The 71510-nt window shown below is 46.6% G+C and overlaps 2 protein-coding genes across 17 annotated transcripts in view; one reads left to right on the plus strand and one right to left on the minus strand.

The window, feature by feature from the left end:
* GASK1A (golgi associated kinase 1A) overlaps positions 1–731 on the plus strand; it is a 7241-nt gene extending 6510 nt beyond the window's left edge. Inside the window, exon 4 of the mRNA XM_068405155.1 lies at positions 503–731. Coding sequence (XP_068261256.1) covers positions 503–713 — 211 coding nt within the window. The 3' untranslated portion in view covers positions 714–731. The remainder of the gene's footprint in view (positions 1–502) is intronic.
* A 25366-nt stretch (positions 732–26097) lies between these two features.
* Positions 26098–59147, minus strand: POMGNT2 (protein O-linked mannose N-acetylglucosaminyltransferase 2 (beta 1,4-)). Of its 16 annotated transcripts, none has more exons than XM_068404838.1 (7): positions 59006–59147; positions 56544–56674; positions 35706–35746; positions 34298–34467; positions 34012–34199; positions 33333–33455; positions 26098–28400 (listed from the first exon to the last, which is right to left on the minus strand). In XM_068404838.1, exon 7 carries the CDS (start codon positions 28306–28308, stop codon positions 26572–26574), a length of 1737 nt encoding a protein of 578 aa, XP_068260939.1. In that variant the 5' UTR covers positions 28309–28400; positions 33333–33455; positions 34012–34199; positions 34298–34467; positions 35706–35746; positions 56544–56674; positions 59006–59147; the 3' UTR covers positions 26098–26571. The 16 variants fall into 16 exon arrangements, with proteins under 16 accessions (XP_068260939.1, XP_068260936.1, XP_068260926.1 ...); XM_068404835.1 differs by lacking the exons at positions 33333–33455; positions 34298–34467; positions 35706–35746 and adding exons at positions 49398–49483; positions 49651–49767; positions 50136–50173 and having other exon boundaries at positions 56540–56674; XM_068404825.1 differs by lacking the exon at positions 33333–33455 and adding an exon at positions 58697–58767.
* Between the last annotated feature and the right edge of the window lie 12363 nt (positions 59148–71510).

Genomic DNA, 71510 nt, shown 5'->3' on the forward strand with positions numbered 1-71510 from the left:
TTCCTCCAGTCCTCAGGCACCTCTCCCGTTGCCCACGACTTAGCAAAGATGATGGAGAGTGGCCTAGCAATGACTTCCGCCAGCTCCCTCAGCACCCGCAGGTGCATCCCATGTGCCCCTGCCCTGGAACTGGCTCTTCATCCTGCGCTGGATGGCTGAGGGCAGTCTCCAAAGCCTATTTCTTCCCTCTCTAATTGGCAGCTGCACAAAAATAACGAATAATCAGGTATTTCAGCATTTCTTGCATTGTTGCCCGTCAGGCACTTGGCACACGGCACACTATCGGCCCCTTGATTTGGAGCTCATTTGGATCAGTTTCTGATGGAGCTGTCCTGCACGCTCGCCATGGGCAGAGTTTTAAGCAGAACTCATCCCATGTTCCTCTGCGTGGATGTGCATTTCATTGTGAAGCACCAGGGTGGCCTTTGCTTGGGTGCCCTGCTTGGCCTTCCCTGGGTAACCCCTTCCCTCCCTCCCTCTCTCTTCTGCTCCTTGGCTGAAGCTTCCCGGGGGCAGCAGTGGCCACGCTGCAGTCAGGCAGGTTGCAGAGCCTACTGCTGGAGTCGCTGCGCATGGACCGGGATCTCTGGGAGAGCCAGGGCGGTGCTGAGGGCTGGAGACCCCTCCTTCAGACCATTGACAGGCGGGCACGCATCCTGCTGCGATACATCCAGGAGCGCAACCTGACAGTGTTCAGGGACTCTCCATGCTGAACCGACCTCCGGCCGGCACGGCGTGCTTGCCTTGCACATCCCAGCAGCGCCAGATGTACCTCACACCCTCGGCGTGGGCAATGTGAGACTGCGTGCAGGTGCTTACCTCTCCAAAAGGAGTGTGTCCCCCCCCAGCCTTGTAGGATGCCCTGGCAAAGGAGATGGGATTGCAGGGGGTAGGAAAGAGGAGGAGGAGATGTCTCCTGGAACAACCCAGAACTGCTTGAGAAAGGCGTTAAGCAATGGGTTAAGCGTGGATTTATCAAGCAACGGTCTCAGCGTGGATTTTCAAAGGGTGTGCATCCATGAGGATTTTTGGGTGTCTTCACCCCCCTACACCCCCAGCAACTTTGGAAACTGGAGGCTTAGACTATTGAACAGCTTATGGGGACCCTGGGAAGGGTTAAAGAAGTGGTGAGAGGCACTGCTCAAGGCTGGGGGAAGTCACTGGCCGCCTTTTCATGGCTTGTGCTGGGCTTTTTGACGATGCCTTCACTGTTTCCAAAACATTACAGACAGAGAGGCAGGAGCAGCGCGGGGGAAGGCAGAGGGCAGGTTTCTGAGTGTATCAAGCAGGGACAAATCACCTGAGCTCTGTCTTACACCCACGGAGGAGGTGATGTGTACCTGGGAGCGGGCGTAAGCCACTGCCCAAGCTGGGGCCAGGCAGGACGCCGGACCCGCAGGCAGCGCCTGGCAGTGTCTGCCATTACATGGTGCCGTCCCCGTGTGCTGTGTGCCATGCCTTGGCAGGGCTGGGCTGCTGCCAAGGTGTGTTTTCAGTGTGGGATTTGAAGGTTTCAGTCTCGCTCGCTCTTCCCCTTCACTATCAGGGGATCAAAAGGCAAACCTACCCCAAGCTCTGCTGCTTGTGAGAAGTGCTTCTGCCTGCTCTCTTAGGCACAGCTGCGCGAAACTCTTTCCAAGGCTTGCAGAAAAATCTTTTAACAAAAATGCCAGGCTATTTCAGCAGAAGGCAATCGAGTGCAAAATGCTTTCTGAGCATGCTGGCACCTCCAGCAGAGCCCATCCAACTCCTGTCACCTCCTTAGGCTCTTGCCCAGCAGCCCACTGTGATGGGGCACAGCAACATCCCAGACAGGCAAGTCCTCAAGCGTCAGGGCTGAGAGAAAATTCAAAAGCAAAATGAACAGGAGGAAAAAAGATACAGGGATGGGCTCTATCAGAGCCTCTTGCTCTCCACGGCGTGTCTCCCAGCTGAGCCATGCAGTCAGTGCGTGCTTACCAGGAGCAGCTGACTCCCAGCCTCCAGGCTGATGGTTTGCCACCAGAAGAAGGCTTTCTAAAGGAGCCTCAGGGAGCAGCCCTCCATTTCTCCAGCATTACAGTGGAACCTCCATGCTTGAGGCACTCCAAGTCACTTGTGCCTTTGAAAAGTCTCGGTGAGACTGATGCAGACACCCGCGCTGGGCTGCTGTCCTGTTGCCCTAGCTTTGGAGAACACGACCACCCATGCAGTGGGAGAGGCAGAAATGTGGGCATTCACACCTTCCCTGCTCCAGCCATCTCAGCACCACGTCAGTTATAGAGCCTGAAAAGGGATACGTTAACACTCATGCTAATAAGCACAAGTAATTACCTTTTTTTCCTTTTTCCTCTTGCTTAAGAGAAGATGAAGTGAGGCGTGGGTGACATGAATCAACAAGTGCGAGTGCTCTCAGAAAGTGTCGGCACTCAACATCACGGGCACATCAGCATCTAGAGTGCCAGCAGCATCTTCCTGGAGTCTTGCCCTCCATTTAGCCAGTCAAAGCCTTTCCCCCATCACCTTCTCCACCCCATGAGGTGGATGACTATTGGGGAAGACCCGCGAAAGCCCAAATCACGGGGATTCATTATTGGGAGGTGAGCTTAGCCTGCAAGCATGGAGGAGAACAAAATAACTCATCCTGGGTCCTGTGAAAAGCCATGCCCAAGCACAGCCTTATATGAATAAAGGAGACTAAATGTAACCTAATTAAATCTGGAAAATGTGCTGTGAAAAGCTACGTGGTAACAAGAGTTAGTTAGGAAGTGTGGCACCAGTCATAGTCTTGCTTTTCTCATTAAAATGAGAAATTTCATTAAAAGAGAGATTTTCATCCCATGTAAACCAAGTTCTCAGCGAGAAGCGAGAGGAAGCTGGGGCATTGCGTGGTGGCCAAAGCTGTTCACTTGGCTGTGCTGGAACAGCAGCTTTTGCCTTGCCTCTGATTGCTTCTGCTTGACCTTAACATTGCACAAGGTAGTGGGGATTTTTCTACGGTTTTTTGCATTTCCTTAGTTGTAACATGTGAGTTTGCTGGCTAAACACGTGTGGGAACATCTGTAAACACTTACGCATGTGAATAAAAATTGCTGTTGAATTAACAAGGAGTCTTGTATGGATAAATGAGAGAAGCAAAAGCCATGATCTTGCTGAGACTGATCATTAATCTCCTCTAATTAGTCATTTTTTCCATGGGTTTGTCTGTGTAGCCAGCAAAGCGCATAGGCTCTGAACTGTGGTCACAGCCGTTTGGAGAAATCCTGTGGACTGCTCTGGCTGTATCAGCCTTTGCCACGTAGTGTCAGGTTCGGTTTGCTCCAGCTGTGAATGTGTCATATTTCCTATGATAAACTTATTTTTATGGGTTTATAACGTAGTTATAAAAATTGACTCAGGGCTGTGCTTGACAAAGAAGATCTCATGTCAGGAGTGATCCTGTTTTAACCAAATTTCATCTGGCATCATCCCGGATCCAGTTGGGGTGGAGTAACAAAAAAAGGACACGGTACAAGCTGGCTGAGGAACTGGGGCAGGACTTCTTTGGCTTTAAGAAGGCAGCAGCAGCTAAGCAAGGGCAAAAACAATGGAGAAACAAGTTAAGGCACCTTCCCAGGGCTTGAGAGAGCTGAAATGCAGGTGGCTCCCAGTGGGGGCAATTAAACGCAACCCTCATCCTGCCAAGGATGCTCTTGCTAACGTCACTGGTGACAGGATGGAGGAGAGCAGCAGCCAGGAGTCAAGACCACTGGGAAAGTAAAGCCATCTGCGTGCGAGTGCCCCTGAGGGCCCAGCAGCATGGGCATGAGGTGCCGCTTGCTCCACAGGTCTGCTCCACAGCTCACCTGAAAAGACCCAGCGTGAAAGCCCAGTGCAGCCATCCTCCTCCTTGTTCTTCCCTTTGTCACTTCAAGAGCTGCTGGGAAAGCCCATAAGGCTTTCCCTGAGGCACCAGGCAGCCTTCCTCTGGGGCTCCTTGCAGGAGGCCATCCGTGCAGCACCCTTGTGCCCACCCTTGGCACCACGGCAATGTGCTGCCAGCACTCAGGGAATAGGTTGAGAGCGTGGGCATGCCCTCAAGGGGCTTTACGAGAAGGAAACAGTTTCCTTTCACAGTGACCAAAGTGGCATGATCTGTGTTTAAAACAGACCTGTGGCTCCACACTGCCCTTCAGCTGGAAGAAAACAGGGCTGAGGGAAGGAAGGCAGGGGCCAAATCAGCTCCAACCAACTGAACGTGTGCACACACGTGCATGCATGCAAACAAACACGTCACCCTACCCATGTGCATGCATGCACCCACATTTGCACCCACCCCGTGCATGCATGGACCTGCACATGCACAGACATGCACACGTGTGCGCACACACATAGAATCACAGAATCGTTTTGGTTGGAAAGGACCTTTAAGATCATCAAGTCCAACCATTAACCTAACACTACCAAGTCCACCACTAAACCCTAAGCACCACATCTACTCGTCTTCTAAATACCTCCAGGGATGGTGACTCCACCACTTCCCTGGGCAGCCTGTTCCAGTGCCCAGCAACCCTTGTGGTGAAGACATTTTTCCTGATATCCAATCCAAACCTCCCCTGACACAACTTGAGGCTGTTTCCTCATGGCGAATGAGGAAATGAGGATGCATGCACACAACCCATGCACACACGCACACAGACACCCACCCAGACCCCCCACAGTCACACTACTCCTGTTCAGCCTGTTCTTAACCCCCCCAAAGCTGGTGACCCCCAAACGCCCCCCAGCAACTTGCTCCAGTGCTTTGCTGGCCTCACCCTCCATAAACTAAATGCCTTTTTGCTGCATTTAAGGGCCATTTCTTGAGCTGCCCGTTGTGGCCACAGCACACCAAATAGCCTTTGCAACAGCCCTGTACAGATCTCGCAGAGCAGCCCAAGCATCCACTGAAGACATCCACTGGCTGGGGACAACACCAGTGGGGTGGCCCTCGGAGACCCCACAAGATGCTCAGCAAAAGCTGCCCAAGCAGCTCCATACCCATGCGGGTGAAGCACGGGCTGGCTGCTGCCTGAAAGGCAAGAGCTAGCAAGTAAATCCAAATTTATTGTTAAATCACTGGATATAAAAATAATCTGCCTTTTAGAAAGCAATTTATTTATGCTTTCAGTACTTGCTTAAATATTTATGCGGAAAAGGTTTTTTTCCACTCAGACACAGGGCCATCATTGTAGAGACGGCCTTTAAGATTAATGGAAGTAAATTAGCCTGACGTTTTATTTACATGCAGCAAAGCAACAGATAAACTCTCCTCGTGATGGATTTTCTTCATTAGCTCAGCGAACGCCTCAGGTACAGCTTTTGACGTTGTTTCTTCCAAGCGGTTAGACAAACAGTTCATCAAAAGAGAATAAAATTGTCAGGAAACGAAGCAGATTAATGACCAGTAAAGGGAAGATCATTGAATTTATGATATAAGTAGCGGTATCACTGGAGCTTAAGAAATGGCTTATTAGATAACCGACATGTACACGCATGCAGAAGCACTGAGCCCCCCCAGATCAGCGGCCCCGGCAGCGGCTTCTCCCCGAATCATCCCTTCAATGAGGGGGTCTCTGCACTGAAGTTTCACCTCCCTCCTCCTTCCCTCCCCTTAGGTCTGGGTTTATTCTGTAACTCTCTCATTAGAGCTTGTGAACATATTATTTCCTCCTAATTAAAAACCTCTTAGACTTGTAACGGCTTCAGGGACGATAACCTTCTCTTCATGTCTGTGCAGCAATGATGGTTTCCGCAACCTAATCTGGCGATTTTGGCTGCAATTACAGCAGTGATCATCATACCAATAACAACAACAATAATATATTGGACTTCTCTGGTCTTTTGATTCTTTGGAAAAAAAAGTCCCCCAGCATTAGCTGTTTATGGATCCCATATGGCTCCTCCAGCAATTACCTCTGGAATGATAATTAGCTGTCAGAAAAGGCAGACGGGGGAAAGGAGAGCCGGAACCTGGGGGAAAGGAAACTTTCCCCGTGATGGCAGAGGGGCTGCACCTATGGATGTCTGAGGTCTCTGCCCCTCTAGGCATGAGCTCAGGTTTTCAACCTTCAGAAGGGCTTTGGGCCCAAGGACAACTAAGGAACATTGGTTTAAACAGTGTCATGAATCTCAGTCCCCAAGTGCTGTCTCCAGCAGGTGGCATGGGCTCGACAGGCTGTCTTTTCCCCACGCTTGCCAAGAGCATCTTAGCAATTTCATCTCTGCCCTGGCAAATTTCAAGCTGCTAGAGCATCAGTAACTCCCTAACTCCCTTGCAGCCTAATCCACCCAGCTGCACTTTATATCCCACCACCACCACCTTTTTTCCCTCTGTTACCGTCTCTTTCCAGTTAAAATACAGATTTGCGGGAGTCGCTGCAGCACGCTGCTCCAGGCCGGGAGCATCGGGAAGCAGGACGGCTGCTTTGGAGGACAAGAGAGACGCCTGTGCATGGCCAGGCAGAAGAGGGGCTTGTGGCATCCCTGGCGTCCCTGCCATGAGCACACAGCAGGAGAGGCGAGGAGGAGGAAGGGCAGAGATGTCAGGTCTTTTCTTTAAATCCTGGAGTTTTCTTGACCGATACCAGAAACTGATATTTCAGTCTGCAGGGGTGTTAACTCAGCAGATGGGCTGCCTGACCTTTCCCCGCTGTCTGGAGGTGGTGACGCTTTCAGAAAGTGCCCAAAAGCAGTGAAGATTTTTCCCACTAGATAGTCAGTCCCGGGAAAGTGGAGAGAAACTCCCCAGGAATGGTTCAGTCCCATCCCCCCAAGTCCAGCCAGATGAATATGAGCGGTTTTGAGCCAGGTTATAGGTAAAAAAACAAGGAAAATGCAGGTCCTGGTTCTGCGTGGAAACGGGATGGGATGTTCCCACGCAGGCGGTATTTCCCCGGGGTGCTGCTGGCCAAACTCTCCACTCAAGCAGGCATGACAACACCTCTTCCAGTCCTGCTTTTTGTATGAGTTTTGCTCCACTGGATTTTTTTTTTTTTTTTGGCCACATCCGAGCAGGAATAGAGTTTTTATCGCAGGGTGAGGCTAGCGGATACAGTGGCACAGGCTTCGCTGCAAGTGTTGCCATGTTTTTGCAGGTGTTTGATTTTAATTGCCTGTTCTGACTGCATCAGAAAAGACTTGAAATAAGAAAAGTGTGTTACGTCCCAGGGCTGTTTATGTACATAAACAATCTGGGGTTTATTGCCTTGACCTTTCCTGAAACAAGTTCTTGGCTCCTCTGAGTTAAATCTTGAAAAAAGGGGATCTATTAAGCTGAGCAGCAGGTTTGGGCTTCTAGGAAACACATGTAGGTGCCAACAGGATACCAGGAGGCTGAGATTTGCCACTACTGGGACAAATCTTCTTTAATGGTTTTTGTTCAGTTCACCAGGGTCTACCTGTTCTGCTCCTTGCTCGCAGTACATAGTCTGGGAGCAGGTAATTTTATTGAATTTAAGGCAATTCAGCCTAGTTTTCCTTGATTTGGGGTTAGGGGGAGAGATGGCACAAAATGTGTGGACAGAGTGATCAGGTTAGGTCAGACAGTCCTCACTTTATCTTTTGACCATGAAACCTGGCACTGCATGCAAAGACACCTAGTAATGCATCCAGAAAGGGTTCATCCTGGCCATTCGAGGTGAAGGTGAAAGCTAAGGGTGCAGATATCAGAGGTCTCTCTTCCCTCTTCTCTTCCACTGAAGACCAGAGCAATTTGCTGAGGAGCTGCTCAGAAGCTGGTTGTCACACCTGGGTGGTGACCTCTGCCTGCTGCTGCCAGGTCCCTACCCCACTCATGATGGGTTTGCACACCCCGAGTGCTCTTTCTTTCTCCATCCCTTCCCCCAGCTTTGCCCCCATCCCTGCATCCTTGCCTTCCTCAGCTGTAGGGTGAGGGAGGCAAGAGGTTGGCATTGGGCTCACCAAATGGATGGGGTCCAGCTCGGGGGTTAAGATGTAGTAGCTTGCACTGCTTCTTCCTTACCTCTAATAAGACATGAAGGTCTCCAGGAAAGTCAGGACCTTTAGCAACCCTCACTGGTCTCAAAGAAGTTAAGCGTGTAGACATGTGCCCATAGCACATGGGGAGAGGAGCCACAGAAGCCTGCTCTGCGCTACTGGCAAAGCTGCCTGTGTTGGCCCAGGTGAGCTATTCACTGCCACGGACAGCTGGGAGGCTTTGCAGGGTGCTGCAGCTCGCTGCAAAGTGCAAGCAGCCCTCTCCACCCCACCCCACCGCGGGGGCCTGAGAAAGGACCTTCCCTGCAGACATAAGTTTGCAAATTCATTTTTTCCCCCTACATGGAGGAACTATCTGAAGGGTCACTCCATGCCAGGGACTCCTGGTGTGCCTTTGGCCCCTCCTAGCTAGCCCCAGCATTAAGAAAAGCAGTTTCTGTGGTGGGGCTGAGAAAAATCACACCCACCAAATGATATCCTTTGTTCTTTATTTGTAGTTCTTTATTTATAGAGCAAACAGCGGAAGAGAAGCCAGCACTTGCTGTCTCCGTCCAGCTGCTGGGCTCTGCAAGCCCTGGGCTGGAGAGCGTTCAGGACTGATTTCAGCGCCAGCCTCCTGCCACTGAACATCTGGTTTCAGAACAGAGCTGGTGGCTGAAGCGAGGATGAAGTGGAAGGGCTGATGCCGGTCAACTAGGGAGGCTTCACCTATAGAAAACTGCTGGCAAGTGGTCTCAGTGCTCCTGGCTCGGGGATGAGGCTGGGGGAGCCGGCCAGGCGTAAGGCACCTCGCCTCTCCCATGCCAGAAACAGCCAGAAAACCATTGCTCGTAGAGCATAACCAAGCTCCAGCGCTGAGCTCAGAGGGGACTGTGGGGCAGGTTGGGGTGGGATGCCTTGGTGGCACAAGACCAGCTTACCTGCCCAACCACTTTGCTGCACTCTTGAGGCTTAGGAGACGGCTCCAGGAAACCCTTTGGCTGCCATGCCACAGCTCTGTTGTTATCCGTGGCCAAATATAATCGAACACAGATGTTCCTGAGAAAACAGTGTTTAAGACTTCAGAGACTGGGGCTCAGGGTGGCTGAGAGCCACCTCTCTTGTGAGCCTCGACTCAGCCAGGAATTTAGGCTGGGGCAGGCAACAACTGTGGAGGGATGAAATCAGCCGGCGTGATTTTGCTTGGGTTTTACAGGGAGAGGAGGCAACTCATGGGGGAGATGAGGTCCACCTTACCCATTGAGCTACCTGCCCCGGGCAATGCTGGGGCCAGCCCTGTTTCACAGGGGCGGTTTGGGGCATGTGGTGCCACCAGCCCCCGTGTCACCAAAGTCCCCTGTAAGCTCTGTGGAGATGCAGGCACCACCTGGGAGCCATGTACTTTGTGCTCAAATAAGCCTTTTGATAGCAGCGATGAGGCAATATTTGTCCTGCTTTCTGCCTCCACAAAGGCGGGATTAGGACATCAGAAAGTCCTGCTGCTTAATCTTCCTTTGAAGAGCCTTGGAGAAAGAAAGGAAAGAAAGAAAGAAAGGGGAAGAACAGAGCACTGAAAGCAGGCAGCCTGTGTGAACAGATGCATAGAAGAAAGTATTAGGGTAACATGTCTGAGCTTATCATTTGTGATCTTGAGGTGTCCTTGGAGACTCAGCCTTCCCTGTTGAAATCTGCTATTTTTAGCACAAGACGGGAAACCTGAGTCTAAGGCCTCTGCTGTGGTCCCTGCAGCGATGAGACCCCCCCCCCTCCATCGCCAGGCAAACCCCAGGCTCTCTCCCCATCCTTGCACAAGGCCCTTTCCTACACTGCAGCACGCAGCAGGTGTTTTGCATGTGCCGGGGTTGTTGGGAGGCAGCTGGGAAGAGCTGGCTGATATTTGGGGAGTGTTGTGCTGGTGGAAGGGGCCAGCCCCATGTAGGGGCATCGTATCCACTGCAGTCTCTTCCCTGCCTTTATTTCTCCTCCTCTTCTAGAAATGGGAAACAAGCAACACATAGGGGAGCTGTCTCTGCTTCAACTGGGCAGAAGAACATGTGCAAAGCCCCCAAAACACGCGTGCTTCTGTGCTGGACGCTTGGCTTTGCTCTCCGGGGCTGTGCTCCAGCCTGGCCCCGGGCTGTACTGAGGGAGAGGCTGCTTGGTCCTTCCCTGCCTCTCCCACCCCGTGATACTTTTGCACATGCCCTTTGAAAAAAAAATAAAATCTCATCTTCTTGAGGTGGTTTGATTGCTCTCGGTAGATACTGCCTTTTTTATGCCTGCAGCATTATCACTTCCCTGCCCCTGCGTGCCAGAACTGCCTCTCACGTGCTCTGCAAAGCAGCCCGGCACCGTCTGTTTCAGTTGCTTTCTCCCACCCTGTTGCCAGTCCTCGGAGCACAGTGGCACATTGGCAAGGGGATGTGGGGCAGATGGGAAATAGGGAACATTTGGGTGCTGAGAGGCAGAGGAAGGAGGGGAAAGCAGGTACCTGCTGGGCTGGTGGATTCGAGCCCTGGCATGGTGGGAGTGGAGATGTCAATGCAGGCACCTGCAGGGACATGGGCAATAAATTAATTTCTCTCTGTCTTTGCAGAGCTACAGCCTTGAAACTCACCTCTTTTGTTCCATAGGGACCACTAACTGCAAAAACCAGATGCCATCTGTCCACCGTGCCTTGTAAATCAGATTTTAATCATCTCAGGGAGAGGGCTGTCTCCTGCCGTGCGCTGCAAACCAGGTCTGCAGGAGTTAGTTACTCTGCAAAATTTACATTTCTGAAGTGGGTTAGTTATTAGGGCTCCAGCTTCCTACTTGAAGAGCCTGAAATTCAGTATCTCCCCCTCTCATAGAGTTCCTAGCTGTTGGTGGAAAGTGGCTTAGGCCATGCCTATGTTAATCAGGTAAGTGCAGATCTGGTTTTCACCTCCTGGCTGACCTCGCTCCCTGCAGCACTCAAACGTGTGCATCCAGCACAGGCAGGAGGGCTCCAGTGACGAAGGACACCTTCGAGTGGGGACAAGGAAAGGCACCTCTCAGATTTGGTTTCACTCCATGAAAACCAAAGCAACGGATTGCAGAGATGCTGGTGCCAGTGTTTGCTGTCTCTCCCAGCGCTGTCAGCGGGCTGATTCACACCAGCTACGGGCTCGCTCGGCGAATAACGCATTTGTTTCAAGGGCTGCTGGGTGCTGCAGTAGGTTACAGTGGATGGTGGAGGAGAAAGCCAGGGAGAGAAATGGCACAAGGTCAGACTTTGGTCTTGTACAGCCCTTATACAATTCTATGAGGCAAATGGTGTATTCCTATAATAATAAAATGGGCTGCCGAGGATGCTCAAAAGTACGGTGGACTGGCCTTATCCCTTTTTTTAATCATCATATATTGAAAAATCATTGACGGTATTACAGGGAGTCTGCAAACTACCTCTTTGTGAGTAAAGAATCAATAATTTTTCTCCTTCCCTGTATGAAAACAATACCATTAAATCATACTGGTTTATTAAAAAAGCAGTACCCCCTGAGCACAAATGACAAGGCTGATCACAGCCTGCCCGGGGGGAGATACAGCACTCTTATCCACAGCCTCTATGGACTTATTTTTCAAAAAAGAGCTTAGTGAAGCCTCTAAAAATGTGGTTATTTATTAGTCAGCATGGCCAAGTTTTGAACAACACAGAGGTACCCACAGGGGCAGAGCAGATACAGCCCAGCGTTATGTGCTGGAAGCTTTGAGACAAACCTCTGCTCCTTCTCCTCCGTCCTGGCCACGGGGATTTGTCAGGCAGGATGGCTCCCGCAGCCGGCCCACAGCTCACGGCCTCTGCCATCTTACGCAAAAGAAATGCACCCTTCTGGACCATGTATCGTGAAATCATAAGAGGGTGGACAACTCGGTCTTATCCTGGGATGAGTCAAGTCCTGTCAGCTCATCGAAACGCAAAACTCCAGCAAGGAAGAAAACGATGCATGAGACAGGAAGAAAAAAGGCTGAGGAAGATCTAATGGTTACAATGATCCCATCCATTAATTTTTTCAATCTGGTGACATGAAAGCTTAAGCTTTTGAAAGGACACAGGAGAAGAGAGGTGCATCGCGTTAGCATCTTCTGACACACTGCAGAAGCAAACCTGCACACTTGGTTCACATGAGCTGGGGCAGCCATCATTCATTTTGCATGACACCTTTTTTCCCCACCTCTGCAGCGCAGCAGGGGTTGCAGCTGGGCCAGACGTTGGGTAACGAAATGGGGTGGTGGGCGCAAGGCAGTGTGGCTTGTATGGAAACCATTTAATGGGGAATCACTTAAAGAAATGCCCCCCCCCCTGCCCCACACACCCACCAGCGAGTTGTTCTGCAGGACATCTCCGTGGAGATGCTAGTGATGGAGCTCTCTGAAGGTTTGGGCAGGGCTCATGAAGCTGGTACAAGGTGTCTGATGAGCAACTTCTAGAACTAAGGGCATCAGAGCAAGTTTGTAAAGATGTGCTAACGAGGGGCAGCGTGGTACACAGCTAACGGGGAGAGCCCAGCCTCTGCTGGCTCAGGGACTGCCCTGGCTGTGCGAGCCCTCCGCAGCGCTGGGGTGCGTTTTAATCAGCACTCAGGTATCAGACAGGAAAATAAAGTATTCCCCTTCATTTCCCACAAATATTCAATCATTTATTCCACCGACACTCTGGCGAGGCACCTTTACCAACAGATGTGTCATGAATAAATATTTTCAAAATCATTAACTTAGCCTAAATGTTAAAAAAAACCCCCACCCCAGCTCTGTTATACAGCTAGTGGTTGTGGAGCTGATATAAGGGGAAAAACCCTTCAACTCAGCCCAGGACACGCTCTGCGATAGCTGTCAAAAATGATTACTCTTAGCTCACGGCAGTTTTGCACCAGGTTCACCCTAAAAAAAAAAAACCAACTCAAAAAAGCCTTAGCTAGAGCCAGCGATGTGGCTGACAGCTGCATGGGGACGGACCCCAGCTGTTTGCAAGCCTGGAGTTCAGACCCCGTTTCTAATCCCATTTGGAGGACGTGGCTCAGGCCTCTTTCCATAAGGGGGTTTGGTGCCCCCGGTTTGGGTAAAGGGGGGAGCAGGAGGTGCAGCACCCATAGTGAGGAGGGAGGGAGGAAGCAGGACTGGGTTGGGGGGGAGAAGGCAGGACACCCCCTTTTCGGAGGACCGAAGGAGACCACAGATTAAACTGATTATCGAGCTGGTTTCTAATGAGCCTGCCACAGCTTTGCCAGGCAGATCAAATAAATTAAAATCCTAGGGCAAAATAAACATTTCTGTTCAAGCTCTATCAGTCTTCCTTAGCCTCACTCTCCCCCCAAAATCCTTATCCCCATCCCAGATGCTCAGTCCAGCCTCAATTACAAGGATGCCGGGACTGAGGTGTCACACCTCTTTCCAGGTGAGACTATGTGGTGTCTGGAGGACGGTGGGGCCATCAGGGAGCTGGAGGGGCCATCAGAGAGCCGGCTCTGCAATGGGTGTTGCTGCGAGGTACCATGCGGTGTGAGGTCCTGGAGCTCAGCCTCCCGTCGGAGGTGCAGGGGTCCCACCACCACACCGTGGGTTATCTAGCAGGGCAGCCTCACGCTTCTCTGGGCGTGGGGACAGCAGTCCCTGCCTGGCCTCGTGGCTGTCACTGAGCTCTCCTGGTCCCCAGGATCCGACCAGAGTCTCCACAGGCTAGCAGAAGACCCCGGAGCTGGAGACAATGTGTTGGAGGGAGACAACCAGCACCAACCAGCCTCTGCTCGGCCTTTCCTTCTCAGCTAGCATGGGCCAAGGGGCTGCTGGGTCCTGAGCAGAGGAGAGGGCAAAGCTGGTGGCCTGGGGTCTGAAGCCAGAAGGGCTTCACAGGGTTTGCTGAGGAGTCGAACAGAGGGAGGTTTTGTTTCCGAGCTCTGATCTCCAGCTGTAGCTGAAAGCACAGAGCAATACCACAGCAAAGGAGACAGCCAGGGCAGCCCCAGCACAACCTTACTGGAGCCTAGGAAGCCATCACCGAGGCTGGCTTTGTCAACACCCCTCCATGAGATCCTTCACTCATGGCCCTTCTTACAGGCACCGTTATTCTCCTGTCTTTCTCCCTCTGCAATGAAAGGGAATTTAAACACTAAACGCTGCTGAGAAATAAAAAAATCATAGGTCCCTTGAGACACAAAGTGCAGCTACAACCAACCGCATGAGTAGGGGAACAGCTTTTCTACATGTTGGGGGAGGTTTGGCAGGTAGGAAAATATTCCTCAGCTGAACACTCTCCCTCTGGTTTGGATTAACAGCTTGGCTCCAGCTTCACCCCTCTCATAACAAATAAATTTAAAAACATAACTAGCCTGAGAGAAGAAGTATCTGCTGGATGTCTTTTTTCCCCCTGTAAAGCATTCCTCTTTTAAAAGCACTCCAGCTCTTCATAGCTCATTTTCCTTGGATTTTATAGAGACGCCTGTACTGGGCACGTACAGACAACTAAGTTTTCATGTTGCTTTTAATGTGGCGACATACACAAGATACATGTGATAAAGAGGACAAGGCGGGCTGTTCCCCGCAAACAATTTATTTCTGCTTGAGAATTATCCATGAGGAGACCTAGACATGGCTTTTTACACAGTTAGCTATTAGTCAACATTATTTGACACTCCACGTGACTCTGTTTTGCCCTGCTGCGGGTCACCCTGCAAGGCAACCCCTCTCCACCTGCATCTGCAGCCCCCTCTGCCACTGCCCCTGCCACGGGTTTCTTCTGCCCATTGCCTTTGCCCCAGGAGACAGAGGTTTGCACAGGTTTTGTCTGAACACATTCCCATGGTTTTGGGATCCTCTCCCACTCCGGAGAAGAGCCTGCACTGGGATTAAGCTACTGCTGCGTTGGAGCACTGGGGGAAGTTATTAAAGAAGAACTCAGTATATCCTTTGTACTTCTCTTAAACTAATAAACAATAGATGTTCTCTTCAAAGGTAAAGCAACAGCTAATAAAACACTCACAAGCTCTGCCTTTCAACCCCAATATAATCTCAGCAGGACGATGCCAAAGTGATCCTTAACTCGAAACGTTGAACTCGATGTCGAAATGCCAGCCCCCAAACGTGAGAAGAACGCGGCTCTTTTCCCAATTTGTGTGGGAAGAGACAGGGTTTGGAGGGCTTCCTCCTTCCCTTTTGCCATCGAGCGGATCAAAATGTTTCACCTAAAACCTGGTAGTTAAAAATCAGGACTTTGATCTCCTGCAGAGAAGTCATCAAGCAGTTCTCAGCTCCAGGTGCAGCATGGGTTTGGACAACCTTTGTCTACATTTTAGCAATATAGGGCCAGAACACAGTGTCTGCTCCACAGTTTTTTTTACAGTCCCCGCGAATGAAACCCTTTGGCGGGTGCCCTTTGCTATTCATTGTGTGGTATCTCAAGACGGGAGGAAAGAAAGTAAAGATGGAGAATAGAGGGGGACATGTGGCTCCTCTGAGATAAACTTGTCGTGTGGCAGATGTCCCCTCTCTGGATGAAGAGTCTGAAACTCACACCTTGAGAAGGAAAGGACTCTGATAAATGGTGGGGAGTGAGGCCAGCACTCCCACGGGACGTGCTGCTTATGGCTCACGCTGCTCCACAGCACTTCGACTTGACCAGCAACGAGTGAGAGAGGACAGGGAAGCTGCCACCAAATGCAGAGAGGCTTCTGGTACTAAGAGCAAGCTTTAATCCCACTTTCGAGGTGGGAGGTGATGCACCAGTCCCAGTGTGACCTGGCGAAACCTGGCCTTGCACCTTCGTGGGCTCCCAAGGCACAGCTGGGGCTGCACAAAGGGGTCAGCCCAGGACTCACAGTCCCAGGTGGGCTCAAAGTGGGTTCAGAGGGGCGGTGGAAGGAGGGTACGTGCTGTGCTCGGCCGGGGTGCACATGCCATTTTGCACAGCAGAAAGGAGAGTGTGCATGTCACCTGACCATGCATCACTGCGAATTCGTGGTTACTTGATTCTCCTTTGGCTCAGGCTGACGGCCAGCTTGCTCTGCTTGGTACAGAGGAAGAGGAAGCAGAAGAGCAGACCATGGAGAGGCCACTTGGCAGGAGCTGAGTCCCAAAGCACCATAGTTCCCAGCACCGAGGTGGTACGTGCTGCTCTCCCTGGCTGCTCGGGCATCTGAAACATGAAGCCTGGGGACCAGCCTACTGGACACCTCCAAGGGGACCTCTCCTGGAGCTTCTTCCCCACGGTGACTGTCCTTCTGGCCTCTATCTCCTGGCAGCTCCCCTGGTCCTTCCCCCTCCTTGCTGCTGTGCTGCTGGCCTGCCAGCACAGGGAGGGTGGCTGATGAGAGCTGGCAGGAGCCTGGGCACGAGTCTGAAACCCAGAGAGAAACTGCAAAGACGTGGCGTTAATTACGATGGCTTGGGACCAGCTGGAACCGTCGCGCTGAGTTAACCGAGGAGAAACAGCTCATGGCTCAGGGATGAGGCGGCCTGGGGAGCTTGATGGGGGACGCCAGAAGAAAACCACCACCACGTGCTGACCATGGCCCTGGAGCATCACCCTGGCATCACCATGGAGGCAGCTCAGATAACGGGAAAACAGAGCGAGCCCACCGGCAGCAGCGTTTTCCTTTGAAGCCCTGTCATTACACGTGGCCTCCCAGACTGGCAGGGTTTAAGCTGCCTTCTTAGCTAAATTGGGTAATTAATTACCCTGAGCCGCATCTCCAAGAACGATGGGCAGCTCGCTCTTGGCAATGCCTGGTCTCGAGTGGCTAAATCAAGCTCAGCAAAGCAGCCCGGAGCCTCGTCGCTTGGCGTGCTGCAAGACTGTGGCTTTCAGTAGGCAGGACGTTAAGGGAAATGCCACACATCGAGGTCCAAAATACCTGGAGCTCTTGGTAGCTGGACAGCTGGGCTGGGGTAGCTGCAGATGCACACCAGGTGGGTGCTTCCACTAGAGGTACCGGTGTGGTTATTTAAACTCTTTAAATGGAAATGAATAAAACCTATTAAAATAAACGGCACTGCTTTTATGCTTCTTGCTGCCTCTCCTTCAAGCTGTCAATTTGCAGTTGGTTTGCATTTGTAGGTAGTTTGCATTTTCTGAGTGTTTCCTTGCGAAATCATAAAAGGTCAGGCTAAAAAAAAAAAATGCATTTTGAGTCTGTTTTGACTGTGTACCAAGGGACGGGCTCGCCCCTGACTCAGGGATCTTCAGAGTTAAGCAATAAATGGGTCCCTTTTATAGCCAGTTTCAGATTTCCCCCGCTGCTGTACATCTGTGTAAAGATAAGTATGCTCCCAGGGCACCCTGGGTGGCAGCAGCCCCCCCTGTTTCGCAGCCCCAGCAAACCTGGCTGTCCCTGCAACACCGTACACGTATTTCATGGCTCTCCTCTTTGGTCTTTTTCCCGGTAAGTGATTGCATTCAAGGGCCTGATTTTTGTTTATTCCTCTGCAACCTGCATGGTTGTTTACATGAAGGCAAAGGGCATGAAAAAAGCTCTCAAAGCAGAAGAGGAAAAAAAAGGGGAAAGCTCCCTGGAGCTGCAGTTGGATGCACTGACTGCACCTGCTTGGGTTTAGGCATGTTTGCTTGCTCCTGAAACTGTTGATCACCTGATGGTGGTAATATTTTCCTAAAGATTATATGGGATTGGCTTTAAGGGGTTCTTTTTATTTCCATCAAGCAGAGTTTCCAGGTAAATGGCTTATCTGGCCTGGAGCAGCAGAATCCAAGGGGCACTACTGCTCTGCGTGGGTAATTTGGGGTTTTTTTCCCCTGAAATATTACTGCTTTGAAAGAGAGCTAAGAAAGCAGAGCCAAAATCCTTGCCTGAATTCGGTGGCTTGTTTGTGTGCCGCGCTTACCTAGGCAGCCCTCATCTGAGCTACCGTTGAGGATGCATCAAACTGCTCACTGATAAGCTCTGCTCTTGCTTTTTGTGAGATAGATAAGGATAAGCTCAGGAGGAACAAGGTAAGACCAGTGGTGCTCGCCTTGCAAAAAACCACACAGGCAGCTGTGTCCATCAATAGCCTGGTATTCTATATCTGCCACCCACGCCTACGCCACTGCTATAGTAACTGTAATCTGCTGGCTAGAGATCTCCCTAGCCTGGGCCATAAGGAACAGTGTCTTTTTGGATGGCAACATGCCTAAATTAGGTCCTTGCTCTGAAAGCTGATGGCATCTAGAAGGGGAACACACAGAGAATGAAGCCAAGGGCTCTTGTGTACAGGGGTGCACCCAATCTTTGCAGCACACTTCTGGGGGGAAAAGGCTGCCCTGAGATTTCCACCAAAAATACTGCAATGCAGGCAGGGACTCTCAGGTCAGCCCCACCGGTTTCTCAGCCCTTCCTCTAGCCTGGGAAAAAGAAAATGGTGTACATAAAGACTATTTAGTCAGAAACCACCCTCTAACCCCTAAAGGAGTTGTTGAAAATTTTTTCAAAACTAGTTTTGAATGGGAACCTAACACTGGAATTTAGATTTTTCAATCAAAAAGTGATTGTCTCCCTAATAGAGCTTTTTTGCAGTGGGAGGGACGAAAAATTGTCAAAGAAACAACGTGTTCCTCACAGAAGCACCTGGGATGTGTGACTGCAGTGTTTGGTCCCTTGGAGCTGCAGCAGCGATGTCTCCTTATCCCCCTTCTCCAAGGAGACAGCATCTTCCAGGCAGCACCATAAACCAGAGGTGTCCTGCAAAGTCACCTCCTGGCCAAAATTTAGCAACCAGGAGGTGGGAAAAGAACGAGAACCCAAAGCACCTGCAAAACCTCACTCCCAAACAATGTTCCCAAACTGAATCCCATTCTTCTCCTCAAGTAAAATAAATTTCAAATTGCTCCTCTGAAGCACCATCATAATCCTGAGGGAGAAAGAAGGAGGAAGGAAAGAGATTTTTCATGACTGTCTGGCTGTGAAACAGAAAGGTATTCATGCGTGGAGGAAAGCACCTTTCTCTGTCAGAAGAAAATAGATGGGAAAAAAAAAGATGTTTATGAAATATGGAGGGCTGCACTCATCTTCCATCGGGCTGCACAAGCGATTCCATCAAGGGCTCCCTGGCCACAGTTGGAGACATGCCAGTGTTTTCCCATGGAGCTCTTGCCCTTGCTCCCCCCTGCCCAAAGTCCAGCTCAAATTTTCTGTCTTCCAATGGCAAAATAAAAGATGGAGTCTAGATAAGAGAGAGTAAAAAGAACAAAGTAATGGAGAAGGTGATATAAATCCTTGAAACAGAGGAGCACTACTGGGAAGAGGGCTTGCACAAACAGCAAATCTTGGGATCCCCAGCTAAAACCACTGGCTTGGACTCACAGTCCTCCATTGGCCTCTCACGCAAAAAATAGGAGACTCTCTAGTAAGTCTCCTCAGACAGCAGTGCCCCATGTGCCACCTCCCTCTCCTCCATGCTTCTTGCAGTGAGAATCACATAAAAAAACAGGCACATTTCATCAAAGCATTGGCCAGATGGCCACCAGTCCCCCTGCCCTGCTAGTCAGCTTGAACAGCAGCCTGAGCCTCTGCTTCCTAACCCTGGATATGTAGCTGGGTAAATAAACCAAGTACTAAAGCTTTCTCGAATGAGGAGAAATGGGCATCACCCACCAAAAGGTGGGGGTGAAGGAGGTGAAGAGGCTGCCCGAGCCAACCTGCACAGCTCCACGCCATGTCCGTATGGCAGTAGCTGTGTCAGGAAAAGCAAAACAGAGGGAGAGATGCGTCCAGCCAGCCCAGACCCAGTTGCACCTGGGTGGGATGGAGATGCAGGGTGCTGCGAGCTGGGCAGCCACCGGTCCCCGCTCCTGTTTGCCTCTCGGCAGGTCCTCTGTGGTGGGACCAGGGGAGCCACCGGGCAGTGGGCACAGCTTTGCATGTGCCCAAGCCTGCGACTTGTACCTGCTGGGAAGGCACTGCCAGACTCCAAGGAGTCCATGGGGACACTCCTGGGCATAAACGGTCCCTGAACACAAGCAGACCTGGCCCCCTGGGTCTAAAAGGTCGGGAAAACCCAGTATTCAGCTCTGGTTTTTTTTCAATATTGGTGAAATCACCTCAAAACAAGAGATCTATCAGGGTCTGTGCAGCAGCTGCTGTCTCAGTACCTGTTCGTGGATGGAGCCAGCAGGTTTTTGCCAGGCGGATTGAGGAAGCAGGAGGAACTGACTCATCACAGAAATGTCACACTGATAGAACTGTCCACAGGAAAACACCATGGGAAATCCACACACAGTGGGAAAACGACATTGCTGCCGGCAACGGTACGTCTACAGGCTGTCCCACCTCTGTCCACCTTACCCCGATGCTGGCCGAGCTGGAGGGCGCGACTGCTATAACCAGAATAACCACAAAGTAAGGAAGAACAAAGGAACAGGGAGTCTCTAGGACAGAGAAGAGAGATGCTAAGCTGGGTAGGTACGTCTGTGGATGCTACATTATGCATACAGGGACACGGCTGAACCAGAAGGTAAATCAGGCAATTCGAGTGAGCCGTTTGAAATAACACCAAACAAAGGGAAACTCAATCAAATTTTCAAGGCAACACATTTTCAAATGGTGGGACTAAGCAGCATTTAAAGGTGCCAAGTTATTTCGAGCAAACAGGAGGCTACTTGGTTTATTTGTTTGAACGTACCAACAATTAATTTAGCAATCGGCACGTTCCGCAGGGACGATTTGAGAGGGTGACAAGGAGGGCCAGGCCCTCAGCCAGTGTAAATTCACACCAGCTTGCTGCATCGCAGCCAGCCCCATGCTAGCGGAGGGTTTGGCTCAGGCCCCCCTGGGGGGACATGCTGGGGGAGGTGACTTCTCTTACATAAGGATAGTGATGTGCCTCACACACGTGCAGATGGTGATGCTTCTCATATCACCCACAGCACAGATGGACTGTCAGTCATCACATTGAAAGTCATTCCAAGAGTGCGCCTACCCCAAGTCCAGCAGGCAAAAATTAAGTGCTCTTTCATCCACTAAACCTACCCTGCCTTACATCGTACAGACACCAGAAGCAAAAATATTGTAGAAATAAGTCTGCTATTTGTATAGCTCAGCAGATGACATACAGCAATAAAGATGCTGAAGTCACTCTTTTGTTTAATATAAATTAAATGATGTTGTGCTTATAGAGTCCCTTTCACCCAGGGATCCTGGAGAGCAACAACCTCCTTGCTGTGCAGATGGACCAACTTCGACCTTAAAGAGGTTAAAGCCTCAGGTCAGAGCCCTTGCCACCCCACCTGCAGTGAATGCGGCTCTGCCTCTGAGCCATCTACACCAACTGCCTGCAGGGTCTTAAAATAAATCATTTCCTAAGTGTCTTAATTTAATTTGGGTGCTGTAAGGCGCTGGTGTCTTGGGACAAGCCATCCACACATCCTGGAGTAGTTGGTGTGCAGAGCCTTAGAGATGGGGGAAAAAGGTGGCCTGAAATGGAAGAAAAAAAAAATCGGTAGACAGCTTTGAAAAATATCCATCTTATACGTTTACTTTGACTAACATATTTAGTTGTCAGAGACTGAGGTCATGAAGCCAAAAAAGGCACTTTGTGTTATTTCTCACCAAAATCTTCTAAGAAATGGTCTGGTTTCTCCTGCAAACATATTTCCTAAGCTGTGTTTTAAAGGGTTCATTTTCCCTTTTTATTTTCCTTTCCTCCACAGTAGCTCTTAAAAGTCCCAAATTAATGCCCTTAAAAAATATTATTTCCTCAAGAACAGGATCCGTCCAAAAGAATCAGGGGAGGGTAGAGGAAGGAGACAGAAAAATCTCAATTTGAACTCTGCAAAACCAAGTATTTTGATTAAATATCTCCAGTCACTTTCTGGAGGTGTAAAACCCTCACCGGGTGACCAGTGTGGATTGCAGCTAGCACGTCACTGCCTGCCCCTACCACCCACATACAGCCTGTGAGAAGAAAGAAGCCAAAAGCTGGAGAAATCCATAGGGCCAGTAAAAAAATCTGCAATAATTTTGCTAACCAAAAGCTAGCCAGTAATAATTTATGGCAGGCATTGGTTTTTCTGGATGAGGTTTAGGATTCTGCATGCTTGTCGAGGGCTCAGAGCACTGTGTAAGTGCTGGAGCATCTCTGGTTGGTGAAAGGAGGATCAGCTGGTGGCCACCACCTCCCACCCCTGCCCCAGTGTCCCACCAAGGCGTCCCACTGGCTGCGCAGAGGGAGATCCGGAGGAGCCAGGTTGCACCCATACTAGAACATCACTCCTCGGGGACCAGCATCCTCATTGCTTCTCGCTTGGCCAATAGCTCAGTGGTGTCTTCATGCTGCACCCAGCTAAGGGAGCAAGCTCTGGAAACCTACCTCTAAGCCATTCTCTGTCATGTAGAGGACAATTCCTGCCTGGAACAAGGGTTTAAAAGCCATGCAGAGGATGCTGATGTCTCTTGGCAGGACACAGGCTACCTCAAAAGGACTATTAAAAGATACATATAAAACAAAAGAAAAAATAGGATTGCATTATTATTTCGTAGTGTGTTATGGTCCTGAGAAGCTGCCAAACAAGTGCTCTAGAAATGTTCTGATGTGAGCTCCCACAGGTGATCATGCCAAATGCCACCTGTCAGGCTGCTTGGAACAAGTCCCTCCACCACAGTCCTGGTTTCTCTAGAAATAGTCTGGCTTAGTAATTTTTCAGCCCTCAATCGGTGCTACTCTAACCCATGCCCTGCTCTTCCAGGCTACACCTCCAGTGCAACTGGTCTTCCACCATGTTGAGCAAGGGGTGGTCTATTTAAGACAAGTGCCATCCGTAAGTCTCAACTCTCCACAGCCCCGGTGGCAGCATGTCCTTCTTGAGAAACACACCCAAGCCATATTGGAGTGGAGCCTCTTCAGGAACGTTTCTATTCTTGGATGTGGTTTTTGAGGATGAGTTAGGGCTATAAGCAACAGAAGATAACAGTAGTGTGAATTGCGCTGGCTCTATTAAAGTCACTATCACACTTGAGAAGTCTCGTCCCATAGGTAACCATATTACCATACAACCTGCTGCTCCTGCTCCAACACCCCATGTGTGCAAGCTGGTAAATGCTCCATTCGGTCTTTCTTCATCCTCGTACATGTCGGTAAGGAGCCCTCCCACAGCAGCTGGCTGCTCCTTGTGCTTCGCTAATTAAAATGAGAGACGAAACTGCAGCCAGAGGAAATCCTCCTAGGTGATCCATCTCTGTAAGCACAGCCAAGCTCAGCAGCAGCGAGTTCGAGACCAGCGTGCTATTAGCATCCTGCACTGCCCCCAGAGGGTTTTGGATTTAATCCCAGCTATTTCTCTTCTTCCAGGACAGCGGGGCCAGACAGCAGCCACAGAGCTTAACGTATTTGCCCTGGGAGCAAAACCAGATGATGCAACGGTGGAAGGTGCAAGTCTCTTGCGCAACACAACTTGCCAAAAGGAGCCCCCTAAGCTTGCCTGAGGAACAAGCTGTTTTGGAAATACAGTAACCCAGCTCCAGCCCCGCCTTCCTGCGCGTGCGAGAGATGCAGCCCCAGCCCCTGTGCAGGAAAGGCCTGCATTTGTTATGGGATTAAACTCTCAGCAATGCCAGGCAAGCATTCCTTCTGATCAATAGAGAAGTGGCATTGACAGAGAAAAGTCCCACCAGGTTTTCTTGAAACGTGAAGGCTGGAAGCTGTGTGAGAGGATATTTGTGTGAAGCAAAGGAAACAAACAGTTTGTGGGACAGGGGAGGATCAGGGGCGAAAATATAACGGGCCTGCATAGCTCTGATGGCAAAGTTATTAGAAAGAAAACTCACTACAGGAAGATGCTAGCACTCCAGTGCAGTTCTTGAGGCTGTATAAATCAGCATAACATCGCTGTGCCCCACTTAGGACAGCCCCAGCTGCACCACATACTCTCAGTGCTGCCTGCCCTGGCAGAGAAGGAATTCGGATATAGCAGCGAGGCTCTGGTATAGACATTCTTATACTGGGCAGGTGTGGGGAGGCAAACAGCCACATCACCATCACAGCCTCAGTGTTCAGCTATGTCAGTATTTGAAAAGGAAAAATCCTTTAATTTTGTTTCCACCTCTTAAAAGTACTCACAGCGCTGATGAGGAAGACAGAACCTGAACGCACATTTTGGGAAAGCACGTTTGATTATCTTCTGGAAAAAGGGAGTCTCTTAATGCAAGAGACTGTTTCATGCTAGAGTTAAGAGCATGGAAACCCAGGTATATGACACTTCATTGCTCTGTAGCCAGTTTTGTTGATTAGAATCATTAGGATATAAGAAGAAAAGAGTTCATGTGCTGTAACCAATCTGCAAATGTTAGAAAATCTGCAATCATACGGAACTAATTTTAAGTGAAATGGGATGGTCCACAAATTACGGGCAAAGATTGCTCCAAAAGGCACTGAGAAAGGCAGGCAGGAAAGCAACACACAGACCAACACCCTGCCCAGGACAGAGTGGTTAGGAGAACACAGGCAGCTCACACACCCAAAGAAAATGACTTCTGAGAACTGATGCAAAACAAATGCTGACTAAATTTCAGCTTTCTGAAGGTTCACTCAACACCAGTTTCACAGGGTGCCAACATTACCACCCTTGCAACAGCCAGCAGGAGAATGGCCATTGGCCACAGGGCTACCTTCAACTTGAATGGATGCGGGGATGCAAGATGCTGCAAAACTCTTCCTTGAGTGGGAGCTAATCAGCCAGTGAGGTCCTGGGGAGCTACAGGTCCTGGTGGCTTCCCTAAATAGCCTGCTCTCACCTCTGTCGCCTTTTCATGAAGTTTTTCTCACCTCAGCTCTGATGTACGTGGCATGTGGTATGCAGCCATGTGGAGACCTTGGGGCACAGCTCAGATACTCACTTCAGCAAGAAGCCCATTTTGTCCTAAGAAAACAACAGTGGGAATATTCACATGGCCCTTTAAAGTATCAAGGCAAAAATTATTAGTTGGCAAGGCTACAATGGCAAAACAAACACCGACTTTGGGATTGTTGTTCTGGTCCCCCCCCCCCGCTTTAAATCATGAACATGTTTGAAAACAAAGCGAGACATGATGAAAATGAATATACAGAAGTAGCACTTGCCTGAAGGCCCAATGTTGTACTGTGCTGTTTCACTCATTTTTCAACCTTCCCGTTTCTTGTCTGATTTGTACAGCAATGTTTTTCTTCCCCCTCTCTCTAGAACTCATAATAATCCTGCCTTGAGACGCCCATCTATCAGCCCATCACTCAAGAGCAAGCCATTTATCCTACTGTTCAAACATCCATCCAGACCTCAGGAGGACGGTGGGGACTGGGGAGGGAGAGGAGAAGAAAGCACTTTTCGTGTTGCTTTAATGTTGGTTATAAACTATGGAGGATGCTAACGTCTACCAGGGAAACATCCCACGCTCCTGCCCCTTTTTTCCTCTCTCCCCCAAGTGCTGTACTTTTGACACGGAGCTGTTTTTCAAAGACAGTGTCATTTAGGGTCTCCACCTGAAGGAGAACTGTGCAGGATTAGATCTTAAGTAGTCACTGCGTCACCTCAGCAGTGAAGCCAGATCCTGACCTCAGAGAAAATGAGCGTAAGTCTAGAATAAACTACTCCCCTCACTGGAGCAACAGAGGTGTGACTGCCATCAGCCTGACCCCTGCCACATGCTCTGTCCAGCCCAATGCCATGGCACCCACCTACCTGTCCCCTGCCTGACTCTGCTTCCTCCCACCAACATCCAGGAAAACCTGTGCCCAGAAAGCTTCTCTTTGCGACCACCTGCCTGTTACTTGGCAAAGCAGGCACCTGTCAGCAGCTATTAGCAACAGATTATTCTGATCAAACACCAAAAAAAGGATTTTCTGGAGCAGATTGCTGTAAGTGCAGTATCTCCCACATCACCTCTTCCACACCATCCCCTTCCTTTTCCACAGACCTGTGTGTAACTCACAAAATTAAAAAATCTTAAACCACAGTAAATTATTTTATCTGCTCCATCCCTTCTATCTCCCATCTGCTACTCCAGCCTTTTGCTATTGGGGTGCAGTAAAATCTGATTTTAAACACGAAGCTGACACTATAGTGTCATTCTCTTCAGCCAAAATATGAAAAATAAAAAGCTACCCATATACACATTTTATCACAGCAATAGATAAATCTATCACAATAAGGATTTTCACAGATAATAATAAAAGAAAAGAAATATCAAGGAGGTTTACAGCAGTTTAATGAAGGCTCTCGTATCAAATCCGGAACTCAAAGTTACACTCGGAGTTGTTGAAAAAAATAAATTACAATTAAAAAGCTGATGAGAATTGCCCACCTAGCCATGGAATTAACTGCGGTTTAATGCTGTGCTTAAATACTCACCACACAATAGAAACAAATTTAAATCACGAGCAAGGTACACACAATTCACTTCCATTCCAATTACATGTATTCAGCATGTAATTTAACTGCTGGAAGTTACTCTGAAGAACACAGAGGTTTGTTTTTTTTCTTTTTTTAAAACACTCACTGGAAATAAATACCATTTAAAGGACACACGCAGAGTGCAATAAAATGGACACTTAGGCACTGGTACAGTCTAGTCCTCTTCAGCCCTCTACAAACTACAAGACAAGAAGTTTTAAACCACAGATGGAGTGGAGAGCAGGGCAGAGCTGTACAGGTAGCGCAACAGGTTATGTACTACACAAGAGCACATCCGCAAAAGGTCCCAGGAGATTTTTGTTGAAGATGCAGCGTATCCACACCAGGTATATTGTGAAGGGCTTAATGTTTTCTGAGAAGGTGTGATTCTGATGGGACAATATATAAGGCATGTAAGTGTTTTCCCCTTGCTCTTGTATCCACACTTCATATTTCACTTCTCTGACCTTCAGGTACTTCAGGTTCCAGGGAATCTGCCAGGACACGGCAAGTTTAGCTTCGCTCGTGCCCTGGACAGAGGCTTGACACTTGGCATCTCTCACTTTGCCAGGGTAGAGGCTACCAGACCACTTCTGCTTCTTGAGTCCGGGTTTAGACTTCACAGTCTGCCTGATGACATGGATGAGAGAAGGGATGTTCACCTTCGTGTCCTGGTAGGCACGGAACAGCCACTCGGGGTTGCGGCAGCAGAGGTGCCGTGGCACCTCTGTGCTCTTAATGATGCGCTCTTGCTCAGTTTTGTCCAGATGAGCAATCCCACCCTGATCCCAAGGTCTGTCCGGGTAGGTAACGGTGTCTTCCTTGTTGGTGTTCTGCCAGGCAATGTACTGCAGGTCCATGCCAGGAAGGGTTGCCAGGGTTTTGTAAGGGGTATAGTGTTCAGGGTTGATGGCATAAGGAAAGAGCTCCACCACCGTGGCACCTCTTGGCAGGAAGAGAGACATGACTAATTGGGCACCATGCATGCTGACCAGCATGGATGCATTGCTGATCAACTGGACGATGTCAGAAAATGAATGCTCCTCCAGAGAGACGGCAATAGTTTTCATCTGAAACTCCTGAGCGAGAGCCAGGATTAGTTCTGCCTCATTTAGGATAAGTCTGTTGATTGTTCGACTGAACACTATGATGTACTCCTCACTGGAGCTTTCCTCCAAGCTGACGTTCAGCTTCTGCATCATGAATTTGGTGAATTTCCTGATCTCATTACCAGAAACCAAGATGTTAGCCTTCGGCCCTTGTGGCTGGACAAATCCATATTGGTACCAAGTGGTGATTTTGGACAGTCCCACATACGATTTGGTAAAGCAGAGGAGCCTGCCGAGGGTTTTAAGCTGCTCCCTGAGGAGTGGCTGCTTGTTACTCAGTAACTTGTAGAGGTCAAAGTGAACACCTTCACTCCACCCTTCCATGAAGAAGAGCCGTGACTCCAGATCTAAATCGGAGAACTGCTGCATGGTGTAATAAATGGGGAGGAGGTCGTCATGAAAGACGTGCATCAGGTTGTCTGGGTTGAACCTGTTAGCGATCAGCGCCACATCAGGCACGAAGACCGGCTTTGGCATAAATTTCAGTGCAGCAGCTGGCAGCTCCACAAAGTTGAAGTACTGGGTGTTGTGATCTTCCACCGAGGAGAGGTCGAGCAGAGCCGGCTGGAACCTCCGGGAGCCCAGGTTGGGCAGCATGACCGAGGAGTTGCTGTGAAAGTAGACAAACTCCTCAGCCTCAGTAGAGTAGCAGAGGGACTCAAAGCGGCAGATGCGGTCGGTGTGCATCCTGCCAGTGCACACCATCCTGGTACCGTCCTCCACCAGTGCCTGGAGAGCTGCATGGTAGTCAATCTGAACCTGAGAGAGTTCCTGAGACTGACGCGTGAGGACCAACTCCTCTTCAACCATGAAGACATGCTCTCGCAGTTTGATGTATTTCCACAGCACAGCAGCGAGGACAGACACGAGCAGGGCATTAAACACAGCTGCTATGTTCATTCTGTAGTTAGATCCTAGCAAGATGACAGGTGGGGAATGCAATGGAGAGGGAACACATCATTAACACCCCTTGACATGGTGAGGGCAAAGACCTGTGGAAAATAAACCAAGAACGGAACCATTTAAACATGAGGTTCACAGCTCCACCATAAATCACATTTTATGGACTATTCAAGAGAGTTTAGGCTTTTTTTCAGCAATTTTCCCCCTTCCAGGGAATGAGGGAAAAGAAGAAAAAGAATGCAAAAGCACTACCCAAAAGTGTCAAAAAATTAAAGCAAACAGAGCTGGGAGCTGCTCTACAGGAAGGTTTCCTCTCTCATTTTCAATTCTACCCTTTTGGAGAAGAAAAAATAAAACGAGTTTGAAGATGAGCTCTATGAAGCTTTGTCAGAAAAAAATGGTGTGTTCCCTGGGAGTTTGGCTCAGTCTGCTTTTTGCAGACCAGACCAACAGCAAGAGGAAAGGCAGGCACCTTCTCTACTGTCAAGGGAGTTCTTTTGAAGAGAGATATTGTGGCCTAAAAGCTTGATCCTGAAGTCTGGTTCATGCAGCTTGGAATTGAATGGAGAATCACTGATAGAATTCAATGAAGTCAGAATGGATGCCTACAGCTTGCAAGATCCCAGCAGCCTGCAGGATTCCTCTCTCTTAGGAAGAACTGAAGCTATGCGGGAGACCGAGTAATGCCAAAGAACCGAGTGCTAGCTGTAAGCCACACAGATTCAAGAGGTGGTCTCTGGGGATCTGAGCAACAAATTCATTTCAATTTCAGAGCAGCTCTAGCTACTCAAATGGAACAGAAATGAAGTCCACCTCTTTTGGCAAGTGGTCTGAAAAACTGCCTCATTTAGCAACTCCCTAAAAAGCAAGCAGCAAATTAAAAGGTGTTATTTTGATTTCAACCATGGAAAAGGAAACGGGAAGGGACCCGGAGCTGTCATCTAATTACCAGGGCAGGATCAGCTCTGCCTAAACCACTCCCCCAAAATGCTTATTTATCTCATTCTTAATACTTATTCATCTCTTCAGCCAGTCTCTAGCAATAAAGGCATGAAGGACTACGATAAGCTCTTTCCTAACACTCAACCTTTGTTTCCACCACAGCAATTTAAACCTGGTCTTGTCCCAGGTGCCACAGATATCCTGCACAGACAAATGATGGCTGTCACATCACCTTGCAATCTTTCCTTCTCTATAGCAGGGGATGACTGCTGCTCCTGATGGCTTTGCAACTCTCAACCATGGCTGTTCCATGGACAACCTTGAATGGAAACCCACTGGGGACAGCATTACTTCACTTGGTAGGCTCTGCTAATGCAACCAAGCCAGTTTTCAGGAAAAGAAATTTTAATGGGGACAGATCTTAAGTTATTTTGTTGGTACCAGATTTCCAAAGCTTCATTTTACTTCTTCACTATCTTTGAAAGACATCTAACGATATCATCCAACTCTCCACATAACCTCTCCACTACAGGCCTCTCATCTTGTGAGCACTGCTTTAAACGACTTCAGCAGCATCATTAAGGAGAGGACCAAGCCCAAGCAGCCACATGCAGAGCCTGCTAGTCAGTATGTGAAGGACACCTTTAACAATCAAATCCTCTGCCACAAGCCCACACTTCAGATGAAGGCCAGTCTGCAGGCATTGTGAAAGTTAACTACTGCAGGTCAGAAGAACAAAGCACCTACAAGTTCAGTGGAGTCAACGCAAGTTGCAAAAACTTGGCAGAGGGGGAAAACCACATGGCCTCTTCATTATTCCAGTACGGTGGGGAGAGTGTGTATGTGTGGGTGTTTCAAAGGCATGAGAAGCCAGCAGTCCATAAAAATACCACTGATACCACCTGCATTTCCTGGGCATCTCAGTGGTGGAGAGTTCTGCCAACCATTACAAACCTCTTGAGCTGAACAGGCCTCCTTGGAAACAGCCTGTTCTAATGTTTCACCCCTGACTGATTTGTTCTCTCCCCTCCAGCCCCAAGGGAAGGGCATAAGAGGTGCTTCAGAGATGCAGCCTGATGGATGCGGCCAATGTTCAGAGGTTAGCGATTTTCATTTCAGACTCTGCTGCAGCAATATGCGCTAAATGGCTACAAATGAACAACTCAGCTTTTTAATAAAAATCACCTGCAAGGCCCTCCTCCATCTCTTCCCTCACTGCAGCTCTTTCACTTCCCTGCACTTAGCTGAAGTGACTGTATGTGCTTCAGTCAACCAGGTGTCAGAAATGAATGTTAAGAGCTAGCAATGCTAAAGGAATCCACCTTCATTCTTGTTCCTCGTTGACTGTTTGTAAATCCTGGTTCATGCTGCTTGGCTGAAAGCTGCTTTTGATGGAAGCGAACAAGGGGATGTGGACAGAAAGCGGTGTCGCATGCAGAACTGAAAGGAGAATTTCACAGGTACTCGGGGAACGGTCTTGATTATTTGCCTGTTTTTCCTCACTTTATCATCCACCTTTTTTTTAAATCTGATGCTTTCAGTGAACACAGACCTTAGAGAACTATAATCTTTGGTCCTTCAGGGAATGACGGAACATAAATAGTAACAAACCGTCCCACTGTTTGCTTTTACAGACCCAGGAGAGGCTGCACCAAGCGGGTAAAGGCAAGCAATCATTCTCCATGTCACCTGGTTCCTCACTCCCCCAAGCTGAGATCAGTCATTAAGTGTTGTGAGCAGCAGTAGTCCTGGGATAGGAAACTTTCCCTGAAGGCAGCAGGGAATAGGTGCCTCTGAAACAGGTGAACTCTGAATAGGTGAAAACATTTTGTCTTCCACCTGAAGAGAGCTGCTTCACAATAAAAGAAACTTTCGTTACTAAATCTCCCTCACAAAATGGGTCTGGAGCTGCCACTCCCTTTCCACAGTGTCATTAGAGAGCATTTTAAGAACTGAAAAACACTTGCACAAGTGGCAGGCCAGACACACTGCTACTTCCCGTAAGAGCAGAGTCCTCTGTGCTGTTTCTTTCTACATATAGGTCAGCATCAAGGCTGTTCACACCCCCAGTTGCCCAGAGGCTATCTCCTCCCCATCCCTACTACACTCATCCATCCTCTCACTTCCCAGTGACACTGATAACCACAGCTTTGCTCCACGTGAGTAATATGCCCCAGCTACCAAGGAAATTGCACGGGCTGACATTTTTTCACTTTCTGCTTTGAAATGCTAAAGCACCATCCTTCAGCAACAGAAGATGCGACAGCGGATAGACTAGAGCCTAGCTGGAAGAGACGTGCACATAAAAGCAGCTCAGAGCTTCTCGCTGCCAAGCTGACAGAAAGCAACGATGCCCCATGGGAGGGGATGGGACGGGATGCACCCTTGAGGAGTCCCAACAGGAGAGAGCTGCAGGGGAGGAGCAGGAGTGAGAGGAGACAGAAGCGGCAGATTTCCCTAGCAGCGATGCTGATAGAGCAGCGGGACAGCTGACTTACAGCACTGCATGGTCAAAGATGGGGAGCTGAACAAACACACCGGCATAGGGACTTTGCAAGGGAAATAAGAGCATGTCCTGAGGTTTGCAGCTTGGCCACGATGGATGCTGCTCCAGAGGCTAAGAGCCTGTGGGAAGGACTCCCTTTTTAGTCAGGTTATCTTTCCTCTTTTTCCAAAAGAGATCACAAGCATGAAGAGCTTACTCCATTCTCTTCCTCCACCCTCACTAACTTAGCAAAAGGGTCACAGCTTCATCCTCACAGCCCAGCTACTGCTGCTCTAACTAGCACTGATTACTGGTGAGCAGGTCAAAACTTCAGGAGCATGCATCTGGTGTGTTCAGCAAGCACCTCTGGCAGAGACCTCAAGCATCTTGCACACTCATAATACTCTATTGGAAGTCTGGACACAGTAACACCTTCTGCCTGTTAGCTGCTGGTCATCTCATGTTATAAACACCCTCACGAAGTGGGAAAGCAACAGGCAGCATAGATGGGGAAGCTGCTCTTCATCTCTTGTTAACATGTAGAAGAGATCAGAGTGGGTGGGATGAGAGAGTAATTTCTACTAATAGGCAGTTGGCATAAAGGACTGTTTGGATTCATTTAAGAGATGAGTTCTGTTGTTCTTTTTTTAATTATGAAGCTAGGGTAGGATGAATCACTACTTTAAAGCTATTCATATGATGGACAATGTTTTAAACCTCTTCTCCATTTTAAAAATTACAATTTAGGTAAGAAATTGGGAGAAAAGCTACAAAGTCCACACAACAAAAACAACCAAAAAAAAAATACACAAACATGCACTACTAAGAACCCCAAAGGAACAAAACAAGAGCTTGATTAGGGAGAACAGAAGTCACTGGGGTGAACAGCACATCTAAAGGGGGACCACCTAGTCCTGCAGGTATTAACAAAATGAAAGTGCTGGTTGTGTCTACTTAGGCCTTGCCAACCTTTTGTTATCAACTGCCCAAGCACTTTCCAAGCCAATGCTCAGTTTTCCAGAGCTACAGCAGGCTAAAAAACCCTCAAAAAATGGAAAAAAAAAGCATGAAAGACACACATTTCCAGAAAGCATCATCACCCTGTGCACAGAGAGAACTGCCTCTACATGGAGGCCAACTTGGGTCTGGCCCAGCTGATCATCTCCCCACAGGGCCTGCCAGTCGTGGCAGCGGTGTCCAAGCAGAACCATCTCCGCCGTTTCCAGAAATGCGGCACAACTGGAACCGGACTGGGACTGCTTCTGCCACAGGACAGGGAAGGAGTCAGGGCAGAGCTGTGTGGGCAGGGAACGGGCAGGGGACCCTGATCCTTCTTCTTGTTATGGCAACACAGTGGGAGATGTGGGAGCAGATATTCCCTCCTTGAGTACATTTTCCCCACTAGCACTCCCTACCCCCGGATCTGTCTCTTGCCAGGCTGGCTTTCCAGGACCAGCACAGAAAAAGTAAAGCATGCAAACATGGCATTTCACACTCCCCCTGCAAAATGTCTTCTGTTCTTTCTCCCATCCCTGATTTAAGAGGCTTAGCTAAGGATGCAGTATACGTAACACATGCAGTTTTAAATACCTACTTCATTCCTGCTCAAAGTAGAAGTTGCTAGAAGGCAACTTTCCCGACTGGAAGGAGGGGGAGTTAGGATTCGGCAGCCAAGAACTGGCTTTTATTCTCATCTCTGTCACAGATTCCTACAGAACTACAAGCAAGTCAATCCCCGCAGCCCAAAAGCCTGTTATCATCTTATTCACTGTATTTGTTTAATGAGATACATATATCTTTCACAGTACATATCACATTAAAAAAGGATGGTACACTGAATGATTGATACACAGGAACATTTTCTTTGTAAAAAGCAGTTAAGTGTAGAAGTGCTGACTTTTCAAACAGGAAAAGAGCAGATTCTTAAAGGGAGCAAACCCAGCAGTTAAAGATACAAATATCATTAATGAAGCCTGATACAAAAAGGGGCTATGAAAAATAAGAATACCTTAACTCTGCAGCCTCAAGTGGAACTTTCAATATAGAACTTTATTCAGAAAAAAACAGAATCAAAACATAACAATATTTTTTTAAAAAACAACTGTTTCACAAAAACTTTAGGTATAGACAAGTTGTAATCAAAATTAGGTTTATCTTCAGTTTTTATGGTTTAGCATAAGTCAGGAATAGAAAGCAAAACTGTAAGTTTTTCTATACAAGACTGCAACCAAGGAGACTGAGGCTCTGTGCAATGGTCCCTACTGCAAACATACCTTCAATATGAACAGGAGAATATTGATGGCTACTGGACACCTTCCAGTTGTGCTCATGGATGGAAAATCTAAGATTTCTTCCATTTAATTTCAGAGGCTGTGAGAGCTGGGACAGGAAGAGATCCAACCTGACTTTCAGGTTGACTAGCGGCCATTGATTTATTATTTGTTGATACTGCTGTCTTGATCTACAAAAGAACAAGTAAAAAAAAATTCAGCACTAAGCAGTCAATGCATATAAGCGAATCACAAAACTGAGCTAAAAGTATGAAACTAAAAAGAATACTTCTTGGGCTTTGAAGGTCCACATTTCCAAGATCTCTTTCTCCATCCAGAATGACATGGAGTATGAAATCCTTTTCCCAAACAAAAACTAAGCCTGGTCTCCGAAAATTCCCCTAAATAAGATCCATTTCTGATAAACAAGCTTGAGGTGGGAGGTGTAAGAAAAATGAGCTGAAAAAGTAAAAGGAAAAAAAAAAAAGTATTTCTCTCAGCCCTCAAGTCTTCACCTTCTGACAGTCCCAAGCCTGAAGATGAAACCCCAAGGTACTCCAAATAACCATGGCCAGACAGAGGGGGAAGCTTAACAGAGTTCATTCCAGCCGCTCTTTGTTCACCTGAGTCTCCCATCAAAACCTATCAGGTTATATTGGCATTAACGGCACTGTCATATGAGTAAAAAACATCTCCTTTTGCCTAGTCTCTTGCTGTTAGTCTGTAAGCAAGATACCTTTATCAGAAACAAAAACATGTCAGAGAGCAGCAGGTTTATCTTACTTCAGTAGTCTACCTAAAGCAAAGACGGAGTGGGGGTGGCTGAAAGGAAAATTTACTAATGCTGCAAAAGTGAATTTAAAAGAATATGATGTGAAATCCACAAGTACTGAACAAGACGAGCTTCAGCCACTCCAACTATGCCTTTGGGCTTTAGCTGCCGTTTGTTATTCTCTCTATTTTATCTATCCTTTCTTTCTTTCTTTCTTCTCTGACGGGAAGAGTAACTGTGTTACTTGCATACTGGGACTGGTGCTTAGCAGCATTTACAGCCTGAGCTCTCTCCGCTTCCCATCAGCATGGTGCCCGAGACCGCTCCTGTGTGCCGCAAATTCTAAGCAGAAGCTGAAATTGTTCAGAGCACAGCACAGCCAATAGGAACAGTGAAAACCCCTCCTTGGTTACCACAAGCTCTACATTAGCATGTTTTTAGGGGAGGGTAAAAAAAAAAAAAGTAATCCCAAAGCAGCACCTGTCCAGTAAGAAATACATTTCTGAAAACCTACAGAATTTAGTCCAGATCAGAGACATTTTCCCTGTGAGACTTTTGTTTAAAAATGCCAAAGCAAACCACCAGTCAAACAAAGAGGGACTACAAAGACCTGGGATTACAAATGAACTACTGACCTCCTTCCCACACATGCACAGCCACAGAGGAGAGATTCAGTGTGAAGTTGCAGGGTGGGGGGCAGCAAGGAGACAGCATCAAAAAACATGCTAACCACCCCCACCCCGAAGTACACTGCAGCCAGGAGTGCCGACAAAACTGAATTCAAAGCCGTATGTGATCAGCACAGCAAACAGAGCACAGTTACAATAACACCCAAAGCAGCACAGTAATTCAGAGCATCTGCAACCTTTTTAATCTTGGAAGTACTGTCACCGGTAGATTAATGTTTCAGCACATGCACGCGTACCTGGTGTTGCCAAATAAAAGCAAATGCTCTCCGGTGCCTCACTTTAACAGGAGAAAGAAAAAAGAAGACACCTTAAAGCTATGCTTTGCAGGGAAATGAACACTCTCCAGTCCTCTTCTTTCCCCACCACCATAAAGAAAATGAAAAAAATCGTATTTGAGAGCTCTCAGCACAGTAACCCGTCCACCATCTGCAGACCGAACTACCTTTCTCCCCCAGGTCTGAGCATGCTCTGTCTGTCGGCAGTGTCCTGTCGCTCCAGCTGGCTCACCTCAATTTGTTAGCCTCCCAGAGGTCAGCCTTGCATGCAGGATGATTTGCTGCAGTATTCCTGCAAATCCCCAAAGGGCAGCCACGCTGAAACAAACACCATCGTGCTGTTTCACGATGCTGAGCATGTCTTGGGAGACGGCAAACTGGTTTGTGGGGGACGTATTTTGGAAATCCTGCTTTTCGATATGATTAATGCCACTACTACTCCAAACACTTCACACAAAAGAACAAAACAATAGGAGAGAAAGGAAAAAAATGCCCCTTGCTAGAGGATGTGAAAGCCATTTGGCATGCTTTCTAGCAATTCCCTCAGCACCAGGGAAGCGATTTCCCAGCTGTGATGGTCAGCAAATGGCTTAGTATTGAACAAGGCTGTGAGTGCCCTCCTTTAGAGATCCAGGGAACCATATATTTTCGAAATGAAGTTATCTTTTATGGTGGAAAAAGTAATTCCTAAATACAAAGGCACAAAAATGAGCCAGGGCTTACAAAAAGAGTATCATACTGTGTCTAAGCTGAAGGTCATGAAAGCAAAAATGTCTCACACCAATCTTGTCAGCAGAGCTTGAACCTGTAGGGACCGAGCAGCTTCTTGAAGATGACAAACTAGGCAGTACTGACTGGGAACATTTCAGGTCCTAATTCCGCAACTGGATCTACGTGCGGGATCAGAAGAGCAGCCCAGTTCTGCCCACAGCACTCACCAAAAGGCTCATGGCAGGAAGTCACACCGCTAACCACAGGTGAGACTACTACAGCAATGAGGAGTGAGATCCCAGCCCTGTAGGGACATACTTGCAGACAGATCACAAGGAAACATATGAGTCTTGCTGCAAATGTGTTCTCTGTATATTTGCAGGATACATCTTGTTGATTATCTGGGAGGCTTTTTCCCTTTAAGTGAGACCTAACAGGTGAAATGAGAATAATGAAAAAGAGGAAAAGTTCTTTAACACTCACATGCACACACATGTCTATACAGATACTCTCAGATGAAGAGCAACCATTACACATAAGGAAGAAAAGAAAAGCATCCCTAGGTTTTTGCTCATGACAGGAATTATCCTCATTGCCAAAAGGAAGAAGCTCAAATGGCTCTGCATTAAAAAATGCAATTAGGTAAGATATGGGATATTAAAAACTCCCAACTAGGAGAGCGCGGCAGCCACAAGGGTTAGCATGTTACCTAAAGTCTTGCTCTAAATACGCATCACAGGCAAGCTGGAGTCTCCAGCTTCTTACCCTCCCCAAATCATGCTGGAAGCGATCTGAGGGAGGGGATAAATGGATTTACAGCATCTGTGTGGTTCACTGCACTATGGAGTCACACTGCCTGGGCTAGTTACTGTTGACCAAGCCTGCAATCACTCCATCCATGAACACCCCCTGCTTACTGTGGGACCCCAGCCCTGAGAAACCTTCTGTTTCCATGCAGGAAGGCAAAGCAGCCCTGCCAAATTAATCTGCTGTAAGTGACAGGCTGAAGCATTTGCAGGGCAGTGAGGGGTGAAACACTTTGAATCACAGTAACAACAGAGCACCATATTATTGGATCTTATCCTCACTAACAAGGAGGGTCTGGTTGAAGAGGTGAAGGTTGAGGGCAGCCTTGGTTGTAGTGACCATGAGATGGTAGAGTTCAGGATCTCATGTGGCAGGAACAGAATAGCTAGCAGAATCACAACCCTGAACTTCAGGAGGGCCAACTTTGGCCTTTTCAAGCAATTGCTAGGGGAAATCCCATGGGACAGGGTACTAGAAGGTAAGGGGGCCCAAGATAGTTGGTTAGCATTCAAGGACTGCTTCTTCCGAGCTCAAGATCAGAGCATCCCAACAGGTAGGAAGTCAAGGAAGGGTACCAGGAGACCTGCATGGTTAAACAGGGAACTGCTGGGCAAACTCAAGTGGAAGAAGAGGGTGTACAGATCGTGGAAGGAGGGGCTGGCCACTTGGGAGGAATATAAGTCTGTTGTCAGAGGATGTAGGGAGGCAACTAGGAAAGCTAAGGCCTCCTTGGAATTAAACCTTGCAAGAGAGGTCAAGGACAACAGAAAGGGCTTCTTCAAATACATTGCAGGTAAAGCCAACACTAGAGGCAATGTAGGCCCACTGATGAATGAGGTGGGGGTCCTGGAGACAGAGGATAAAAAGAAGGCGGAGTTACTGAATGCCTTCTTTGCCTCTGTCTATACTGTTGGAGGCTGTCCTGAGGAGCCCCGGACCCCTGAGGCCTCAGAAGAAGTCAGGATAGAGGAGGAATCTGTCTTGGTTGATGAGGGCTGGGTCAGGGACCAATTAAGCAACCTGGACTTCCATAAATCCATGGGCCCTGATGGGATGCACCCGCGGGTGCTGAGGGAGCTGGCGGAAGTCATTGCTAGGCCACTCTCCATCATCTTTGCTAAGTCGTGGGCGACGGGAGAGGTGCCTGAGGACTGGAGGAAAGCGAATGTCACTCCAGTCTTCAAAAAGGGCAAGAAGGAGGACCCGGGTAACTATAGACCGGTCAGCCTCACCTCCATCCCCGGAAAGGTGATGGAACAACTTGTTCTTGGTGCTGTCTCTAGGCACATCAAGGATAGGGGGATCATTAGGGGCACTCAGCATGGCTTCACCAACGGGAAGTCATGCTCAACCAACTTGATAGCCTTTTATGAGGATGTAACCCGGTGGATAGATGATGGTAAAGCTGTGGATGTGGTCTATCTCGACTTCAGTAAAGCGTTTGACACGGTCTCCCACAGCATCCTCGCAGCTAAACTGGGGAAGTGTGGTCTGGATGATCGGGTAGTGAGGTGGATTGTGAACTGGCTGAAGGAAAGAAGCCAGAGAGTGGTGGTCAATGGGACAGAGTCCAGTTGGAGGCCTGTGTCTAGTGGAGTCCCTCAGGGGTCGGTACTGGGACCAGTTCTATTCAATATATTCATTAATGACTTGGATGAGGGAATAGAGTGCACTGTCAGCAAGTTCGCTGATGACACAAAACTGGGAGGGGTGGCTGACACAACAGAAGGCTGTACAGCCATTCAGAGAGACCTGGACAGGCTGGAGAGTTGGGCGGGGAGAAATTTAATGAAATATAACAAGGGCAAGTGTAGAGTCCTGCATCTGGGCAAGAACAACCCCATGTACCAGTACAAGTTGGGGGCAGACCTGTTGGAGAGCAGCGTAGGGGAAAGGGACCTGGGGGTCCTAGTGGACAGCAGGATGACCATGAGCCAGCAGTGTGCCCTTGTGGCCAAGAAGGCCAATGGCATCCTGGGGTGGATTAGAAGGGGTGTGGTTAGCAGGTCGAGAGAGGTTCTCCTCCCCCTCTACTCTGCCCTGGTGAGGCCGCATCTGGAATATTGTGTCCAGTTCTGGGCCCCTCAGTTCAAGAAGGACAGGGAACTGCTAGAGAGAGTCCAGCGCAGAGCCACGAAGATGATTAAGGGAGTGGAACATCTCCCTTATGAGGAGAGGCTGAGGGAGCTGGGTCTCTTTAGCTTAGAGAAGAGGAGACTGAGGGGTGACCTCATTAATGTTTATAAATATGTAAAGGGCAAGTGTCAAGAGGATGGAGCCAGGCTCTTCTCAGTGACATCCCTTGACAGGACAAGGGGCAATGGGTGCAAGCTGGAACACAGGAGGTTCCACATAAATATGAGGAAAAACTTCTTTACGGTGAGGGTGACCGACCACTGGAACAGGCTGCCCAGAGAGGTTGTGGAGTCTCCTTCTCTGGAGACATTCAAAACCCGCCTGGACGCGTTCCTGTGTGATATGGTCTAGGCAATCCTGCTCCAGCAGGGGGATTGGACTAGATGATCTTTCGAGGTCCCTTCCAATCCCTAACATTCTGTGATTCTGTGAATATTAAGTACTGCAATACCCTGCACCTTTTGGGGTGAGGATCCACCAGCGTTTCAAGTTATTACAGGTGATGGGCCCCTCATTCACCATCAAGTACCCTGGCTTTACTGAAGCCAGGACTCCCCCCCTGGGGAAGGCCACTGCATGGAGACAACCTGCAATCTAGGATGGCAGTTGGGTATCTCCTCCTCCCTCCCAGGACACTCACCCACTGCCTCAAAACAAGCATGTCCCTCACCCAGCTTCTCCTGCCTGCCGCAGCAGGAGCAGCACTTACTCTGAGATAAGATGAATACAGGGTAGTCCTGAGGCAGAGATCTGGCAGAATTGGGAAGCACAAAGCAGTCCCAGGAAGATCGCGACTTGTCCTGTGCAGGACCCAAGACCGCTAGCCTGAATACAGCCACCATCAGAGCCAAGAAATGTGGGTGTCATTCAGCATAACACATGCTTAGAAATGCAGTAATACATCGTATTTATAACCTTGGGTTTCTGAGTGTCAGTTAAAAGCCAAATACAGAAGAAAAATAACCTGAAAGAAACAAAGAATAAACCCAAATAACATTCTGCAAAATCGACAAGAGGTTCTTGACAAAGCTAGAGCTTCAAAAATGAGCCTGCCAACATGATGAATAAGCACAACTCTTGTATCTACTGAACTAGGGCATCACAGAAGTGAAACAGACATTTTCTCATCTCCCGCTCTGGAGTGCTGCTTTTACACCTCTGCCTTCTTGGTACAGAACAAGTAAAACGGTTCTGGCCCACCTAGAAACATTAAAAACCACCAGGATTGAAAGGATAAGGTGCCATCTACTTCAGTACTCTCCTTTCCAGGCCTGTGCCACCTATTCCCACCAACTCAAGGTAGGTTTTGAACTATAGCATGAGCCTATGCCCCTCCTGTCCTGAGAGGATCCCAAAGGGACGTTGGTCAGTCACAGCTGCTTGGGGGAAATAAATAAATAAAAAGCAAACAGAAGAAACCTCTTTGGCAGGCCCACCCAGTGTCCCCAGCCTGTCCTGTTGGGACTAAGGATATCCACAGTCACCCTTCTCTTTTAGCTCATCTCATTGCACTCTGGCCTCTCTGAATGCAAAGGTGCTGTCTCGTGTGGAACAAGTCAGATGTTTTCCTCGGCATTTTGAAAGTTGAGGAGTGGGCTTAGATCTGTAGCTGACTTTGGTTGAGAAAATACATCTTGACTTTGTGTTTTCCACACTCCAGAAAGCTCTCCTGCATGACCTAGCTTCCACTGATGCTAACGGGAGTCTTTCCACTGACTCCACAGATCTTCACCTCCAGTTAGGGACTTTATTGGCGGGACCCCTGATAACCCAGAGATACCATGCTAGGCTCCTTATCTTAGTCAAGCTTTGATTTTAATGGAGAAGAAAGTACAACATTTAAAGACTGGTCTTCTATTTACGAATAAGCTTCTTCTCTACCTCTGGAATGAATGAAGTATATACATAGATCTCAAAGGTACAATTTATCATTTCAAAGGGAGTTGAACAGTTTAATCCCAGTCCTGAAGAGGGTCCTATTGTCAATATGCCACACCACAAAGTAACTGAACAAAACTACATCATTAAAGGGGGAAAAAAACCCTATAATCAAATAAATTCAACAACTCTGAAATAATAACTGTCTATTAGTACTGCACCATAAGGCACTAAGTGTGGCAGCCCCAAGCTCTTCTCACATAGCCAGCATCACCAGCCTACTGCAAGTCCGTGAGGTTTGAATAGGTTGTTTTGGCTCAGAACTAAGAGTCTGATAAATATTTAATATCCTTCATAAAGTTGCAGCCTCCAAAAGCAGCACCACAAAAGAGAAACAGTTAACATTTTTGGAACTCCTAAAAAGTAGTACAGCACAAACAATACTCACCAAGCTGGCAAAGAAGTCTGAATAGACCCCTCTTAGTTTAGGACTGACAAAGAGCAGGTAAATCATTATTTACTAAATCTTTGCCTTGCACGTATATGTTGCAGGGGTGCCTGCATCACTACGAGTCACAGTATTTATTATTTATACTCGCAGGAGTATGCTCTACCAGCAATTGGTCTTCCTGCAGTGCTTTTCAACCAAAAGTGCATCCTGCATGCCTGGGAGACCCCCTGCAGCCACAAGTTAGCCTGAAGCTGGAGGCCCTGTCAGCATGGACTTGTCCTGAGAAGGGTGGAGGAAAAGGAAGAGAGACCCTTTTTCCTATCTGTTGAGACAAACAGGGTAGTCACAACCAGCAAGTCTCATAGACGTCTTCTTAGGAAATTAAGATGTTAATACCACAGAAAAAACCAGCTGTTGAAAGGAAAAACATCCTTGAATGTGAACATCATAGGGATGCCAAGGTATGTAACAGAAGAGAAATAACAGAAATACAAAATTTGCATTTGAGGCTAAACAACGGAACTGTCAGGCACTTTGATGGATCTGTATGGTTGAATAAAAGTGTGGAAGTATCCGAAGGACAGGGCTTAAGATGTCCAAGCATTTCACTGCCTTCACTGGATTATGCACTCGATTGCAAGTGGGCTGCAGTTGTTTCGTAACTGGTGAGAACATCCCCGTTCACAAGCAGGATTACAGCAGGACTGTTCCCTGCAGCTGCCTTTGCCCTAAGCTTCCATTTTCTGGTACGTTCAGAGACTTTGTACTTTCCTAACAACCCTGGAGAACCAAAACCCACAAATCGAAGCCCTAGTACTTCATGGAAAGAACTCCACAAGGAGGCAGCAGCAGCACCTACAAACTTGATCAAAACAGCAGTTTCAATCCAAGCTGGAGTGTGTGCTTCAATTAGCCAGTCTCTGACAAATGCCTGGAGGTGCCTAGCACAGCAGCATGACAGGAATGTAGTTCAGAGCCAAGGTGAAGGAGAATCTAAATCAAATCAGGGGAAATAAAAAGGTTTACTGCCATTTTGAGGCCCAAAATTGCAAATAGATTGTTCTACAACCAACATCTCCTTCAGCCACACCTCACATTTTAAAGGGATGCAGCCAGCATATAACCCAACCCTATTCATATGATAGTAGTGTAATAACTGATAGGAGCACAGTATTACTGGATATTCCCCCCCTCTAGTGTAACCACTTAGACTGACGGTAAGAGAGCACAAAACATCCATGTTCTGGGTTGGCAGCATATCCCAAGGGTACTAATATTCACATGAAAATTCAGAACGGAGCATAAGGTCTCATGAATCATCTAAAATAACTTATACCGGAGAAAAGAAAAGGGTGTTTCCTGACAGCACAGGCCACAGGACTGAAAAATGTCTGCTGGCCAATTTAAACACTTCCTTAAAATTGTTTTTCGATTAGCACTTAAATTCTCTAGTCTGATTTTCCCTGTGGAAAAGAACAATTCTTACCTCATCTCTCATCTGATTACAGTATCATCAGACGGCCCAGCAGAGCAGTAGTAACACATGGCTGTGGGCCAGGCATTTACTGTTTCAGATGTTGCTCTGAGGGCTACTGCTGCTACTGACAGGGGGAAGAGAAGAAAGCAATATGAATCATCTTTCTCAGCTTCAACATGAACCACTGTACGCAATACGGGAAGTGTGATGAATACACTGCGTTACTTGTACCAAACCATTCCAAATCCTCCAGGTGTCATATGCAACAATTTACAGTTCAATAGCTAGGAAGAACTTCTTCATGCCCTTGGCAGCTTGAAAATTCATGTAAGGACTATTGAATCTAGGCATATTTATCAAGGGCACAGCAGTAAGAGGAAGAGGTTCAAGCCTGATTTGAGGGGTTTTTTTGTATAAGACTTGCTGTTACATTTATTTGTATAGTAATAAAAAATAAGGTCGTTAATTTGTGCCCCATAAATCCCACCAATAAATCAATGCATCACTTCCCTACAGCCCTCCTTTTCACCCCACCTCTGTGGAAGTTACAACACCCCCATAAATAGCTGATATGACATTTAATATACACAAGAGGGTCAAAGTTTCAGAGAAAAAGCTGCAAGTATCTGTTGGGAGGGGAACATCTGCAAACCTACTGGCATAGTTGCTATCCATTGGTGGCCCTTCGATGCTGGGAGATTCCTTACCCAACACTGCCGCAGCAGCTCATTTCTGTTTCCTTCCTTCCCACTAGCAAGATCTGCTGCCTCTGTTTAGTCAAATGCTGAGCCAAGTATTTGGCAATGAAAATCTCTTCAAATAACTGAAGTGTAACCCGACCGTCACTGAGAAAGGAGCAACATCAGCCCGATAAACCAACTGCTGTTTAAAACAGCTGCACTTAAAAACCATCTGCCCCCATTCATTATGCACTGCTCTGGATCCATGCGCAGATATTTGCAAAGCCAAGAAGAGAGTGGTCTTTCAGCTACTTTATACAGTATTTCAAGACATGAAGGGCACTGCAGGTGTCATGCTACATCAAGATGTGCTTCTTCACCTCTAGACTTCTGCTAGCATTGCTGCTGATGCAGCCATTCCCCACAGAAGCCATCTAGCCATTACAAAAGCCCTGCAGCATTACCCAAGCACAGAGAGGGTTGGAGCAGGTCTGAACCCTCTCACTTGCAAAGAATTTCCATGTAAAAACACATGTGCTGTCACACCCATCATCCTCAAAGAGGAAGGTTCTCATGACCTTGGAGAAAAGAGAAGACTAAAATATACATATATATTGGCCATAGGCAGTGAGACCCATCCCAAGTCTGGAAGGGTCAGAGATGGAGGACACAGATCATCCCAGGCAGAACCTTCCTGCCTTGGCTCATCCAACTCCATCCTCTCCATGGCAGAACGATGTGCTTATAATCTGTCCTGGAGGCTGACAGGAATGGTCTGCTGAGGTAGCCAACCCTTCCTCCCAGGCAAAGGGTTAAAGCTACAGCCACAAAAGGCTCCTCTTGCAACTCTGAAAGCTCAAATCTGCACCTGTATTAATGCAGCAAGCATCTGAAAGGAGAAAGCACCCAAGTCAGAGGCTGAGGACTGACTAGAAAACAGCCATGTTGCTAAGTGATTTGAGGTTACACAAAATAACCACCATTTCTTTACCATCAAGGTGATGAAATATACTAAAATAAAAACCCTCTTCTCTAATTTGCTTGAATGCATTCAATGCTCAAAGACAAGCATGTACCTAAGAGCCCTGTGTTCCAATGGAACAAAGACATGCACATAAATTAAGCAAGGACTAGAGAACTTTCTGAATAATAACCTGACTTTGTGAACTCTGTGCTAAATATATAGAGAGAGGTATATAATACGTATGTATGACTACTACAAATTCACATAAAAGATTACAATTAATATATAGATTATATATATTGCTCTTAAGTTTACACCTGCATTAAAAGATGATTAATCAGTGGCTTTATAAATTTAAAGAAATTGATTTCAATAAGCTGCTAGCTTCCCAGCTTTAGTTTTATACCTTTGACACAATCATAACACAGTCAGAGGCCAAGAAGCTGCAAAGCCATATAGAAATGTGTGTGAAGCTGTCCCAGATAACCTTACAGGAGAAGGGAGGGGGAGAGCAACTCCAATCTTCATTTTCTATTAACTCCCAGGTCTCTGCATGAACATGAGTGATAACCTAAGTAGTAAAGAACTAACAGCCAGAAGCAAGGAGCAGGGGTAAGAACAAATCATTAAAAAGTGATAAGCACCAAGGGCCCTAACTTAAAGGCAGTAAAAATGCACATGCACAGGAAACCACCTTATGTATCCTCAAAATTAATCTGGTCGTATAGTTTTAGTGCTGAGTAAGTAGCTGCCTCAGCACGACACCACAGTTAAGGACAGTATGTCATCTATGTGCTTAGAGGTCTGATAACCTATTTTCCCAGGTGTGTCTCTCCCTCCTTCTAAAAGAGGAAATTACACAGCAAATTAATCTTTGTGCACCTTTTTATTTTCCAGCCCTCCTCCTTCCTCCCTCCACTCCTCCCATCCACTGTGAAAGATAAGCGGGAAAATACGGATGGTTCCCCACAAAATTGAAATAAATTCACAACAGCAGGAACAGCCTGAGTCTGGTTTGGCTCACCCAAGTGAGCTTATGATATGGTGAGTCAGTGCAAAAAAAGAGAAAAGAGGTCATGCAACTGGTGCCACACACCTTTCTGGAGAGGGCTTTCTGTCCACACAGGTATGGGTGAAAGGCTCATCTGCCTGGGGAGCAAACACTGGAAACTAATCTTGCCAGTGGAAAGGGATTTCAATTCGCAAACCATCGACATCCCACTCAATTTACATTACAGGTGGCCAGCTGGGAGAGGTGAAACCAACAGCAAACTAAGACACAAAGCAATTCACAGCTAACTCATTTCCAGTGCATCAAAGGCCCATCAGTGACTGCCCCACGCAATGGACTGTGGTTATCCTGTAACTACATTTGACTGCTGCCAGAAGCAAATGAAAAACCCCATCGCATCCAGGAAGTCACTGACGATACAAGGCATTCCTCTTCAGAAGAGGGAGCGCAGCTCCTACAGCCAAACTAAGGAGGGCTTTTTCTGGGACAAAAGAAGGGACAGAGCCAGATGGTTTCAAATTCCTTCAAGGCATTTGCAATTGCCAAGGTATTTTACACAGACTGGTCACCACTGATCCAAAATTCACATACAGCTTAAAACTACAGATGGGTTTCTGAGCCTGAAGAAATCAGGCTCTAAACTCTTAGTTGGGTCCCACTCTCAGAACAACACACATTCACACTAGTACACCACTGAAGGGAACCGAACTCTTGTTGTTCAGAGAACGGGATGCAAAAGTGGGCCCTAAAATATAACAGGTGAAATTTTAGCTCCAAAAGCAAAGAAAAACTCACAGCATGGTTTTGAGAAGAATGTAGTAGTAACACCCCAGACAGGCTGGTTTTGAAGACGGGAAGCTCTGAGAAAGGAGAGCAAAGCTTATTTTTCAGTTCTAGCCACAAGATTTCATAAAGGAATCTTTCAAAAACTATATGGTCTACTGATTACTGTATCAGAGAGCATAACTAGATGAACAAGAAAGATCTGTGTGCAAGCTCACTTCATACAAGAGGCACCCAGAGCACTGTTAGGAAACTCATAATTCCTCGGCTTCATGCAAGCATGGTCCTAGCATCTACACAGCTCTAAGCTGAAGAAAGAGATGGTTCTCTGAATTAGAAGTAGCCTATGCCAAATGTGCACAACAAGGACTTCAATCAAGGACCCAGATCCTAGAATTCAGCTCCTCTCTGCTCCTCTAGCAACAAAGCAGCAGGCAGATCAGACTTTAGAGACATCTTTCCCTGCTTATTATATGATAACGGATTAAAACAGAGATTGTATCACACCCACTGTCTCTCAAGAGCAAAAATACATTTGTAATCAAGTTGTTAAGGTAAACCAGTAAAAAGATGGAAAGGAAATTAACATCATATACAAAGAATCTTTGCAACCAAAAAATGAAACTGTTTTTATTGAAAACTACATTTTCTCAGTTGAACTTTAGCAAGTAAACTGGATGGTACAAAACCCACTTTTTCACAAATACAAAAACCCTTCTGTTACCAAATAAACTCTTATTCCTCTCATCTTTAATCCCAATCTCCATATATGCCATCTCCACACAAGAACCAAGCAATCCTTGTTTAATATCAAAATGCCCCTTGGTCCCTTTTTACACCCATGTGGTCTTCAGAACATGTAGCAGCTGAAGAAGGGGCTCCTGGATGCAACTGTGCAGAGCAGTCCAGCTGTCAATAATTATCTAGATGTCTGTTTCAGTTTTATAAGACAGAGGCAAAGGCCAGGAGAGAGGAGGACGCTTGCACATGTGTTTTGAAGGAAAAGGCAAAATATTTTACAATGGAATAGGGAACCATCAGTTGCTTCAGATGTAAGAATTGTGCAGCACAGCCTCTCATAGGTATGACAAAGCAAGCTTTGGATCAGGAGACAGTCTAACGGCAATGAAAGGTGCAGGCAGGATGGTTCAGCTGTCAGTGGAAAAAGTTTTAAGGGCTGAGGGGCAAATTATTGAGCCCTTAGCTTGCAAAGCATTCCTAAGGAAAACTTCCAAGTTAAGTCCAAACAGCCAACTATACTTAAACTCAGGTGTGTCTCTTCTCAAACATAAACAAAGCAAAACAAAAGAATACAGAAGACATAGGACTGAAATAAAGGGAAGGAAGAAAAGAAACAAAAGTAGGAAGGGAAGAGAGAACAAAAAGAAGACACACTTGGACAAAGGATGTACAGCAGAAGAATGTGCAACCTTCAAAGACTGCTCCAAAGAAAAAAAGACCAGACTGGGAGATTATCTTTTTGATCTGTGTTCATCAGTAAAGCACCAAGGAATTTCCAATCATGAGCCTGAGACCTCATTGCACTGTATGAAGTAAACAAAATCATTTAAAACACAGGAGATGGATGTGAGAATTGCAGTGCCAGCTGCAATGCTGTGGGACCAGTTGAGGGTAATTCAGTGAAAACAAACGATGCTATAAAATCAGTGCATCAGGAAAACTCAGCTCCCATCTCTCTGTTAGAGTCTCAAGGATGTAAGAGGGATGACACCTAATTCAGCACCAAAAACCCAACAAAAACATTTCCATCTGTATACACAAATGATGCCTCCCCTCCCATTTTGAATGCAAGCTCAAATCCAGCAGGAAGGGGATGGATGGCTTCATACCACCAGGAGCACACAGCACCCAGAGCAGACACTGCTTCCTCAGAAAGCACACATGCCATCAAATTCAAAGGAGCAAGAAACACGGCATGAAAATGAACTAAAGTGGAGGAAAGAAACAGAGCCAAAAAGAGTGCTTGCACTAAATGACACTCGGAATAAGAACCAGAAGAAGAAAAGATCTAGACCACTCTGCCTACTGCACGCTGCCATCAGCAGCCAGAAAAAACCCCAATCCTCCTTTAGCCACTTTTCCAAGAAGTTTCTTTCTCAGGCCAGCGGAGAGCAAGCCAGTGTACAGAGCTTTGGTCCAAAGGCTTTTACACTGGGCACGAGGGAAAGGGGTTGAACTGTAAATTACTGAAAATTTCTACATATTTCTCTGTTTGCAAGGGAGGAAAAGTTATGCACTCCCTTGTAACATCTTCAGTCTCTTCTAATGCTTCAGCCCTTCTAGGCAGAGGCACCACACTACTGTTCCATCTACTACAGACAAGGTGTTCTTCTGCTCGTGGTTAGCAGACATGGGCAGAGTGTGAAAAGTGAGGAGGGGAAGTGTATAGATGCACTGTAAGGCAGCCAGCGCTAAACCATCAGGGTTTCCATCTACATCAGTTCACACCGTAGAGTCAAGGACAGTAACACAGAAGAGCAACACCTGCACTACTCACAGACCGCTCTTCCAGGTGACTGGAAAAGGCTTGTTTCCCTTTCCTGCTTCAAGCCACTAAAACAAATCAATCCTCCTTTCATAAAAAGAGCTTTGCTTACCCCACACAGCACGGTGCCAGGTAGATAGAACCAATGGAAGCAACATTTGTGCTTAGATTTAAGTACATGCTTAACTCCTGGCTGGATCAGCACTTTCAACCACACATCCTTGTAGGCCATGGATTTGCATTCTTACACATCTTTAAATTTTCCAGGACATTTATCATTCTGCCTGTGATAAAGGACGGCAACACTCTGCTTGTTTCTCTTGCTCTCACGACACTGCAGAAAACAAAAATATAGATTTCTCAACAGCAAGGTGGAAGACACCGATACCCCTTTTACTCCTCTGATAATTTAGCTATGGCATATCATCACCTGGCTTGAATCAGAAAAAGGGAAAAAGACTCAAAGGGAGAAGAAAAAAAGTGGGGGAAATGGATACTTACTACAACAGAAAGAAACAAATCCATTTGCAAATCACATATGAAAAGAACATCTATATTAAATGGGATCTCGGAAGAATTAACTAGGATAAATCCACGTGCTGTTCCAGGTATTTCAGCCTATATATGGAAAATATACATTGCTCTGAGTTTATGAAGGGCTTAGTTTTATCAGTACTATTTATATACACTTTCTTCGTTCATTTTAGACATATCACTTATACTGTATAGACACTATAAATACAAAATCTATAGCAGTGCATTTATCTGTTATAGAAACAAAATTTTAAACCAACAGACTTGAGTGCTCACTGATTTTAAAAGACAACTGCTCCCTATTTTTGAAACATTTCTACATTATATATGGGCTGTGTATCCCTCCAGACAAATGAACGCTGATAAATTACGTTCTGTCTCTAGCCAGGCACTTCAAGTAATCTCCACCCTCCCACCTTCTCATCACATGAAATAAAGATGAAGCACCGCACAATGTCAGTCACGTTGCAGATCCATTCAGCAGCTGCTTCTACCTGAAACAACAGAACAGATGTGTCAAGATCTTCATCAGTCTCCACTCCAGATCAAAAGCTGAAATTTTCGCTGCAACGGACTCAGGTAACCCCTGAAAGGGTGCTGGCTAGTACATGCCCTACACAGCCACCATCACGCTAGACTGCATCCAGCTCCTCTCACAAGTTTCTCCCAATGGGATTGCTCTCCTTCCTAACCAACTTCATCTTTTATGCCTGGACAAGTGATTTCGGCTGCATCTGTGGACTGCGATACGCTTAACGAACAGCTCCATGACCTGGCTGCTCCCCAGCTACGTGCCTGCGGGAGTGCTGCCTGGGGTATCAAGCCCACTGCATGTGCTTGAGCATGTTTCCAACCCACTTTGTTACACTTTTCCCAGAAAACTCACCCAGAGTTAATTTAATGCATTTAAGGACCGAAGACCAGCCTCGCTTCCCTGCAGTGCTACCAAACATGTTACAGGCAGAGAATTTGGCCATATTCCACCTATAGGGTTTCCTCCAAAGTCCACTTCTTCTGACAACAGCTGAGCTGATGCTTGATCAGTACGAGAACAGTGCTCCATGCAACACAGCCCACCATCACCACGGAGAGCTGCTGTACCCTCACTCTGACCCTTGCAAACCCCAATCCCTCCCCTACAACAGCACAGGAGCTGGATCATTTCCACATCTCCTTATCTGACACTCAAAAAGTATGGAATTGCAGAAGGTCAGAGCACGAAACAGTGGTTACTTTTTCTTATATTCAGGCTTTACCAGCCTGCTTAGCTTAACACGACATCTCTCCACAGCTACAAAAGGGCACTCGCAGTCTCCAGGCCAGGAAGTAGCATTGAGGAGACACAGGAATAAGTAGAGGCAAGTAAACGCTTCTGAGCTTCTTCCTTAGCAAACTGCAATAAGAGTCTCCTGATCTTGGGGACTGTCAGGTTCAGCATCAAACCCCCACGGGATAAAGTTTTTTACCTTTCCAAGGGTGACTTCCAACTTCATCAACATTTAGGCAGGATCTAATGAGGAGGCGGCCCAGTATAACCACCACGGCTTTGAGGGAGAGGGAGTAGAGCCTGCATTCAGAACCACATCTGCACGTGCCTTTGCAGTGCAGTCCCATCGCTGTGTACAAACAGGCTTCCTTCCAGCCCATTCGTAAGTATCTGTACTACGCTTTCTACCAGTACTATATGAACTAAGAACCTTTAAAGTTCAAACACAAATCACTTCTTTACTGATCTGGCCAATCAAAAAATGAAGAATGATAACAAGTCATGAAATTTATCTTGTCAGCAGCCTAAATTCCTACTCGGGGCTCCAAATTATGGCAGAAAAAATGAGGAACAAAATTGAACTGTTTCTAGTGTGTTTGGATTCTGGTTTACACAGTACAGCATTATCTTTGTCAATGTGTGAGGAAATGCAATTGCACTGTGGACCTCTACATCAAAAAACTGCTGCTTTAATTAATTATTTGAGTATTAAACCAGCAAGAAAAGAATTTCTGTAGTTATTTCAGAGCTGCTTATTGCTTTCATACATGTGATCTGTCTGCAAAGGTTAATACTAATTTGCCAAAAATCTTAGTTCATTTTACTACAGAATTATTAGGGTATTAGGACTAGGATACTGGGATGCTACAATTATTAGGATACCTGGTAGTATCCTAATAAAAACAGAAGCGTTTTGAGATCCTCTTTCTACGGAGGGACTGGGGAAGAATTGAGCAGCAAAGGAGGAAGGAAAGGCTACAATTTAAGTAAGTGTGAGAATATCTACAGATGAAGAGTTAAGGACAAAGAAAGATTAAGTGAGGAACCCAGTGTCAAAGAGAAAAAAAAAATCAATGACAAAACTAGGAGTGGACTACAAACCTCCCAAGTTTAATTACAGTACCTTAGGTGTATTTAGATGCACTTGGTTTAGAGTTCACTCATTCACCTTTCTTTACTAAAAAAGTCAACCACGGGTACCAGAAATGAAATCCCACCAATCAAGAGCAATCAAGGTTACATTTTTAAAGCTAACTCTGCCCCTCTCTTCTTTTCCCCAAGCTTCCAACTTCCCATCTCAGGGCTGTCAGTAGTTGTCAGCACATCATATAAGAAACTCATCTGAACATACAATACAACTTGACAGGCAATACATCAGAAAACCTAGATGTGACAACAGCAAATTTCACCAGATGGTCCTGGATCACATCCATCCATTTAAAAAAAACTTGAAAGGAAAAAAAAAACACAGAAAAGCAGAACTTCTGAAGAAGGGGGAAAAAAAGAGAATTTGGTATATGCACTATTTCAGCCTTTGTTCTACCCATGCTGAAAAAGAAGACACACACAATAGCTCCACCGCTCGCCCTCACCAGCTCGTCCTGTCATTAATATCAGTATGTGTATTTCATTCTCCTACCCTAAGAAAAGGCTTCTAAATAAAGATGCCACTCCATTAAAAGGCAGCATGTACTAGTTATAATGGTGCTTTCCGATTGAGAAATCTCTCTCAGTGACTCTGGAGCCTGGTCCTGTTCCAGCATCAACATGGTCTCCAAGTACACCAAACCCAAGCGGTTAGCCCTGAGAGCAGCTGTGAACTTGGAGCACTTTCAAGAGTCCCTGTTAGCTACTCTTCCCATCTCCCTGTTGCTCTTGTAGGTAGCACAGATTCTGTTTGGGTTCAGGCTGCCTACAAACCTCATCAGGCTTTGCAATGGCCATTTTGGGAGAGACCTCAGATTCCCTTGTCTGCTGTCAGCCATGCAATCCTGTGAAGGCTGCTGAGATCTGCAGGTCAAGCACTGACTGTCCAGGCCTAACCTCAAGGCAGGTGAAACTGCCTTTGATACAGGCGAAGCTCAAACCACCTTCCAGCAGGTAGAGAGCACAACCTGCTCCTGATTCTGGCCTCAAGCCCACGCAAAACACAGTGCTGAGGCAGGCACAGGGTGAGGACTCTGTGCCACGCTCTGGGAGGTCAGTGCAGTCCCATGGCACAAAGCACCATGTTCATGGCAGTTAATTCACTGCCAGGAAAACAATGAAGCTGTCACTGTTCTTCAGGTGAGCATCATCAGCCTGGCCACAACAGCAGCTCAGCTGGGACAAAAGTGACAGGCCTATGAAACATAAATCAAACTGTGCTGGCTGTCACTGCTCAAGCGAGACCTTCAGGGACACCATTCCTTCAATAGCTGTGTGCAGATGTACACGTTTTGCTCTGTGAAAAGCAACTGTGTGTAACTGGAAAAAATACCATGAATCCTTGTCCTCCTGATTACACACGCTCTGAACTGAAAGGCATTTAGTCATATATTTTTTAAATTGGTAAAGCAAGTAGATATGAAACTGGATGCACAGAGGGAATAAAGACAGTGAATAACGTGGTGTAATTTTATCAAACATTTAACAGGACGGGATAGTGCTTTTGGAAATCTGAGAGCTTCTTTGAATACAAAGTTGGGACTGTGGTAGAAAGCAGATCTACTCCCTACCAGTACACAAGCTGCACTCCACTGCATAGGACCGAAGAAATCTCTCTTTGGGTCTCTGTGGCAAAATCAGTTTCCACCAAGGAAGCAGACTAAGTCTTTAAGAAAGGAGTATTTCTGTATATCATAAATAACTATTTTCCTTCCCCTAAGGAAAGTTCCTTCCATTATAAACCCTCCTCTGCTCTTAAACAAAGTGCATCCATGTCCTGAGTGAGAAACATCTGTGAGGGGGAACACTCCAGTGCACTGGTGGAGAACTGGTGCAGTGGTGCTTTAGAAACTGTGAGTGGACTGGGCTCCAGAGATTACTAATGAAAAGGGCTTTTTTAACAATGGCTGATGGCTACTTCATGACTTCTGAAGCAGCAGTTTATTTTCTCCATCCAATCCATTTTACAATTATCACCTTTAGCACAGAGAGGAAGCTACTTTTACATCATGGACCTGAGAACAAAAGGCTTACAAAAAAGTCAATTCTCCCTTCCTCCTCAAACTTCAACAAGGAATATCTGATTTTTTACTCTGCCTTTGTCATTTTAACATAAAAGAAAAAGTCAGTGACATTTTCAAGTTTTGCTGTTGTGCACCAGTGGGGTTTCAAATACTGCAGAGGAACGTAATTACATTTACTGACACTTTTGACTGAAACTTAAATGTTGTGACAGCACATAATAGTCTCTTACAGATAAGAAAAACAGGCATTGAGCTCAAAATGTATGTTCTGATTAAACTTAAAACGGACACCACCTTTTTAGTGGAGTGCCTTTTGGCATCTGAAAGTTTTTCTATAAATACTAGACTATAATTTTTCAAAAACATCAACTTTCTACAGAGAGAAAAATAAACAACTTACTATTTAATTGTTCTCAGCAGAAATACTGTAAAACAGAAGATGTTAAGAATAATATGGATTTAATAAAATTGGTAAAATGTCACCTCCTCCCATTTTGATATTTAATTATATCTCATTAGAAAAGCAAAAATACTGCAAGTCAAAGTCCAAGAATCAGCTGTTTATTTATTTATAGGCATTTATATCGTGCTCATCACCATAGCAACCAGGAACCTTTTTTTAATTCTCGTTCAAAGGAAAAGTTGTGATTTTGAAATGCGACCCTTTTTGATGTTACAGTGCAAATAGGTACTTACGTTCTATGCTGTGAACACTTAGGCAAGTGCTTAAAGTACCTAAATAGACCCAAGTCAAAGGCATTGTGAAAGAGAAAGAAAAAAAGAAAAGAAAAAGGAACTGAAAGAGGGTACATTTAGATTAGATATTTGGAAGAAATTCTTTACTGTGAGGGTGGTGAGACACTGGAACAGGTTGCCCTGAGAGAAGCTGTGGATGCCCCCTCCTTGGCAGTGTTTAAGGCCAGGTTGGATGAGTCTTTGAGCAACCTGGTCTAGTGGAAGGTGTCCCTGCCCGTGACAGGGGGGTTGGAACTAGGTGATCTTTAAGGTCCCTTCCAACCCAAACCATTCTACGATTCTATGATTCTATGATTCTATGAAAGGAACTGAGAAGCAAGTGAGAAAGAGGGAAAGAGTAAAGGGCTTTCCTATGAAAATTCACATTGCACTGGGTCCTACAATAAGCCATGACCTTGCTGGTGCATTTTTCCTGTAATAGTAAGTGAATGGTTCATGGAGCACAGTTCAATTAATCACGAGTGATCAACAAGTTCCCAATTTGTGCTGAGGACACCGGTGAATATTCTTGAGCAAGGATTTCTAAGAGGATAGTAGCTCATAAAGGAGGCTGCAGAGGGCTGCCTCTCTTTTGAGAGCAGAGGAGTCAAGAGCCTCACTTTGCTACTCTCATCTGATCCCTCCAGCAATTAGCCATTATCAAATTCCCACAGAATTAATAGACCTTTTAAAAAATGCCATCTGCTCGCAAAACATCAAAGAAATGAGTAAATTAGAACATTGCTCCTGCATACACTATTATAGAATGAATTACCAGGTATGTCATGCATTGCAGTTTCCCCACAATGCTCCTGGTGTGCACAAGCACACAATTACTTTTCAGACCCTCAAAAGGGATTGAAATTCTTTTTGTACTATTTCATCTGGTTGCTTCCCACCACCATATAGATTATACACATACACGCACAACGTAGTACTTCAGATCCTTTTAAAAGCTAATGAACTTCTAATTGGGACTGAAAGAAAAATAGAAGAGATCTTTGGCCTGTTGTCATTTTGCTATATAAGAGATCTTATGATGAAGATTTCCTCAAGACACAGGTATATGACGTATTACCTTCAAGTCTGCATTTAGTTTGATCCTATACTCTTCATAACCAATACTGTCCAAAGCAGTTGAATAAGGAGTGTTCAATTGTTCCTAAACCAAACACATAAATCTTTACACAAGACTGGCAGTTACTTTGTAGTCTTTTTTTAAGCTGTATTCTAAATAGGGCAGAAGCTGCATGTATGACAGGAGGAAAAGTGACAAGTTCCTTATCTGGAAAAGCACCAGCAGGCACCGTTATCGGAGCAGACCAGCTCTTTTAAAGTGGCCTGATGAAGCTATTTTTAAAAACACCTAATAACATCACAGAGGAGAATCTGATCTCTGCAAAGGTGAGCTGTGTAGCTCAATACTCCTGGGAGGCAGCTAATGAAACTGAAGCTTGTCAGACACAGACTGCATCCAGTAATTGGCTTTGAAAACTCACAGTTTAAATTCCACCACGCTGAGCTCAATGCCCCGCTCACAGCTTGCTCCAAGCGCAGGCAGAGCCGAGGGTTGTCTAGCGTGACCAAATGTGAGCGGCCGCCTTTCCACTGCCTGCACCGTCAGGCCCAGTCTGCATCCTTGGAGGGCAAAGAAAGAAACCTACTTTCTTCCAGCACCTCACACCTACCAGTTCGCTGCCAGGAGAGGGAGAGACAGTTGCAGAGGTAAGAAGGCAGAGAGGTGTCGTAGCAGGTGGCGTGCTGATGGAGGAGGAGGGAACACGTCCTACCACAGAAGGTGAAAGAAAGGAGTGAAGATCTAGAAGAAGAAGGAAGAGGGTCCCATGTCATGCATTCATCCAGCACAGCAGAGCCACCAACCAATGCTAACCTTCAGTCAGCGCTTTGTGCTGACTGTGCAAAGTCCCTTAGGAACAGACACTGGCTTCCCCAGGAAGATGGCCAGCAAAACAGGGGAAGTGTCACCCATTTTCCTTGAAACTCCACTTGCCCTTCCTTAGCCCACTCCTCCTCAAGCTTTATGGACCCACAGACCCATTCTACCCCTTGCTCCAAACCACAAAACTGAATTCTGTGACCATCCTGGATAATAACTGAATAAATTATTGTCCCACGGTGTGAAAAGGCAAAATTTTGCCTGCACAGCTGAGAACTTTTGACTGGTTCTAGCTCTGTGGCTTAACGCTCTCCTTTGCGCCACCTTTTTTGTGATTCTTCCTGCCTCCCACCTCTTCCTGGAAAAATCCGCTCCGTTGCAGCCTAGATACCCTCTGGCTGGAAAAGCCATTTTAAATAGAAAGCAGGTTCTTCTGCTGAGAGAAGTCATCTATGGCTCTGTTTATTTGAATAAAATGACAGTTTTATCAGTGGAGGATCTTTAAGCCTCTATGTTTTAAAACACCTCCTAAAGACCTTGCTGTGTTGGAGCACAGGTCAGATATAAATCTGTTAAAAACTCTGGGGTACAGTAACTAAATGGGGGCTGCTGTCATAGGGAACTGTTTAAACCAACAGCACTTACTGAAGACTTTAAGGCAATTTTTAAGAGAAGGAGGTGAGAATAAGGGGAATGAGAATACCCAATTTTCAGATGATTGAAGCGAACCTCAGTAAGGTCACAGTGAGATGCGGCTCAGGAGACTGGAAATTTAACTGGAAAAAGATTTCCATACAGCCAATCCATTTTGTACATTGCTTAATAGAGAATGGGCTCTAGGTAATTAGTCCCAAAACATTAACCAGGTACCTCGACTGCATGTTCATGGCACACTTCGCAAGTGTTGGAGGCTGAACTCCAGCTCTGATGACAGCTAATTAAAACACAAAAGTGAGACTCCAAGTAAAATTGCCACCTTGCAATCATAAACCGTTCAAAATGCGCTCTTGCAGAAAAGCAGACTGCAAAGCAGGTTTCCTCTATCTAGTTCATGCATTTGGTATCTACCACGTTTTTGAAAATGACATTGCAGAACAAACACCTTGTCTTACAGTCGATGTGTTTAGCATACATCGGATTTGTTTGGGGGAGAAGGTCACCCCAGAGGATAAGAGCTCTTCTGGTTCTCAGCTAAGTCAAGGCTTGAGCTAACAAGAGCCAATCTATCAGTTCAAGTGTTTCGAGATCACTGTTAAAAGGAGCTGTTACTGTTTTATTACCAAAGTCAACAGACTCTCCTGAATCATCAGTCACCGTTTAAAAGTCAGCATTTGTCAATAGTTATCCAACTCTGGTGCTGGTGTGAAAACACCAATATGTTCCCTTGCCTTTACCAGTTGTTCACATACAGTCATTATTCTCATCACCCGAGAGGAGTGTGCCTCTTCACTTTCTTTTTTTTCCAAAGCAGCAGCCATTACTTTAATAACCCATTTAAACATTGGGTTAATTGAGAGGGGTTGGAAGGAAGCACAAGCAGACCAGTAAGCCTGACTTCAGAACATGCATGTGCAACGCACCCAGAGCCAACACACGCAGGAGAAACTTTTCCACCATGCTTAGTCAGCACACAATAATTAAAAGGGGCAGGATGCGATAAATTCAGCATCCGTATCCACGGGGGCCAAATTCACAAGGACTGGTAAGCTTTCAGAGCCGAAGACAGGTGTCTGGGGGGGGTTCCCAAGGCACTCGGCCATCAAGGAAAATTGTCAGGAGAACAAACTTACATCTTTCCTTGCCCTGGCAGGCTTTAAACCTGCAGCGTCTTTGACCTCTAGGGAGGTTATTAGAGTTTTAATTGAACCGTGTTTCTGTGGTGCAGGCAGCTACCTACAAGAGCTAACCCTGCCAGCGTCGCCTGCCCCCGGTACCGGGCCGTACCGCTTTCGCTCCCCGGCGTTGGAGAAGAAAGGCTTCCACGGTCCCGGGTGTCAGCTCCGCTCCGTGTAACCCTGGGGGGGTTCCGTGGGTTATGTCCACACACACATCCCCGCCCCGCGCCTCCCCACAGCGGAGCCGCCGCCGACCACGAGACATCGCCCCGGTCACCCCGCTCCCGCTTCACCCACCTTCCCCTCAGAAAAGAGGCGGCAGCCGCCGGCCCCCGCGAACCGCCCCCTGCGGGTGCCCGGCCCGGGCCTCCCCCGGCCCGGGCCGCCCCCGCCCCACGGCCGCCCCGCGCCGCCTCACCTGCCGCCCACGGCGCCAACAGCAGCAACCGCCCCCTTGGCCCGCCCCGCCGCCCCTACCGCCTCCTCACCGCCTCCCCGCCTGCGGCGGGCGGCGCCGCAACCTCCTCGCAGGCGGGCGCTGTCCGCCGAGGGGCCGTGCCGGCGGCGGGGCGGGGCGGCACCACCCCCCCCGCGCTCCCGGCGGCGGCGGAGGGTGGTGACGGGGCGGGGGGCGGGCGGCCCCTCGCCCGCCGCGCACGCTCAGTGCCGGGCGCCGCGACAGGCATCCTGGGGAGCGTAGTGTGCGGGTGGCGGCGTGCGGCGACATGGGGCAGGCTCCCCGGCGGGGTGTCTAGTGCAGACCCTGGAGCCGCTCCAAGTCACCCCTGCTCCCACCGCAGTCCGGTGGCTTCCCCTCACAGCTTTCTCCCCAGGCTGCCCAGACCTTCCCCGTCCCATTTCCTTCACTCCTCTGCTTCTCCCAGCCGTCTGCATTCCTCACCCCTGCTCCTCACCTCTTCCCCAAATCTCCTTCAACCCCCCACTTCACTCTTCTGCTGTCCTGCCACTGCCTTCCCACACTGACCTTCCCCTGTTCCTCCGGGTCCCTCCCTGACCCTCACCTTTCCTCTGCCCGAGGGCCTCCTTGCTTGCAGCCCATGCTCCCTGGCCTCTTGCTGTCTTTGACTCAGAACATACATGCTAAAGTGGAGGGCCACCATCCTTACTAAGAGTACATGGCTTCAAATCTATCAGAAAAACCTGACAGATAACAGGCACCTGCACCTTTACTGGAGGAAGGTTCTTCCCACCAGGGAAAGTGCTACAGCAGCAGCAGGTCACATTCATGTCATGGGGTTTAGTAAGGTCAGACTTTAGCAGAGGAATGCCAAGATTATAACAGCTTGAATAAACCACCGAGAACACGCTAAGTCCAATACAAGAGGTCGTATCAACTGAGCATGTGGACACGTGTGCGTACAGCACCTCTGCTTGACCCAGCCTCTCCCAAAGTCAACGCGGCTTTTGTTATTCACTTCACTGAGGCTTTTGATTTCTCATGGGAGCTTTCCATTTCCACACCTACACAGTGCTCTCAGTCAATGAGAAGGTCAATTAATGGTTTCGTAGCATCTTTCATGTTAGCTGGTGTTTGTATGCATAACTAAATACTCCCAGAGTGACAGGATCGCTAAACATGGAAATTAACGTAAACTTTAACTGTTGAAATGGTTGCCCCTGAAAAGCTGATAGTCATTTGGGGGAAATAAAATTTAATAGCGTCGTACTTCTTCCTCCAACCTCTTTTTCTGTCTTGCAGATTTTGTAGCTAATGATCCGAAGAAATAACTTGTGTTATAAGAGATACACATGAGAACTGAGGGTTTTCAGAAATTCTCATTGCTAGTCTAAATTTAATTTTGTTACAGAATCACAGAATAGTTGGGCTTGGAAGGGACCTCTGGAGATCTAGTCCAACTCCCTGCCAAAGCAAAAGCACATTGCACAGGGTCGCATCCAGGTGGGTTTTGAATATCTCCAGAGAAGGAGACTCCACAACCTCCCTGGGCAGCCTGTTCCAGTGCTCTGCCACCCTCAAAGTAAAGAAGTTTTTCCTCATATTGAGATGGAACTTCCCATGTTTCAGTTTGTGCCCGTTGCCCCGTGTCCTGTCACTGGGCGCCACTGAGAAGGGTCTGGCCCCATCCTCTCAACACCCGCCCCTAAGGTATTTGTAAGCATTGGTAAGATCCCCTCTCAGTCTTCTCTTCTCCAGGCTAAGCAGACCCACTCTCTCAGCCTCTCCTCGTAAGAGAGATGCTCCAGTCCTCTGATTATCTTCGTAGCCCTCCGCTGGAATCTCTCCAGTAGAGAGAGAGTAAGCCTCTCTGAATTTTAGTGCTGAGCTCCCACGGACTGATAAGGCAAATGTCAGGCTTCTGAGATTCATTTTCCAGAGTTTGTTCAAGAACTATTACACTAATGAAATCCATTGCAAGAGATCCCATCTACTCCGTTTCTCATTAAGTTTGTGAGTTATACTCCAGTCTTACAGAGACTTCAGAATGCTGGACCCACATCCTTATGACTGGAGCAACGGTGCAAAATAATCACCGTTGTCACCATTTTCATTAACATTTGTTGGAATAAAAGTCACTATTTATTTCAGCAATGTTTAGAGATCTCTATTAATTTTCCTAAAGCATTTGTGAGTAGGAATCTTGACTAAGATTTCACGAATACCTGTTTGCATATTCACATAAATGTCATCTGCAGCGCTACTTTTCCTCCTTGTTATGAAATATTTAATGAACCAGTCAAAAAGCCAGACATTACAGTAATTTGAATTAAGTGGCCAGTCACGTATCACAGACGATGAATGGCCAAAGACACAGACATAATCATTCAAGAAAAAAACAGAACACCCATAAGCTGAAATGTATTTCTATGAAATATTCATAGGATTGCGGTGATTTATTGTCGTGTCTGCTTCAGAATAACCTGCAATGGGAAAAGAGCATAATCTGATAAACTTTTCATGCAAAATAGTTCATTTGTTATTGCTGGAGTCACAAGTTTGTAGACCCACATCTGTTTAAGTCTACTGCCTGTAAGGGGTAGGGAAGTGTTTTCCTTAATACAAGGTTTTACATGGGATACCTAGTGAAAGCAGTGTGAATATGCTAATGATGGAGACAGTCACTTCAGGTGCCCAGACACAGGTGCCTAGTGCCATTTTAGTCAGTTTAGGTTGCCCAAGAATCTGCACAAGGCTGGTAGATACCACATGGGACCTAGAAGACACTCTCAACTGGTGTAATGGCAGCTAGAGGCTTGGCCTGAACTTGAGTTTCAACATGGTACCACACACTTACATTGCCCAGATCACTTCTGACGTGACTGCTCAGGGAATAAATCAGCTTTTAGAGACACGGGCAGAGGGCGGACTCACAATTAGGAGCTAGAACAGTTGAGCCACCTTTTACAGTCCAATAGACAGAGCTGTATCTCCAACCTCAAGCAAACATTGAAATGTTTCCACCTCATACGTCCTCACCTCACCTTTTGCACTTGGGTTATAGCTCCCTTTGTATGTGCAACCTCTTTAAGAAAATATCAGAGGGCTTGATCCGGGAAGCTGCTCCTGTCCAGCAGAGCCGCTGAGGTGCCTGCTCATGAACATCAACATGCTGGACTGCAGCACTGTGGTAGTGCAGAGCCCTGACCCTGGGCCACGTTGTGATGCCAGCACCAGCCAACATTGTATTCTTTTTATAATTACAAGTGCAGTGGCTGGGACAATCTGGCACTTTCTGATCTTGCCTACTGATGCAGTGAGTTGAGACAATCTGGTACCTTCTTGTCCTGGCTGCAAGCACAGTGAGTTAGGATGATTAGGCACCCCTTGACCACCCCTGAAACTCCTATTGCCTGGGAAGCATACCTGAAACTCCTCCTGCCTGGATCATAGCCCACTCTGAAAGATGTCAAGATTACCTGACAAGAATAATGGCCATAATGAAAAGTACTGACCAAAGTCAATCATCTTGCAATCCTATAAATAACAATCCTAAGTGAGGCCCTTTGAGCTCTCTGGGATTGCAGCAGGCTGTGAGTCAGCATCTCCCCCTGAGTTGGGACACCTCTCAGGGTAGATTTCACAAGGTTCAAAGTAGATTTTTGAGGTAACTCAGATCGTCCACTGATAGATGCCAATGAAGGAAAAGAGTAATTCACTATAATTCAATTTCGCGAGGTTTCAGAGATCACTGGGTCCCAAAATTTATTATAATCTGCAGAGAAAGAAACATCTTCATCACAGGTTAACCTCTGTATCTGTATGTGTATGTATGTGCTTTTGTGTGCGAGCAATTTGATTTAGGAAACTTTGTTGAGTCTGTAAGTGGCTGTGTTGATTATAATAGATTGGTTATTATTGATTGAGTAAGTATTACTAGAAAATCATGCAGTCTAATATTGTGATTTATCATAATAGTGTTAATAAATCTTAAATTGCTGCTATCTCAAAGTTATATAGGACCCATAATAGCATGTTGAATCAATACCACTGAAATCCCTGTATCCAGTTCCCTTAGACATAAACTGTTGACCAAGTCTGGGACTAAGTTTGGATCCAGCTGCACCTAGACTCCTCTCTGAGAAGGAGTTTAGAAAGCAAGGGGGTCCTTTCTGAACCTCGTGACTCAATGGGAGGGTCTCCCTTACCCTTTTCTCACTTAGCCTTTTCATCCCCAATCTCTGTGTAAATCATTCTAGCCCAGTTCCAACTTAATCTTCCTTTTGTATGTTTCTCCCATGTCGTAAATAATAGAGTGAGCCTTGCCATTTGAACTTTGTTAAGTCACGCTTTTACAAATTCATATTAAAATCACTTTTGCTAATATCTTTGATGGTGATTCTTTAAGCGACCTAAACCTAAATCACTTTCCTCCACGACAAGCACTCCATGCCTTGCTCAGCTGAAGTCAACTAGATCCACCAGCTTCTCTGTTATGTGTTTCTGTATGATGTTACCTCAAGCTCTTTTGTCTGTTTACCTAACGCCTCTGCTCTCCCTTGGTTTTCACTATGTCTGTGTGTGCTGCACAAATGAATATTTGGTGGGCACTGGCGCTGTTAACCTTCCTACAGAAGGACAGACAGAAGCATCTACACAAGCTGTTGGCAGGATCTTGCTAAGATTGAGCCACACAGATATTTTAAATGTCAGCTTTGTAAATTTTATTAGATGGGGATAGAGGGGCACACAAACCCAAGGGATGTGGCAGCCTGCCTGTGGTGTAGTCACAGCTCAGCAGAGCTTGCGGGCTGACCAGCCAGTATGCAGAACTGGATGAGCACCAGAGATTCAAGTCTTGTAAAAGGTAATAAGCGACATCCATGGAGTGTGCTGCTGTCTGACCATCCTGCCAAACATTCAGCCAAAAACGTCAGTGAAGTCATTTGGGACTAAAGTCAGCACGTAACTTTCTGCACGTCGGCTTGGCGTATTCCAAATACGGGCAGCAGAAAGAGCTGAACAAGGGCTTTTGAAAGTGCTACATGCCTCAAGCCTGTCTTACAAATTCATGTAATTCACTAAAGAAATGATACATATTCATATCATTCTATCTCAGGTGTATGAATTTTTTTGGAGGGGGTAGACACTTTGTTGCCTCCAAAAAGCAAGATTTCATTAAACTCTCTCATTTGGAAAATGCAAGCAGTGACCCCACTCTCTGCAGTACCTGACAGCCAGTAATAGCTGTATCATGATCAGTACCTACCCCCTCGTATCAATTTTTCACGTTCTGATGTCGAACACAGGCAAGAGTAAAAAAAGAAATAAAAAAAACCTGCTACTGAGCAACGCTGCCACTGAAGTGACTTGTGTCTACAAGGTGGAGTGGGCACTTGGTGTTCTGAAAGCCCAGCTCTGATCCCAGTGTTTCATTCCTCAAGCCCAAGGGCTGGGTAATCACTTAACCAAGGAAGGTTAAGGCTTTGTTTCTCTTGTTGCAGGTAAAACGAGGTGAAATGAGCACATATGCTGTTAAACAGGTAAGCAAACATGGCTATTCTATAGAAAGAAATATTGAAAAAACTTTTAAGAATGTCAGTTAAAGCTATCCAGCAGTTCCGTGGTGGTATTAAGAGAACAAAAATAGTTACCAGTCCCACAACCAGAGCACTGACCCCTGCTTTCTGCTAGCAATGTGTTCCACTGACCGCAGAAGTGAGCAGCATGTGTCAATCTGTGTCAGTGTGACAGCAAAGCGGCAGAGAGGGTAGTTCTCTTCTAGCTCCTCGTGGACTGGCGACAACTTCTGCTTGGTTTGAGAGTGGTCTGCTTAAGTTTGGAATGCAGGACAGTTAGATAAACAAAGACCTTATTTATTTATCTATTCATTTATTTAACAACATGGTACAGGCAAGCTATTGAGGGACTCGAGAAATAAGGAATTTTCCCTTGTAACAGGATTGTGGGGAGATTCGTATATGGACTTTAAGTAGATGTTCCTCTTGCATATAGAAAAAGACTTGCACTAACCTAATACTGTGACTAAATACAAAACTCCACAATAAAAATACAAAGAAGGAATAGGTAGTCACTAGTGACAATGAATAAAAAAGACAGGAAAATGGAAAAATTCAGTGACAGTTGGCATCAATAGATGTGCCAAAAGCTCGTGAAAGCTCCCTTGTATGATAAAGTGACTGTCTCATGAAATATTAGCAACTATCCAGAACTGGGAAAGAGTGAAAATCTTGTTGCTGTATAAATTATCTGAGACACTCCTGCCAATTATAGACTTGCTGTGAGGAAGAGACACATTGGTAATCATGACAGTGACTGTGTTCGAGTGTCATGTGAATATTCTCAGGCAATTATTCAAATAAATCATTTCTTGTCCAGGTAGGAAAGATTCATCACTCTTAGTACCTCATGTCATTCAGCGACTGAATTGATGATGCTCTGCTATTTCTGGTGTTCTGTAATCTGCCCGTTTAAGTTGACAACGCTGTCATGCATTTAACTGCTGAGGTGAAGAGCTGTCTGGCAGAAAATGGGACAACACGGGCCCGGATCCTGTGAAAAGCATTACACAGGTCTTAAGAGTCCAGTTCCCTTCTGCACAGAGCGATGTCCAACCCAGAGGTGGATTTGGAAGTGGCAGGAGCAATGCTGGCCGTTGCCACTGGCAGGGCATGAGACGGGGCATCACTTGAACGCAGGGGAATGTGATGCATTTAATCACTCTTCTTCCATACAGGATGAATATGAGACCTGCTAACCTCGTCATGTCATTACAAGCCCTCCAACTTCAGTGCCTGGTGTCCCTGTCATTGAGAATAACCCCCATATTCAATGATGTTCTTGCCTCTCAATTGTCTGACTCAGTTTTCCCAGCCCTGTGTGCCTTGATCTACCTTCTCACATCTGCTGCTCTCCATGAAGAGGGGCTCCTATCACCACAACTTCTTTCATCCTCCCATCCTTGCTGTCAGGAATTCCTCTAACATGGGACTGTGTCCTGCTTCCGTGAGAATTACTATTAGTAACAGACATTACTAAAAATATGCAACGTATCTGTGTATTCATCAAACTGTTGCAACTCGAACTCTTGACTACATAAATTTGGACCTTTGATTTGGCCTGATACAACTGGTCTGACCTCCTTGTTTGTACACCATGAAGTATAATTTATCAATTCACATTTTTTGATGTGCCCCATCTATTCCTTCCGCCTCTTCCTGTAAACTCTGCATGTGTAAAGGCTGATTCCAGTCTGTAGTCACAAAGGGATGGATTAAGGCTGCAGATCTGCCTTCGCCAAACCTTAAGCACCTGATTTTGTAAACTAAATAAAATACCATTTACATGTTACTGCTGAATGTACCAGGGTGATATATCAGCTGGGTTTCAGTACCACAGGGCTTCCTGCTACTGTTTGAGAAACAAAACTAAGAACATTAAAGTGATAACTTGAAATGGCATTTGTTCTTTAATAAAATAACAAATCAAAGTCTTCACAGAGGAGTAGCTTCCTTTTTTCTACATGTAACTGTTCGTAACAAAATAGAAGAGTGGTTAACTCTTCAGGCTGGTGATAACAAATGTGGTTCATCTCGGCTTTCACATGCTCTGTCTCTCTTTCCAAAGAGCTTCTTTCCTTCATTCATGAGCTCTTTGGGGATGGGATTTTTAACAGTTCTTTCTGCCAACTTGTGGTTAGCAGAATATTTGCTTTCCTTTTTTTTTTTTTAAGTCTGTGTTGTGGCTCCCAAGTATCCATCTGTACCTCTCAGGAAAATATCTGGTAGCTTGCAGCTAGAATGTATTTTAGGATGCCTAATTTGAGCAGGTGACTGTGTCACTGGTTAGCTCAGATGCTGAAGTTTAACCTGCTGACATCTGAAATTCACTGAGATGAGCAGTCCTTCGAAGAGTCTCTCTTCAGCTCTCTCTTCCAGGTCACTCATCTGAAATCCTGAGTGATTATTGACATTGGTACTGAGCCATCACACGGGAGAGAATTTTGATTTTTTCTTTTAGGAGTATTTATCCTGCAGATCATCCTCACTCTCTGAATCCCTTCTGCATCTCTAATGAGTTATGATGCTCTTCATTCACATACAGTTTTGGGGGTGCATATCCTATTTTTAGGAAGTCATTTTAGAGGTAAGGAAAACAGTTTTATGTCTTACACCTCCACAGCACAGGTATGAGGTCTGGACATAGAAGATGTTTACCATTCTTGTGTCACTTGATGCTAGAGCTGTGACAGCAGTCCAACCTGTTGCTCTTTGTACCTGCTTGTCCTATGATGTGAGCTTTGTCCCAGTGCAGTATAGCCTAACTTTTGTCATCTTCATTTAACGACACATGGCTATGAAATTGAGGAGGCATTACACTCCCTTCCAAGTCTGCAGCTTTCCACTGGCTGCAGCTGAGAGCTGTGTCCATCCTGAAAAACAATGGGAAACATCAAACCTAACACCAAGAAATCCTTGCTTTTCACCCCGGTCTTCCTTCTGACAGATTACTTTCATTTCCAGCAATTTGGTAGTTGCTCTCATGCAAGCACAAACATTGTGGTTCCCAAAACTGAGCAGAGGTGAGTTACGGCCGATTCCTCTGCTCAGTGATCCCTGCTGCCCATCTCCTGGGGAAGTGCTGGTAGACTCACCCTTCTCCCATCACTTCTCCAGCAGGTCTCATCCCTAGAGGAGGCTGGACTGGCTGGCTCCAGCCTAGAAGGGTTCAGATCTTTCTTCTCAGGTGCCCACAGTGACCATGAAGCAAATGCTCTCTTTGTCTCCTCTTCTGAAGGCTGGATCATGACTGAGAAGGGAAACTGACTCTCCTGCTTTTCTAGGTGATCCTGATCCAGGCCAGCTGGAAGGCAAGCATGCCCACTGACAATCCTTGCATAGCACTGCTTTGAAGTGGGACTATTTGGTCCCTGTGAACTTGCACACAACTTACTAGAACTGTGGCCTCCTCAACAGCAGCCCTAGGTATTGCAGAGGTTGAAGAGAATAGTGAATGGGGAGGGCTGCGGCCAGATAATGCCCATTTTGTTATTAAAGCAGGCTCCCCTTGTTGGATTCTGCCTGCCCCAGGAAGTATGTTCCTATGAGCTCCGTTTTTAACTAACACAGGAAAATAAATGAAAACAAGACAAAGAATAAGGATCTGCTCTGCTGGGAACACAGGACCTCAAGGTGTAACACAAATTCAGCACCTGTCTGTTTACTGGAGAATTTATACACAGGATGGATGGGGAGTCTCCAGGGCAACAGCAACCTGGGCACTATTTTTTTTTATTTTTTTTCTTTAATTTTCTTTTTTTCGTTTCTTTTTTCTTCTTGTAGCCAAAAGCATATAACATTTGTCCATGTATTTTGGGCAGGGAATTTGGCTCCTTGCCCTCATCTCACAGAAAGGCAGAGCGTCTCTCAGACAGCATCATTTCCCTCCTCTCTCAAAGCACTGCTGTCTGTGAGCATACCCCAGCTCTCCCCTCCTGCGCTTTGTGCTGACAGAAAAATCATCTCAGGCTGAAGCCACTCTATCTCCCTGCAGCTACAGCCCCCTGTGAACCGCGGCTGCCTTCCCCCTGCTCCCTCACTTACCGATGACACATCCCATCTCATTTATATTATTAAAAAGATTTCCATGCGGTCACCTTCTGCTTCGCGCCTGAAACGATATAGAAAATAAACTCTTCCTTTTGTGCAATTTGGATTTAAATTGTAGATTTTAAAACTGTCCTCTCTCCTCAATCCTTTTATTTTCCACAGACAGCACTGCTGCAGTGGCAACTCCTAGTGACTGCATTAGATGTTCAAAAAAAAAGAAATCACGGGCACATCGACTCGTATGATGTTACGGTGGATAATAACAAACACAGAGTACTTCAGGCACCCACTGGGTCTCTTTCCATTTTCTTCACAGAAAACCTAAACAGCCCACTGTGTGGAGTATAAAAAAGGTTGTATCAAAAGAGCACGTGCACATTAGTGTAGTGATTAGCTTATAGAGTAGTGCCCAGTGGTGAAAGAGCTTTAATCTTCTTTTCTACGCACAAAAACGATGCGTTGCGTGAAGGGATGCTTACACTGAGGTCAGACCTGGCAGCTATCGTGACTTCTCAAACATTTCATCAAAAATAGTTCCTTGCAGGTGAGTTTGGCAAAAGGCGTTTGGGTTGTTGAAGGCAAAGTGCTGAACTTCAGGAAGTGTAATTGCAATTACTGTGCTACTTGTACAAGAATGCTGCCAGGAGCAAGTAATTCTTCATATGGGATACATACAATACAGTAAATATGCAACCCAATACTTTGGAAACTGCTTCTTTTACTTGAGCTTAATTTAAATGTGTGAATTTTTTGCAGCTTTCTAGTATTCCCCGGCTTGCTTTATCACTAGTTTGAAAGAAGCTGCTGCCATATGGAGAGCTGGAACAGCCGAGAGTTACGTTCACCAGCAATGTACCATTCAAAGCATTTAGAAGCTGCCAGTCCTCATGGTCCCAGAACAAAGCTAACCTTTGTAGCAGCACTATTAGATTTTCTTGCTTTTTTTTCCAAGTCAGATAATGTTGATCTCTCTCTTAGGAAGAGCACCAGATGAGATGGCCTGAGGGGTTATTTCTGATGGCAGTTCCTGTGCTGCCCTAGATGAGGCTGGTGTCCCCAACTAAGTTCCAGTCCAAGGGACAGAATAATCCTCTGCACTTCTTCACTGTGCGTGGTGCAGATCTGAAGGGTCTCGCCTGGGTACTGGAGCGGGTATGGAGGAAAGGAGGAGTCTTTGCTTTGACTGAGTTATTCCATAGAGAAGGCTACGCAATAAAAGTAATTCCAACTCTTTCGTAGGGGCTAGTGGCTAAATACACAGCTGCTAAAGAAACACCGGGCCATCTGTTCAGCCTTCCTTGCAGCATATCCTTCTACCCAGAGCAGATCCCAGAATATGGCTGGGGAATGAGACAGGACAGAGACTCTAGAAAGATGAAAGCTATTGGATTAGCATTTTTGTCCCGGGGCTGTAATAGGAATCTTTAGTAAGCAAAGCCCAAGCGTGAAAATCACATTTTAACTTGAAGATAAAGTCCAATTTTGAGTTGAAATTCACCCCCCTTAGTGGTCTCAAGGCCAAAGTATGCAAAGAGACTCTGTAAGTCCTATTTTCAGGGTCTAAGTGGCACATAGATCCCTCTGCTAGTTCCTCTGTACATGAATGAATTGGATCCAAAGCACAAGCACAAGCTCATGTCAGAGCACTGCTGTAGGTCTTGTTTGAAGACAACTTTATTAGTTCCAAAGTCAAAGACTAGTGAAAGAAAATCTGACCAGAGGAGAGACACTGTGAAAAATTGGAGAAGAATGGGATCTGGGCTCTTTTAAAAATCTAAGTGTTATTAAAAGTAAAATTGCAAAATACCGCTCTTTGTGGAAACCTCAAGACATGTTCCCATCTTTGAATCTAACTCTCAGTAGACATATTCCTCTTCTGTTCCTTCTTAAGAGACATAGTGATATTTAACATAGCAAAGAAGGTGCCCACAAAACTCATCTGAGCTATAAACATCTGATTCTACTGATGGGAATATTATAGACAAATTTATGCTACAGATCATTTCTTCAAATAGATAGTAAGTATGATAGTTATGGTCTCAGCCTCTCAGCTGTGGCTTTAGTGCTAGCATCATTAACTCCTGGTAGGATTACCCACCAAAGTGAGCTTAGTTCTTTAATCGCACACAATCTGTTCACAGACACAATCTTTAGAATAAAATAAGGAATCGCAGGCAGCACTTCGAGACTAGGCAGCCACAGACAATAATGCCCCCTACTGATATTTGAACAATTCAAGGGGAAAGTGATGTCTCAAATAGCCAGCAAAGGCAAGGAGGCAGATATAAGCAGCAAGAACCTGTGTGAGGAGCACAGACAGGCACCTTGATGCTCTGGACAATTACATGATTGGGTGGTGCAGAGGAAATTCCTAAAAATTCGTGTTTTGAGAGAAGGCTGGTTCCAAGACCTTGTGAAGGAGCCCCAGTAGCTGGAAGTTAAGCTTTCGGCACCCATTTCAGCTGCCACAGAAGCCCATGAATTGTCTCATCCAGGGCAAGGGAATTGTGTGCCTGGGCTGCGTGGGAGCTGCAGGGGTACCACGCAACGCAGCACAGCTCACACTGAAACGCTCGCAGACACATGCCATAGTAGATATTACAGACCCTGGTCACTTTACTTCCAGGGAAATTGAGCTGAGACAGCAGCGTGACATGACTAAGGTGTAATCATGTAAGGGTAGGCAAATGACTCCCTTTCTAATCAGGGTTTATGTAATGTCTGAGTCTTATTACCAACCCAGCAGTTATAATCCTTTACAGCCAAATGCTGCCAGAGATTTCATTGCCTACAAACCACTACTTATAACAGGTTTACTGAAATTCGATGTCTGAAACTCGCGTTGCTCTGTGTCATGATGCATTATTATCTATAGA

The sequence above is a fragment of the Nyctibius grandis genome, chromosome 7, assembly GCF_013368605.1.
Source record: "Nyctibius grandis isolate bNycGra1 chromosome 7, bNycGra1.pri, whole genome shotgun sequence".
Lineage (NCBI taxonomy): Eukaryota > Metazoa > Chordata > Aves > Nyctibiiformes > Nyctibiidae > Nyctibius > Nyctibius grandis.

Bases quoted from the DNA above. Each gene is read 5' to 3' on its own strand.
- POMGNT2 (XM_068404841.1), bottom strand. From the start codon at position 28,308: ATGAACATAGCAGCTGTGTTTAATGCCCTGCTCGTGTCTGTCCTCGCT.